This window comes from Oncorhynchus tshawytscha, linkage group LG05 (assembly GCF_018296145.1).
Source record: "Oncorhynchus tshawytscha isolate Ot180627B linkage group LG05, Otsh_v2.0, whole genome shotgun sequence".
NCBI classification, from domain to species: domain Eukaryota; kingdom Metazoa; phylum Chordata; class Actinopteri; order Salmoniformes; family Salmonidae; genus Oncorhynchus; species Oncorhynchus tshawytscha.
In genome coordinates, this window is record NC_056433.1 from 74,278,761 (window position 1) to 74,334,284 (window position 55,524).

At 42.5% G+C, this 55,524-nt stretch overlaps 3 protein-coding genes across 15 annotated transcripts; 2 read left to right on the forward strand and 1 right to left on the reverse strand.

The window, feature by feature from the left end:
* Nucleotides 1-1,586: 1,586 nt before the first annotated feature.
* On the forward strand, nt 1,587-15,057 carry LOC112233937 (G-protein-signaling modulator 2). 9 transcript variants are annotated; one of them, XM_024401844.2, is made up of 15 exons: nt 1,587-2,054; nt 3,425-3,591; nt 8,294-8,515; nt 9,409-9,544; nt 9,964-10,103; nt 10,322-10,445; nt 10,698-10,813; nt 11,226-11,381; nt 12,051-12,159; nt 12,452-12,602; nt 12,891-12,967; nt 13,180-13,377; nt 13,600-13,762; nt 14,038-14,273; nt 14,463-15,057. In XM_024401844.2, the coding sequence occupies exons 2-15, from the start codon at nt 3,527-3,529 to the stop codon at nt 14,637-14,639; spliced, it is 2,070 nt and encodes a 689-aa protein (XP_024257612.1). In that variant the 5' UTR covers nt 1,587-2,054; nt 3,425-3,526; the 3' UTR covers nt 14,640-15,057. The 9 variants fall into 9 exon arrangements, with proteins under 9 accessions (XP_024257612.1, XP_024257615.1, XP_024257614.1 ...); XM_024401847.2 differs by having other exon boundaries at nt 1,587-1,966; XM_024401846.2 differs by having other exon boundaries at nt 1,588-2,030.
* Nucleotides 15,058-15,179: 122 nt separating this feature from the next.
* mcoln3b (mucolipin TRP cation channel 3b) lies at nt 15,180-23,858 on the reverse strand. Of its 3 annotated transcripts, none has more exons than XM_024414850.2 (14): nt 23,505-23,858; nt 22,538-22,758; nt 22,060-22,227; nt 21,040-21,193; nt 20,378-20,459; nt 20,043-20,139; nt 19,661-19,760; nt 19,439-19,551; nt 18,981-19,130; nt 18,801-18,902; nt 18,548-18,670; nt 18,177-18,383; nt 17,812-17,939; nt 15,180-15,547 (listed from the first exon to the last, which is right to left on the reverse strand). In XM_024414850.2, exons 2-14 carry the CDS (start codon nt 22,754-22,756, stop codon nt 15,493-15,495), a joined length of 1,698 nt encoding a protein of 565 aa, XP_024270618.1. In that variant the 5' UTR covers nt 22,757-22,758; nt 23,505-23,858; the 3' UTR covers nt 15,180-15,492. The 3 variants fall into 3 exon arrangements, with proteins under 3 accessions (XP_024270618.1, XP_024270616.1, XP_024270619.1); XM_024414848.2 differs by lacking the exon at nt 23,505-23,858 and adding an exon at nt 23,279-23,497; XM_024414851.2 differs by lacking the exon at nt 23,505-23,858 and adding an exon at nt 22,883-22,907.
* Nucleotides 23,859-23,935: 77 nt separating this feature from the next.
* dnai3 (dynein axonemal intermediate chain 3) lies at nt 23,936-52,324 on the forward strand. Of its 3 annotated transcripts, none has more exons than XM_042322348.1 (23): nt 23,936-24,068; nt 24,607-24,688; nt 24,854-24,898; nt 27,108-27,292; nt 30,053-30,157; nt 30,401-30,550; nt 30,708-30,907; nt 31,176-31,292; nt 32,358-32,548; nt 33,673-33,797; nt 34,521-34,610; nt 35,351-35,443; nt 37,196-37,315; nt 39,350-39,423; nt 39,602-39,755; nt 40,041-40,137; nt 41,569-41,693; nt 41,969-42,032; nt 45,127-45,257; nt 45,444-45,648; nt 45,878-45,969; nt 46,132-46,254; nt 51,612-52,324. In XM_042322348.1, exons 2-23 carry the CDS (start codon nt 24,640-24,642, stop codon nt 51,747-51,749), a joined length of 2,673 nt encoding a protein of 890 aa, XP_042178282.1. In that variant the 5' UTR covers nt 23,936-24,068; nt 24,607-24,639; the 3' UTR covers nt 51,750-52,324. The 3 variants fall into 3 exon arrangements, with proteins under 3 accessions (XP_042178282.1, XP_042178281.1, XP_042178283.1); XM_042322347.1 differs by having other exon boundaries at nt 23,937-24,068; nt 37,193-37,315; XM_042322349.1 differs by lacking the exon at nt 27,108-27,292 and having other exon boundaries at nt 23,938-24,068; nt 37,193-37,315; nt 51,612-52,323.
* Nucleotides 52,325-55,524: the final 3,200 nt, after the last annotated feature.

A 55,524-nucleotide genomic window follows, 5' to 3' on the forward strand; every position in this document is an offset into this window, starting at 1 on the left:
GGGGATATGGTCACTAGTGTAACCAGGAGGTGAGGCCTCATTTAACACAGTAAATTCATCAGGCTTAAGCCATGTTTCAGTCAGGCCAATCACGTCAAGATTATGATCAGTGATTAGTTCATTGACTATAACTGCCTTTGAAGTAAGGGATCTAACATTAAGTAGCCCTATTTTGAGATGTGAGGTATCACGATCTCTTTCAATAATGGCAGGAATGGAGGAGGTCTTTATCCTAGTGAGATTGCTAAGGCGAACACCGCCATGTTTAGTTTTGCCCAACCTAGGTCGAGGCACAGACACGGTCTCAATGGGGATAGCTGAGCTGACTACTGTGCTAGTGACAGACTCCACTAAGCTGGCAGGCTGGCTAACAGCCTGCTACCTGGCCTGCACCCTATTTCATTGTGGAGCTAGAGGAGTTAGAGCCCTTTCTATGTTGGTAGTACTAAATACTAATTGAGTGTATGTAAACTTCTGACCCACTGGGAATGTGATGAAAGAAATAAAAGCTGAAATAAATCATTCTCTCCACTATTATTCTGACATTTCAACTTAAAATAAAGTGGTGATCCTAACTGACCTAGGACAGTGAATTTTTACTAGGATTAAATGTTAGGAATTGTGAAAAACTGAGTTTAAATGTATTTGGTTAAAGTGAATGTAAACTTCCGACTTCAACTGAATATGCCTATAGGTGTAGTTGGCTTGATATTTGAAACTTGAACTCTTTTAACATATTTTTATTGGATTTACTTTCCAGTTCTATAGTTAACAAATGCAATAAATATGGCACTTCACAAAACAAAAGCAGTTCATACATTCTCATAAATAGTGTTACCTTCCTAGAATATGGGAATTTCCTAATATTGACATAAATGTTCAATCTTAGGAAATGTATGTTACCTCTCCTGCAGAGGATAAGTTACCAGCCTCAGAAATTGCAGACCAAATAAATTCTTTACAGAGTTCAAGTAACAGAGACATCTCAACATCAACTGTTCAGAGGAGACTGTGTGAATAAGGCCTTCATGGTCGAATTGCTGCAAAGAAACCACTACTAAAGGACACCAATAAAAATAAGGGACTTGCTTGGGCCAAGAAACATGAGCAATGGACATTAGACCAGTGGAAATTTGTGCTTTGGTCTGGAGTCCAAATTTGAGATTTTGATTCCATGGTCTCTGCATGTGTTTTTCCCACCTAAAGCATGGAGCAGGTGTTATGGTGTGGGGGTGTTTTGCTGGTGACACTGTCAGTGATTTATTTAGAATTCAAGAAACACTTAACCAGCATGGCTACCACAGCATTCTGCAGCGAAACACAATCCCATCTGGTTTGCGTTTAGTGGGACTATCATTTGTGTCTTCCGCATTTAACCCAACCCCTCTGATTAAGAGAGGTGCGTGGGGCTGCCTTAATCGACATCCACGTCTTCGGCGCCCAGGGAACAGTTAACTGCCTTGTTTAGGGGTAGAACGACAGATTTTTCCCTTTGCTATTATTCTAATGAGCTCCTCCCCAAACGGACAAATTTGGTTGACCGGATCAAATCTCTACCAATCATAGACGTCTTATGTTTCAAGTTTAGTATATTCGCTAGCTAGCAAAACATACAAGCGAAGGACACTGCACTGACTTGGCAGCTGTTTCATGGAAACTAGCTAATCCATTGTGATTTAATTAAAATGTCCAATACTAGCTACAGTGGTTCACTAGCTTGGAGGAAGTGTTTAGTGTTGTGTGCATTGCGTTTGTACACTTAGCTAGCTAAACCAATCCCATAGCCTACATTGCATATGAAGTGTGACTGGCTCATCCATGGATGTACAGAGAAAATGCCCTATTTGTTTCCACTTTTTTTGTTTGCTCCCCCAGATAGGGGTTTGTGCATTCTGATTGGCTCATAGTCAAGTTGTTGGCCAGTGACAAGCATCGCAATTCTACAAGAAGAATCATCACTACCAGGGTCAGCACGCAGCAAGTACCGCTTTTGTTCTAGCAAGAGAAAGAACAGCCTCCCACTGTGATAAGTACCTACGGCAGTGACATTCTCTGTGTGTAACATGCTTTACAGAGGGTCAAGGATCATACCCCCAAGGCATGTTAACCTCCCATGTTATTGGTAATGGTGAGACATTAGCATGTCTTGAGGGTGTGATCTTTGACCCTCTGTAACTTTCTCAATCATCATTATTCACGATTAATTCAGGATTATCTGTATTCATAGTAGCACCCACATTTAATGTAGAGATGTTTAGAAACATTATATTCTTATCATACAAGCGACTACAAAATGGCAATACATTATTTACCATTCATTTCTATTGGGCACAAAATAATCTGAAACATAACGTAGAGTCACAAACTTAATATAGTCATTTTGTGCAAGGAATATGGAACCAAATACTAAACTTTTGACTACTTTATTTATACACTTTTTTAGGGGTGTTAATATTTTTGACCACTAACTTTTTGAGAGAAAAAAAATACTTTTAAAACACTCTTTCTCTGAGCAAATATTAGTATAAAATAATATAATTTCCAAAGTTTTTTGAGCATACAATATAGAATGATTTATTTTATACAGTCATTGCCCACTGGGCACACACTGGATATTGCATTGAACCGATGTGGAATATACGTTGAATTGCTCATCTTTATCAAGGTTGTCAATTTCGGAATAATTTTGGGCTTGAAGTGACAAATCCGAACTGCCCACTTTTGCAAATCCGTGTGAATGTGGTGTCTTTTCCTATTATAAATTATTTTCAGCCAACATTTCGTTTCAGGGCTGGGTTTTATTTTAATGTTACCACCCACCAGCATGTCATTGTTTAAGACTTCTAGTAGATGTTTTTTAAGACATCTTTTCTAACTGTGTGACCAGAAATCAAAGCCTTTGCTTTTTCCAAATTTTTAGGATAGAAAATGGTTGAAAACATATCTTTGCCTTAATTTCCCCAAAATATAGACTCTTATCTTTCATTTGACACCATTTCATATGCTCCTATGAACTTCACACTCACATCCTTTTACATGGAAATGACCTTCACCATTGATATGTCCAGCTGATGCAGCTTCTGGCTACTGTACCTGTGTCAGTGAGTCAGTGTTGCTATGGTGCTGCACATGGAGAATAAGGCCTTGCCCTCACACAGCATCTCCAGTTTCCCTCTAATGGAACAGAGATGGGTAGATCGAGGGTGATTGAGAGATGGAGAGTGGAACAAGTGAAATGAGAGAGGGGGAGCTTACTTTACCTGTGCGAGGTCTTTGTTCCCTTGTAGAGTGTTTGTGTGGGGTATTTGTATCACTGTGTCTCTTGCCCTCTGGCACTCACACAGCAATGGCTTCATGACTTCCTTTTGCATTTGTTTACATCTGGATTAAATTTATTTAAGCAACTGAATTTTATTTCTCCCAGATGGTTGGTTGGGATCCCCCCACCATGCTCTACAGCTCTCTTTTTCCCCACCTGGTTTTAATGTGGATCACATAAGGACTTCTCTGCTTGCTATGCACCCAAATGGACACCAGTGTTTCTCTGCTAAGTGCGCAGGACAAGCAGCAAGCTCTTCATGTCCGCCACAGGTATGTGTGTTCTCTCCTCTCGTTTTGGGCATGTAACTATGCTGCCCTTTTTGGAATGTTGAAGACTTGCTGCTGAGTGCTTATCAATTAAAGGGATCTGCAAGCAGGAATATAACAAATTATACCATAGTCTAATTCAAGAAAAAAACATTTTCCCAGGGCAGTAGGAAAGGAGTATACTAAAAATCATATCTGGCGTATTATCAAAAATGTATTGTGTTTATTTGTTCAGTGTATTTTGGTTAATTCAGTGTTCAGTCTGTGTTCCCTGTGGTGACAATGACAAGGGTGTTCTCAGTCTCAGTAAACCTACCCCCCAGTGGGAGGCCAGTGATATGGAGCTGAGAGGCCTGTTGGAGTAGGCAAAAGAGGCCTGGGTTGTAAGCAGTGTCTCATTCCTGTCAATATTTAATAGCAGAATGAAACATTAATGAGAATCCTCAAGCGTTTGACTTGCTTTCAAATGTCTATACAGTTTGCTTCTGTCCTCCACAGCGCACACTGTGTGAACCCAACCACACATTGGTGGGAACTCTCCATTTTGGAGCGTGTTTCTGAACTGAAGAATATTTCAAAATGTATACAATTGTCATTTCACAGACCGGTTTTCCTGGAACATAGGCCTAGTCTGAGAACATCACTTACCCTGACAGTCGAATACGTTGACATGTGTTGACAAACAGCCTTTGAGGTTTTTGGTAGAAAGCCATAGAATTCCCTGGATTGGATTCAATCCTATGTTTAAACTCCCATATCATATAGATTGCATAGCAACGTCTCTTTTGCTTGTAAAAATAGCCCGCCTCATTTCATGGGAGTAAAGATCCAGGTCAACAGACAAATAATCTCATGTCCTTGACTGAAACCTTAATTCAATATAGCCTAACTCAGAGGCTTGACCTAACCAGTGCCTGGTCAGTTGGGGTTGTGGAGCTTTGATGCCAATCTGTCCTTGTGAAAGCTAATTTGTGGACATAGTGATTGACCATAGCATACACCCAAGCCAAGGGCACCTTGGGCCAGGACAGTCATTAATGAGTTAATGCACTAAATACACACACGTGGATTTCTACAGATTGGCTTTATTTACCTGATTGAAGGATAAGGAGAGGGCTACAACTTCATTGTGGGGAATGGAGTTTTTACCCTGTTCAATATGCTGCTGTAGTATCTGACTTCATGATATCTGTGACTTAAGCCTTGTTCACACTGCAGGCCTTAATACTCAAATCAGTTTTGTTTTTCAAATCTTTTTTGGACTAATGACTGTCCAAACAGCAAGTTACAAATGACCAAATAGGATTTATGTGTGTTCAGACAGCAGTCGTTTGCTGACAAGTCTACGCTAGTTGTCATAGTAACGATGGGTGTGTGCGCAGTGGTGTAGACTGATTGGTGGTGCTTGTGCTTCCTATCATTCAGAAGTTATGTAGCAAGCTAAGGTGACAATGCCTGCTATGGACATTTCTCAGTTGCTTTCATGTTCACAATCATAGGGTAAGAATAATTTTAAAGCCTTAAAGAATAAGATAATCCAACTTTCAAAATGAGTCCTAGCTAGCTGTTTTGCTTTCTAGCACATTCACTCATTTGTAAACAATTAACAAGCTAATTAGCTACCACATGTTCTTTTCAAACTGGCAGAATGCAGGAAAAATAACAGATTTGAATTGGATACGCAAATAAATAGGATTTGAGTCACTTCAAAGTGCCAATGTGAACGCGGCTAAAGAGTCCGACCTCACTGACTCTCATGTACGGGTTCACTGCATCTCGTCTCTTTTTATTAAGATCTGTTTCAAGACAATAACATCTTTCAATAAGTGTCCAGTATTATGGCTAACTGCTTTATTGTGACACCAGTAAAAAGGAGTGAGTTTGACAGAGTGCATTAGTCGTCCCCGGAGCCACTTAGTAGCCCCTGTAATTACCTCTGAACATGCTGGCTAATGAGATGTGACACACACCAGCCTGTGGCCCAGAGGAGGGAGGCTGAACCAGAAATGCAGCCGTCGGCTTAGCCCAGCTTACTGTAGTCACTACAACTCCTGAACCCATTCTTGTACATGAAAACCTAACGTTACCCAGAGACTGAAGCCCTGACTGAACTGTCAACAAAAGATTTGACAGTCTGGACATCCAACTGGGAGGGGTCAGGAATCTCTGGACAGAAGGCAGTTGTAGCCCAAAGTTGTGCTGTTACGGCAGGTCAGAGAGACTGTTTTAGAGACTGTGTCGTTGGCGGAGAGTCTTACTAGGGAGAGGAGGTTTTTTGTCTGGGCTGGCTAACAGGTCACCGTCCTCGGTATGTGTCAGCACGTGAAACGACAGCGACTGAGTTGTCTCACCCTGAAGGAGCAGGTCTCGATCATAGCCAGTGACAGAGTGATCGAGAAGCTTGAGATGTCCATCCTGTCAAGGGTTCGAGAGTGGGTGAGGATGAAAAGAGGCAACAGGTACAGTACTGTATGTTGTTTACAGGTACAGCACTGAGGTATATTGAAGACTGCTCTTGACTGGCCCAAAACTTAGGCATTATATTCTATAATAACTCTAAACACTGTAACGATTTGTCTTGAGATGGACATTGGTTTGTTGCTGTTCATGAAGTGCTATATTTCAGTCAGCTAATGTTCACTGAAGTTTGAATCAGATGCTGGGAAGTGTTTGATTGGTAGGAATAGAGCAGGTGGTTATTGTATTTCAGGTATTGGATTGAGTTGACAATGTTCTTACCACTCCAGACCCCATGCATACAGCATACTGTATGTAATATGCTGTGCCATATGGAGGTGGGAGTCATGCTTGGACTAAGCCATGATGTAGGTTATAATGATGTGATGTCATAATAATCCCATAGTTTCCACCACCTCAGCACTATATTCTCCTGGTAGATAATCTCGTCCCCAGGCTAATAGCCCAAGAGTCTGGTGAACGACATTGCTATCCTGGAGAGAGCATATGGAATCACTTGTTATTGTTTTTCTGTCTATCTGTAGTGGCATGAAAGGAAGCCTGAAGCCTTTCCTTTTAAGAAAGCAACAGAACCTCCTGGAGGAGTAACCAACCACAGCTGTTTTAGAAGCCAGTGGTGGCAGGGTGTGGACTGTGGAGTTCTACAGTATAGATGCAGATCCTAACCACAAACACACATGGGTGTGCTGTGGAGCCGAACTGCATTGGTGGAGAGAAGTTTGGTTCTGTATACCAACATGACAAGGTATTTCTACAGTCCATGTCATTGGTCTGGTGTAGGGATGTTGATGGTCATGGAATTTTGGATGACAGTAATTGGACAGCCAAATGACCACTTCACCATAACTATTTGAATAGCCAAAAAATTAAATATTATTATTATTATTATTATTATACAAAAAAAATGTGACTACACATTTTCTCCTCTCATCTGCTACGAACTGCATGTGCTGCCATAGAAATGGAATATATAGAACAGGCATCCCCAGTCATGTCAATGATGGCATGATGTTGGGTGGACTGCTGTAAAATGTGTAAAATATGTGCTAAGATTTGTTGATTCAACTCAACTGACATTACAAACAATATATTCCATTGCATGAGCCACATCAGTAACATAATTTGAATGAACATTCTACATTAACATGGAAATTATTGCATCACAATACCAGAAAGCCATTGCGAGTGTACCTATGGGTTTACCAGTCAAATTGCCAGGGTTAGAGGTTCCAAGCCATTTCTATTGATTATATTTATGTGTGCTGCTGCATTGTGGGTGCGTTGCCTTGGCAACCGAAGACCCAGTTGCTTGTTTTTGCAAGGCGCAACAAAACAAAGATGATTTAGTATGAAGAATTTTAGAAACTGCTTCTCCAAGTACCCGATCACAGCTTTAGGCGATGTCATGGCGACGTTGGCTAGCTAAACTTGCGCGCAGAAACACGTCATTGGGTCTAACGGTTGTGTCACGACGAACTGCGCATGTGCATGCAATCAAACGAAAGTCACTCCTTCGGTAAAGTTGTCTTTGGCTAAAAGAAAAACGTGTCAGTTTCATAAAGTTGGAGTAATAACATGTTTAGCTACTTAAGACATGGGCTGGAATGTAGGTCGTGCCTTTAGAAATCGAGAAAATGAACAACTAGGGAATCATTTTTAACTTCTCATTGACTTCCCAAACCCTGGTCGAGTCTGCTTCGCAGGAGTCCCCGAATGTATCACGATGTTGGACCTCGGGGTTTAGAAACTCTGATCAAATGTTCATAACATGTTTAAGAGTCCATGTTATGGCCGAAACTGACTCAATCGCATAAATTCCCGGCGGTCCCATCTTCAGTCAGCTGTTGTTTTATTTACGGCTAAGGCGGTTATTTTATTTTCATGATGGTCTTCATCCATACACGGTAATTGTGCCAGCTTGAGTGCCAGTCTGTTTGTGCTATCATGCCAACTCTTGTCATGCCATGTTTGGCTTGACAATGATAGCAGTTGTCATGTGTGCAAACAGACCTGAATGGGGCAGTACTCTGACCGTAACTCATCCTTTTTGCTTTTTTCTATCTTATCGTATGTGTATATTTGTTGTCAAGTGGTGGTTGTTGTTGTTGGCTTTTAATGTTGTTTTATCCTGAATTTCCTCTGATATTAGTTTATGTTCCTAGATAGTTTTATCACGCACACACACATAGAGACTATGGGCTATAAAGTGTTCTTCTTCTCGTTCTAGGATGGAGACGTCTTGTCTGGAGTTGGCCCTGGAGGGAGAGAGGCAGTGTAAGGTGGGGAATTACCGTGCCGGGGTATCCTTCTTTGAGTCGGCAATCCAGGTTGGCACAGAGGACCTCCAGATCCTCAGCGCCATCTACAGCCAGCTGGGCAACGCCTACTTCCACCTGCAGGAGTACAGCAAGGCTCTAGAATACCACCGCCACGACCTCAACCTCACCAGGTACACAGCACCGCCTTGACCTCACCAGGTACACAGCACCGCCACGACCTCACCAGGTACACAGCACCGCCACGACCTCACCAGGTACACAGCACCGCCACGACCTCACCAGGTACACAGCACCGCCACGACCTCACCAGGTACACAGCACCGCCACGACCTCACCAGGTACACAGCACCGCCACGACCTCACCAGGTACACAGCACCGCCACGACCTCACCAGGTACACAGCACCGCCACGACCTCACCAGGTACACAGCACCGTCTCGACCTCACCAGGTACACAGCATCTCCACGACCTCAACCTCACCAGGTACACAGCATCTCCACGACCTCAACCTCACCAGGTACACAGCATCTCCACGACCTCAACCTCACCAGGTACACAGCATCTCCACGACCTCAACCTCACCAGGTACACAGCATCTCCACGACCTCAACCTCACCAGGTACACAGCATCTCCACGACCTCAACCTCACCACAGACACAGCACCTCCTCAACCTCACCAGGTACACAGCACCCCCACGACCTCAACTCCACCAGGTACCAAGCACCGCCACGACCTCAACCTCACCAGGTACACACACTTAGCAGGACCTCACACTGACCAGGTACATAGCACTGCCATGACCTCACTATGATCAGGTACACAGCACCGCCATGACCCTTAGAACCTAAGGTCTGCCCTTAGCCACTGCCTTTATTCAAGTGAAGACGTCATAAGACTAGGCAAGTAGAGGAGCTATGCTGCTCTTGAAAACTGGTCCAAGCCGAGGTTTGTTAAGCTCTTAAAGGTAAATGTCTGAAGAAATGAGTGCTGGGGAAGTGGCATGGCACTGTAAATCGTTGACATGTCTAAGATTCTGTGTGGGGATGTGATTTCTCTCCAGAACCATTGGAGATGAACTTGGAGAAGCAAAAGCCAGTGGTAACCTTGGGAACACTTTGAAGGTTTTGGGAAGGTTTGATGAAGCAGTGGTCTGTTGCCAAAGACACTATGACATTACCAGAGGGATGTATGATAAGGTGAGTTCAAGTAATATACTGTGATTGTAATGAGTAGTAGTCATCAACCCTGGTCCTGGAAAGCTGAAAGGTGTGCTGATCGTGGATCCAGCCCAACACTAAGACATCTGATTCAAACATTCAACCAAAACATGGTTAACTGGGATTTAGTGCGAGACTGGAACGAAAGCGTGAATACCCAGGACTCTCCAGGACTAGGGCTGGTGACCACTGGTGGTGGCCATAACAGGCAGCTTGGTCTCTCACAGCTGAATAGTTGGGGAACTAGAATAACTGAGGAATAGTTATGTGCTGATGTCTAGAATAGTTTGACGCCCGACCCCTGTGTTTGTGTGCTGGGTAATGTATTTTAAGTGTATAATTATAACGTTGGTTAAATTGGTCTGTTCCTGTCTGGTGGTGCCTGTGTGTGCATGTAGGTTGGGCAGGCCCGAGCGCTGTATAATTTTGGCAACGTTTACCATGCCAAGGGGAAAAGCATCTGCTGGACTGGAGCAGAGCCAGGAGAAATCCCTGAGGAGGCCAAGGTCGCTCTGAACAAAGCCACAGAGTATTACGAGTGAGTTAGTCAGTTGGTTTCTAAAATGGAATCTGCCCATTTAAAATGTGTCAATAAATAAATGTGACTTTTGTTAGTGTGTTACGTTTTTAATTGTATCTATGATGGCGTCTGCTGAAAATAAGTCAGACATTTTACATTAAATGACAGTCTGAATAAATAGACTTTTGTAAATGTTACCTTTTTATATATTTTTTGTGTGTTTCTGTTTACCATAGATTCAACCTTTCCATTGTGAAGGACTTGGGGGATCGGGCAGCACAGGGGCGGACCTATGGTAACCTAGGTAACACACACTATTTGCTCGGAAACTTCCAGCGAGCTGTGGTGGCCCATGGACAGGTACATACCCTAACTTAGTGGCATCATAGAACCTGACTTGCATCCATAAACAGTCAAGATGATAGATTATAACAGTATGCGTCCCAAATGGCGCCCTATTTACACTATATAGGCAATAGGGGGCCATTTGTGACGAAGGGATGGACATCCCTGTGTAGATAATGTTGTATTGCATGATCTCTCCGTTATTATGTAGAGGGATTGAGAACCTGTAACCAATGACCAATCTGCTTCTTTAACTTATTCTTGTAGCGTCTCCTCATTGCTAAGGAGTTTGGGGACAGGGCGGCTGAGAGGAGGGCCTACTATAACCTAGGCAACGCATACATCTTCCTAGACCAGTTTGAAGTGGCGGCTGAACATTACAAGTGAGTAGTAGATTACTAAACTCACTTCCTTAGACCAACCATCAGCGGCCCAGTGATTTTTCAGACACGCCTGTCTCTAGTTGGTCCACACTTGTTTGACAGATGTTCGCTAACTCTGGTGCAACTTTGGTGGAACGCATCACTTCTTACTTCTGAGATGTTTGTTTTTGTTGTACATTGTCCCTGTCCAAATTAACTTGATAAACTGAATAAATAAACATGAGCGAGGGCAAGCAATGAGAAGGAGTTTTAGTGAGGTGAAAATGATAAGGAAATATTGTGTTTTTGGCAGTCTCTGCCCACAGCTGCCTATAAATTAGGAACAAGCAAGACTAGTGTTTGGTGGTGACCGCTTCTTACTCACCCTCTGACCCTTGACCTGTTTGTGCCTCTGCCCTCCCCCTCTACCCAGGAAGACTCTGCAGCTGGCCATGGTGCTGAAGGATAAGGCTGTGGAGGCTCAGGCCTGTTATAGCCTGGGGAACACCTACACACTGCAGCAGGACTACCAGAGAGCCATCGACTACCACCTCAAACACCTTATCATCGCACAGGAGCTCAAGGACAGGTACACTATATATACAAATGTATGTGGACACCCCTTCAAATGAGGGGATTCGGCTATTTCAGCCACACCCATTGCTGACAGGTGTATTTAAATTGAGCATATAGCCATGCAATCTCCATAGACATTGGCAGTAGAATGGCCTTACTGAAGAGCTCGTTGACTTTCAACATGGCACCGTCATAGGGTGCCACCTTTCTAACAAGTCAGCTAGAGCTACCCCGGTCAACTGTAAGTGCTGTTATTGTGAAGTGGAAACATCTGGGAGCAACAACAGCTCAGCCGTGAAGTGGTAGTCCACAGAACGAGCCTGCTGAGTGCTGAAGAGCGTAAAAATCGTCTGTTCTCGGTTGCAACACTCACTACCGAGTTCCAAACTACCTCTGGAAGCAACGTCAGCACAAGAACTGTTCGTCTGGAGCTTCATGAAAGGGGTTTCTATGGCCGAGCAGCCGCACACAAGCCTAAGATCACCATGCACAATGCTAAATGTCGGCTGGAGTGGGGTAAAACTCGCTGCCACTTTTGGTCATGTAGTGTACATACACACACACACACACACAGTTTATCATCTTTACCCTGGACACACATGCTTTGTTGAACATGCTCAATGTGATCACAGTAGTGAAATGTTCTCTAAATTCATTGGGGCTCCTCTCTTTGTTTGTGCAGGGTTGGGGAGGGCAGAGCGTGCTGGAGTTTAGGAAATGCCCACACAGCCTTGGGAAATCATCAGAAGGCCATTCACTTTGCTGAGAAGCATCTGGAGATATCTAAAGAGGTGTCTATTTTCTGCTACTGGTCAACTGTGTACTCCTCCCAATCTAATGCATGTTATCAGTATATGTTATCTAGTCACATCTCTTTCTGCTGCACATCGGAGGAACTACATGGAAATAACCTGCTCATTATTATCCAATAAGTCACAACTCTGCGAATTCCCTATGGATAAAATAGAGGGGCAATGACAACAAAACCTCAACTCTCCATATGGGCACATTATTCCCTTGCTATGTTTAAGTTATGTTCTTATGTAGCTAATTCTCCCTCTTCTCATCCTGTATCTGGTCCAGACTGGAGACAAAAATGGTGAGGCAACAGCCAGGATGAATATGGCAGACCTGAGGTTAGTGCTGGGTCTGGGTCAGAACCCAAGCTCAAGCCTCAACACCAACAACAGCTCTGTTCTGACTGAGAACCACAGGAAGCAGGATACCTTACCAGGTAAGTCCCTACAGGCCTACCTACCTCAAACATTATTATAAACTATATTTATTGAGTTTAGTTTAAATAAAAATGGTAGAGCATGGTGCTTGCAACATCGATCGTGAGTTTGATTCCTACTGTAGATGACATTTATTATTATTTGAAATAACCATTATTCCATTTATACTCATTATTCTGAACCTTACACATCTGTAGTTCGGAGTCAGTCGGTGCAAGCCTGGCAAAGCGACACGAATGCCTGTTGATCCATATTGGAGAAATACCCACCTCTGATGTTTGTTTCAGGTGTGAAGTCAGAAGGAAGGAGTAACAGTATGGAGGACTTGGAACATATAGGACTGGGCCCTGAGAAAACTGTAGAAGTGTGTACAAAAACATGTACAGTACACATGCATATTAACACTCACATAGGCTTAGGAGCAGAAATGTCTCTCATCAGTCATGTTACAATTGTAAATGTTGTTTTTATTGATTGGTTATATAGCAGCAGTGACATCTCAACTAAACTGCCAAGACACCACCTATCACCCCTTGCCCTCTGTGTTGTTTCATGTACTGTCTGCCATTACCACAGAACTGGGATGAAGATGTATTCAGGCCTTCTAACCCTAAATCCAGCATGGCCAAGGCCTCCTCCAAACTGTTCTTCATCAACCGGTTCAGAGGGAAGAAACACAAGAAACACAGCTCTCCTACTAGAGGTGGGGTCCTCCAGGACACCAGCAACAAGCCCACAGCCCGAGAGATGGACACGCATAAGTCAGGAGTCAAGGTAGCTTTAACCTTGGAGATATGTCTTTACATAGAAATAATATAATTGGTTTGGCTATTTTAAATTCTTCCTATTTCTTCAACAGCCTACTGTGGTTTTAGTACAGTAAATCCATAATGTGGTATATCCAGTCTATTGTTACATGCTCGCCTTAGTAATAGTCTTTCTGATGTTTGTCGTGACAGTCTTTTCTGGGTGTTTTGTTGATCTTTTCTCCTGTAGATCGGATGTTCTGACACTCTGGGTGACGATGGCTTCTTCGACCTCCTCAGTCGTTTCCAGGGAAGCAGAATGGACGACCAAAGGTGCTCCTTATTGGACGGCGAGAGCCGTCTCTCCGATCCCTTCTCTCCCTGTACTACCCCGCCCGTAGCCATGAGGAAATGTGAGTTACCTCGGCCCCCCTCTGCATGCCACCCCCACCAATGTTGCACTTGGTGACCTAAGTGTCATCCAATGCCTATCCATGCCTGTTCCTTATTCGGGGATAGGAGCTCATGCACTGGTTATTTTACTCCTTGTTAGATTTGTGGTTATGATAAATAAAACAGGTTTGGGAAAAAGGTTGCTTTGGAGAAGTGGATTTCAGGCTAAACTGAAACTACTCCTTCCTTCCACTCATTCTATCCTCACCTCCCTTTCCTCTTCCACCTCTTGTAGCTACTTCCGCATGCGAGGCCAACCCGGAGCCTGGGCATTTCCTGGATCTGCGGGACAGCTCCCAGGGCAGTCGACTGGACGAGCAGAGAGCCAGCGTGGGCAGCAGCCTCCCCGGTCTACGTCTCAGCACCTCCGATCAGCCCATCAGGCTCCACCCCATGCTCAGTCGCCTGATGACCAGTGCTGACCAGCCTCAGGATGACGACGTCTTCTTTGACATGCTAGTCAAGTGCCAGGTAATCAAGACAGCCTATTTTAGTTGGTTCTCTGACAATGAAGTTAGTATAAGCCTGTATTTGCGTACATAATGAATTAGCACCTATTGTAAAGATGAATGGTAACTTATGTACCAAAGTTAATGAAAAAGACTACTGATACTGCTGATTTGAGATCACAATCCGGTCTATCCCAATGTGCTTGTGTAGGGTTCAAGACTGAATGACCAGCGGTGTGAAGAACCCCTTCCCTCCACTAGAGGTCCTACTGTCCCAGCTGAGGACTTCTTTAGCCTTATCCTGCGCTCCCAGGCTAACCGGATGGACGAGCAGCGGGTCCCACCACCACCCCTAAGCTTCGACCCTAACCAGCCCATCTCGGACTGACCAGCTTTTGTCTACTTCTACCTCTCCTCAACTTCTCTCAGCCCAGAAACCAGCACACAAATGTATTCCTCTACCAAAGCCCTAACTGAAAATGGATCTACCCCACCACACTAAATCATGGAGTCCTAATGTACAGACCTATTATTCTGGCAGAGATGCAACTTTTTTTTTGTTTTGTTGACTGGGCTCCTTTCAGCCTTTCTCAGTGTGTGAATGACCCAGACAGTGCAATAAACTGACAATTTAACAGATTTTTCATAGTTAAACTTGTTTTAATTGCATTTTTATTTTGTATCATTTGTAAGCTTATGTTGATGGAAGAGTTAAGAAATTAGTAAAATATATTGTACAGGTCCGCAATGTTTTCTACTTCCGGTGTATGCCCACCTTGAGGAAATAAAGCCTCATTTTAACAGAATTATTTGCATTTCCGTGTCCACTCCAATTCAACCCTTGCTCGTGATTAGATGCCAACTGCCCTTTAGGAATCCAACTAAAATGTTGCAATCTACTGGGCTTGGGAAATATACATTTAGGGAATAGCAACTTTTGTGCTATTCATTTTATTAATGTTGCCATCCCATGTTTTGATATTTACAGTACATTCAAATAATCAACATTCATCAGTACATATCATTGTGGTCATCAACAGGCATCTTACACAGTGACAATTCATAACAGGTCTAACCTCAACCCCAGGCTCAATTGCTACTGCATCAAGTTAACTGGTGAATAAGATTAGAACAGGTCTAGAAGTACAGGACAATGTTTTGCTGGGCTAAACTGTACAGTAAAGTGCTGGTCATGGTTGTGTGTAAGGTTTCTTACTAACCTCAGACCGATAAAAGGTCCACTATGGCTCAGAGTCTATTGATTCAGAGCTCAGCCTTTCTCGTGAGTCCTTGCATCTGGGGGGGAAAACAAAACAATAACAGGTTAGTTGAAAGTTACATTTGTAAATCTTTGGACTGAAAGAACAACCTGTGTTCAAGCATTGGTTTCTTTAAGGGTGAGGTCAATTATATTTCAAGTAAACTGATTTGGAAATTGAGTTTACTTCTGGAATTTAAATGTAATTGACCCCCAACCCTGGTTCTGCTGTGGTCCAGAATTCAAGACTCAGAACATAATATTTTAGAGGTAACCTCTGATAGCCTGTTACCAACCCTTAGTAAAATTGGACCAGATACAATACAGTAAAAAAACAGACTTTCAGCACACGTATAGGGAAGGACATTCAACAAGCAAAGCACTTACACAAATGATTGGCTGAGAGAAATTCATTAAAATGATTGTGGGGGCCGTTTTGTTAGATTTCAGTGCGGCTTTTGACATTGTCGACCATTGTCTGCTGCTGAAAAAGCCATACGTTTTACACCCCTTGCTATATTGTGAATAAAGAGTTACCTGTCTAACAGAAAACAGAGGGTGTAATGGAAGCCTCTCCAACATAATCCAGGTAGAATAAGGAATTCCCCAGGGCAGCTGTCTAGACCCATTATTTTTTTCAATCTTACTAATGACATTCCACTGGCTTTGAGTAAAGCTAGTGTGCCTATGTATGCGGATGACTCAACAATATACACGTCAGCAACACTTAAAGAGCTGCAGTTAGTTTCAGAATGGGTGGAAAGGAATAAGCATTGTATTTGGGACAAATCATTCATTAAACCCTAAACCTCAACTAAATCTTGTAATGAATAATTGTTTGAATTGAGCAAGTTGAGGTGACTAAACTGTTTGGAGTAACACTGGATTGTAAACTGTCATGGTCAAAATATATTGATACAACTCCCGAGTGGTGCAGCGGTCTAAGGCACTGCATCTCAGTGCAAGAAGCATCACTACAGTCGCTGGTTCGAATCCAGTCAATCACATCCAGCTGTGATTGGGAGTCCCATAGGGTGGCACACAATTGGCCCAGCGTTATCTGTGGTTGGCCGGGGTAGGCCATTGTAAATAAGAATGTATTCTTAACTGACTTGCCTAGTTAAAATAAAACAGCTAAAATGGGGAGAAGTCTGTCCATAATAAAGCACTGTTCTGCCTTAGCAACACTAGCAGGTTCTACAGGCCCTAGTTATGTTTAAATTATTAATTTATTTGCCCTTTTTCACCCCAATTTCGTGGTATCCAATTGTTTTTAGTAGCTACTATCTTGTCTCATCGCTACAACTCCCGTACGGGCTCGGGAGAGACGAAGGTTGAAGGTCATGCGTCCTCCGATACACAACCCAACCAAGCCGCACTGCTTCTTAACACAGCGCGCATCCAACCCGCAAGCCAGCCGCACCAATGTGTCGGAGGAAACACTGTGCACCTGGCAACATTGGTTGGCCCGCCACAGGAGTCGCTGGTGCGCGATGAGACAATATCCCTACCGGCCAAGCCCTCCCTAACCCGGACGACGCTAGGCCAATTTTGCGTCGCCCCACGGACCTCCCAGTCGCGGCCGGTTATGACAGAGCCTGGGCGCGAACCCAGAGTCTCTGGTGGCACAGCCCTTAACCACTGTGCCACCCGGGAGGCCTGGCCCTAGTTATGTTACTGGTCAGTCGTGTGGTTAGGTGCCACAAAGAGGGACTTACAATTGGCTCAGAACAGGGCAGCATGCCTGGCCCTTAAAAGTACACGGGGAGCTAACAATGATATGCATATCAATCTCTCATGGCTCAAAGTGGCGAGATCGACTTCATCACTACTTGTTTTTGTAAGAAGTGTTGTCAAGCTGAATGCACCGAGCTGTCGGTTTCAACTAATAGCACACCTAAGTCCAGAACAGACTATGGGAGGCACACAGTACTACATAGAGCCATGACTACATGGAACTCTATTCCACATCAGGTAACTGATGCAATCAGTAGATTAAAAAAATATATAAAATATACCTTATGGAACAGCAGGGACTGTGAAGAGACAAACAAAGGTACAGACACGCATACAAGCGCTAGCACACGCACTCTACTCACGTACATTGTAATATTGTTGTATGGTAGTATTATACATTCTGTATATTAGATATGTAGTTGTGTAATGTTGTTATTTGATGTAGTGTTTTATATGTAATGTAAATGCCTTAATGTGCTTGGACCCTAGGACGAGTAGCTGCTGCCTTGGTAGCAACTAATGAGGATCCCTAATAAATACAAAATGCCACTAAGTTTGTCCTCACCTGGGGAAGCAGCAGGTGAAGGAGCCAGACTCCCCCTCTACCCGGTAGCGTCCTGAGGTGGGCAGATCTTTACACTCAGACATGAAACAATGCAGCTCCGACACTGGGCTCCCTTCCTGCTGCTGTTGCTGCAAGACAAACGATAGGATTGTTCTGGTAAGGAAATGTTTTTACTAGGAATAGTGTTGTAACCAAAAGCAAGTGAAGTGTTATAATAACAGAAGTGCATATTCAACCTTCAGATCTAAATATTAGGCATGGAAATCTGTTAAGGTAAGGGTTTAGTTTAGACATATGGTTAGCAAATCACTATCCAGAACTATTCAATATCTGCCGGCTGTACACTGCCTATAATCAATCTTAACCTTGATGGTGTCATAGGTATCAGTGATAAGGGTGATGAAGAGGCTGAGAATCATGTAGATGAAGAGCGAGACGAAGGTGTAGAGGTAGACTCTGCTGAACAGCCACACCAGGTAACTCTTCTGCTTCATGTACTTGAAGGTGGGATACATGTCATCTCCGTTGATCAGCGAGAACAGGCACTCTGATACTGTGTTCAGGGTCCGGAACTAACAGAACAAAACAGACAAAGTTATGGTAAAAACACATTTTTAAAAAAAATGTAAAAATCCAGTTAAAGCCTCCTTTTGCTGTTAAAAACCCCTGGCACTTGTGTGGTTGAGTGATAACACTCCCAACAGGTTGTGGGTTCAATCCTCGTTTGATCTCCTACCTTTTCATGGTAGGGCCCGAGCACGATCCAGCCACAGAAACAGTACCCCAGGTAAATGATTCCGGCACAACCGATGAACCGAACCACATTTGGGAAAGCTGCTCTCAGGGTCAGGATGAGAATCTAGGAATAACCAATCACAATCCACAGATCAACGGAATTCCTATGGAACTCACCCAGTATTCCACTTAAAAAAACATATAATATGTCTTGTGTGAAGCATCAAGTGTTGAATTCAACACGAGTGTCCTACATTGTACTTCTTGAAGTATCCCATGTAGCGTATGACTCCGATCCAAACAAGCATTGTGCCTGTTCCGAGAAAAATGCTGCAGACGTCATAACTGGTGAGAATCTAAGAGAAAAGCATACAAATTAGACTAATAATATTTGTGTAATGTGTGAAGGATAATGCAAATAAAATGTCACACACCTTTGTCTGGATTTCTATTTTAAGAATGGAACCGATGATGGTGAGTGTATCACTGGCGATGATGAGAATATACCAGCCGTTCAGAAACTCCAGCCTATCGGACCATGGAACCTTCTTCCCCTGACGGACTAGGCAGAAGTCTGTGTACTCCTGGAAAAATGAGGCGGATACAGACAGCTTTACAGAAACAAGCCATAACACACAAAAACCACTCACCTCACTCACCATTCACTGTCAACAATACTGCCCTGCAAAAGTGCAGTGCCTACGTAATTAGACAGACAGCGATTTCTGGTACTTCATGACAAATTCTGATCGACTGGCTTGTTCTTGTGTCAGGAAACCAAATACCACATTAATCAGATAGTATACCTGGCCATAACAACAGATCAAAGTTTTTTTTAACCAAATTCGTAGTTACTGCACTTTGCCTTTGTAGGGCAGAATAGTAGACTTACAAACTGTAGCCGTATCCCGTTGAGCACAGAGCGTGTGCAGAGGGCCAGAGAGGTGATGCAGGTTACAATGATGAGACAGTCAAACAGCAGTGGGTAATAGATGTTCTTGGGAGCTGGGGAGAGAAAACTAAACTAGAACTTTGATTTATAAAACACACCATTTCAAATACAGATAGCTCTAAAATGAAAAAGGAAAGGCTCATGATTATACACTGAACATACAGGCCCCGGTTACTTTCCAGTCTCTACATTCATTTATGTCAACGTCATTGTCCAGGTCGACCTTTATTCTGCCACTGTGGGCTTGGTTGTTGAAGGTGATCTGTTAACCAGAGAAAGATACACGGCTTTTAAATACAGAAGGATGAGAGTTAATGTTTAACTGGCCAAGTCCTAGCTAGCATTCCAGTCACACCTAATACTTTTCTCAAGTTTCAAACAATTAACTACCAACATGGAAGAAAACAGTGGAACTAGAATGGATAAAAATGGGAACAAACTTCTAAATGCAGAGAACATTCCGTCATACTGGGAATAGGTCTATAATCTGCCTAGCCAATAAGTGAGGTGAGGTACAGAAACAGCCTGGAGTCAGATGACATACCGTGACATCAAAGTCATAGCAGTTTGGCAGCTCTCTGTTTCTAACTGTTTGTAGGTTTATGGCCTTCAGAGTGAACTTGATCTTCACATTCAATAATCTGCAAGTCAAAGATAAATACAGTATCGTAATCACTGACAAGTACAACAACCTACATTTAGGACAAAAACATGAGGGACTCAGTTATGAATATTATGTAATGTGTTTGTTTAAAGAGCTGTCACCCCACACCCATGTACTATAAGCAACAACAAAAAATGTTTTTGTTAAAAGTATACAGTTCTATTACTTATGTTTATGCATTGAAAAATTCAAAGTTTAATATCGCGGCCTGATACCTTTTGAAATGCACAACGAAATTCAACAGATCATCCTCGGTTGTGCTTCCCATGGGGAATACTGGAACAATCTCAAGGCATTCTGTTGTGGGGTAAATAACCAAAAGGTGACTTTTAAAAACATTTCAGCAAGAAAAAAAAAAATCTGAATTTAAAAAGATTCCTATTCAAAACCTCCTCAGTCCAAATCATAACATTCTGTTCAGACCATTCTGATAAAGTGATTAAAGCATGTCGAACATCTTAGACTTGCCTGGCTACTCAAACTCCTTGCTCTGGCCAAACGGTACACCCATGGCCATTAGTTTCTTCTCCGCATTGAGTCTGGATTGGAATGCCTCTCCAACGATTTCAAGAATGGAAATCCATTCTAGACCGTCTGATTGGTCCCAGAACACACGTGTGTAAAGCAGCGTTTTTAAAATGTGTCATTGGCTTTGTTACTCTGATTGGTTAGAGATGATCCAATTGCTGATTACTTTGTACAACACCGCTCATTTTGATGTCACCACAAACAACTTCAATGATGGCAGTCTCAGACTGACGTATGTAGCGAACAATAGAGCAGTGGAAGAATTCAGTTTGAGTCGTCAGGCAACTCTTACACATCACTGAAAGCTAAACTGCAAATGACATATAGCATACAGCGACCATTAGCCTACCAGTTTCAATCTGTGCGTCTATATCAAAGGTCTCATTGGCTGGTGAAATGCTTCCATTCCTGTAGAACTCTTGGCACAGAGACAGAGGGGAATAGGTGTCCCCCTTCTTCTCATAGGCATGGTTACCAACGGTGATATTTCGCAGACGGGAATACTACAATTAGGACATAAAAGAATGACAACTGTAACATTAAAAGTAAGCAATCACATACTGTATTTACTCAAATGATGTTTGATTGACAAGGGATGACATGAATACTGCACAATTTTAACACTTGCCCCCCAATCACCCCTTCCTTGATACATGTGTAAATACTGGACTCTAAATTGTGCCTTCCTGTATTATACTTATGCTAAAAATGTTTATTCTATTCTCCTGAGCCATTTACTTTATGTTCATATTCTAATTGTTTTATTTCTTATTGTTGTTGCATTGTGGAGAAGGAACCTCAAGTAAGCATTTTGTTAGACAGTGTAGACCATGTGTATCCTGTACATATGACTACTACAACTTGAAAATGTTGGTGAACTATCAAGCTATGACAGAACAGAAGTTGGAGGCTAAACACAAATAAAAATAAACAGACATTGGGTAGGTATTTCATTGGAATCATGCTCCATAAACACTACCTTTACACAGCAATAAGCCATCGAAAATGAAATGAGCTAGGTACCGTACAAAGTCCTCTAAGAGGACAGAACTATACAAGCTACTTTACCTATAAAACTCAACCAATGATTGACAGTAATGTGACAAAACAAAGGAGTAAACCAGGATGCAAAATATCGTTATCTCGGTGGTGGGACTAGGGGGAATACACAGAGTCTCACAGGATGATGAGGGAATGGTCAGAACTAGCTTTTGATTTCCAGGCAACAAAAACAGGTTACCATCTCACAGGTTTGACCTACTGTCCTCAATTAGAAACCAAAGGCAATACAGAGGAGATCTCCCTATATATCATTAATTTCCAATCACATGTTTGATAGAATGTGATAGCAGCTGTTGACTGTCCTTACCTTATCGACTATGTAAGAGATGTGTTCATACACCTCATCCTGCCTGTACACAGCATAAGAGTCCCCACGGCCATCCACGTAATCTTTGAGGAAGAGATGCTTGAATGTCATGAGGTTCTCCTCTTTGAAGGTTACCACCATCTGATTGCTCAGTCCAAAAGACACCAACTGGGAAGAAAAAAGTTATTAATGACACACGGAGGATGTATTCCAACAAAATGCCATATATAGTGGCTTCCATCACTATGTATGAAAAAGTTGGTGACCACTGTCAATGAGTACTGGGATATGGCCTACATCTGGTATAGTTGGGATGGTTTAAAACTATGACACTGCTTATTCGCGTGATCAGGAAATGGCTGTGTCTCTTTATTTATTTATTTCTTTGGGTCTTTCTAGGTTTGGATACGGAATAGTTCAGAACTAAACAACAAAAAAGTACCCCGTCTCTGTTGACTGTTCGCTCATTGATCAGTACCTGGATGGTAATGATGGCGATCTTGATGATCTGGAGCATCAGTTTCCATGGTTTCCGTCCGCGGGCTTTGTATTTCTCACAGGGGTTCATGAAGAAGTACTTGATCTTCCTCCTGAGGTTGTCCGCTGTCTCCTTGTCCTGATGCTGCTGGTCGTCTGCCCAGGCAGCATGCCCATTTGGCTCGTACACAGAGCTGTACAAACCACCTGAGTGCTCCATCTCTAAAGGAAATAGAAACAATGTGTTTAATCACAGAAATATCATCTATTCCCATTCTAGTGATTCTATTTGTGTTCAACAGTGTTCACTTTTACACAATTGATAGCCAGACTCGAGACAACTCACAAATCCTTTCCAAACGTGCTGTGGGATAAGAACCTGCTCACCAGGCAAGTGGTTTACTTTATCTTGATAAATAGCCTAACTTAAATGCTGTGCAGTGTGTCTGTTCCTCATTCTTGGTGACACTGACAACTGTAATTGTGTTGGACTAGTTTGCACACCCAGGTTAGCAAATTGGACAAGGACACCTCGCAGAAATTGTGGCACTGGCAAGATTGGCATTTTACGAATAGGCATTCAGTTTGTTCAACACGGTATGTGCGTTGTGTTTACTGGTAGCATATCATCATGACATTGTTTCACTCTCTGTACATTCGTCCTGCGTTTGTCATCATTCATTCTGAAAGTAAGTTAGCGGAAGACAATGAGAGAATGGGTCAGGTTAGCTCGCTTTCTTACCTGAGCTTTGACCCGAGCAGTGCTGAACAACAAACCGCATCTCACATTCTGACACATGATCACTTTCCACCATTTCGCTCAACAACACAAAAACAGCACACTAAGCATGCAGCATAGTGGGGGACAAGCTAAAAAAGTATGCTACCCAACGTGCCCAACTGGACCCGTCCCGAGCACACTTGACTGGGATCAATCATTTGAGAAATGGTCCTGATAGGCTCCTTACCATCTACTTTTGGTTGCTGGCTAATTGGCTGTTATTGATGTCAGTTGATGAATGGTCAGTCACATTTGCGATCCAAAATGTATCCAAAAATGAGTCCCCAGTCCACTTGAGATGGGATACAGTAGATAGTTTATTTCATCAGACAATTATCTCAACATTATCCAATTTTAATTGTATATTCAAGTATTGCTGTAGCCTGGATAAATATGATTAATATTTTCCATGTGAAGAATCAAATCCTGAGCTGTCCCGTCCTGACAATAATAGTCCATAAAAAAAATCATAATGAGTCATGTCCCAATTGTCAATATAATCAAGAGTCCCAGAATTAAAAGCGCGAGTGAGCAACAGGTGTCTTTTGCGGGTTGTGTGGTAAAATATGCGCGGCCAAGTGGGAGGCTTCATTTCAAGTGGCCGCGACTGGCTGTTCAACCTGTCCATCAGCTAATTTGCTCAAGTAACTACTAGCAACCAAACTGATGCAGGAAACTTGTTCTTGAAGCTGAACAGCGAAAGTTGGGGATTTATTTTGGTCGCTGAGAATGAGGGAACCCCGAAATTAATGTACGGTAAACATAAGGGAGGCCTTTGTGGTTATTTGAACATGTATATTAACATGTAGCTAGCTACATAGCTAACACGATTAACAGCAACATTTAGCAGTCAGACGAATACAGGGCTGTCTATCTCGAATAATGTTGTAGCTAATGTTAGCCAGCTAGAATTAGCTGTAGCTGACGTTAGCTAACTAGCCAGCCAGAGACCCAACCAGCTAGCTAATTCCACCAACTCGTTTACACACTTTATAGTTCCTATTCTATCATCAATGTTTTTTTCTGAACACAGTTTAGTTTCGCCCTGTGTAACCACTGTCTCTAAAAATAGAAGAGTACCGAGTATTTGCCACCGGATGTCGCCACAGCATATGTTTTGGCTATCCGGCTCTGTAAACTAGGCTAAAAATCACAGTGAACAAGCCTCACTCCATTTCCATAGATGTTTATTTTTAGATTAGACACATCTAATTTATAGACAAAAGAGAGTAGGTGTATACGGCTGTTTGATACAGCACAGTAACTCTCAATATCTTAATGCCCCACAGCAAATATCTCTGTGATTAGGCTTAACTGCAGAGATGTCCACAAAGAGACCCAAGAGCACAACCACTACCAGTAAGGGGAAAGGTATGTATGATCCCTTCAGTACATCTGACTTTTTTTGTATCATACTTCACCTGTCATGTTTATTTTCCTAATTTTAATGATACTAATGCAAATGTACATGAAAAGTAAAATAAAAGTACATCAAGTATGACAATTCACATTTTCTGCTGTTTTGAATCAATGTAGACAAAAAGGCTGATGAGTCGTCTGCAGGAAGTGTTGCAGGGTCTGGTAAGATTTATTTGATGCATTATATAACTATTTAATCAAACATGTTCCTGAATATTCCTGGCTCTTTTGCTGTATATCAAACTTATGATACTGCAATGGCTATAACTTAGATATAGAACATTAAGTGTAAACTACCCCAGCATGAGTTCAGTGAATTCCCTGGGTTTTTGGCTGCTCCAGAAATGTAGACCGCTGACACTGTTCCTCTACTGATTCCCATGAAATTTCATAAACCATTAGCAACCTGAACTCTGCTTTCTGAATAGGCCGGCGATGGGTCCCTAACAAGGTTTGGGAGTAACCGATTACATGTTATCAGTTTTTATTTTTACTGTAACTGTAATCAGTTATGTTACCAGCAAAAATATTGTAATCAGATTACATTAAAATACATTGACTGTTTTCTCAATGACATTTAATTCAACATTGAAAAATGCCGCAAGTTTAAGTTTGTTCCAACTGAGCAAGTCTGACCACAAGTCAGAAACCACTATGTTGACACCAAAAGTATTTGATGGACCCGTTTAGTTTTCTAACACCTCCTAATGGGTAAGTAATCTAAACGTAACTTTAAGTAATCAGATTCCGTTACTGAGTAAAATTTTGGACAGGTAACTAGTAACTGTAACAGATTACATTAGAAATAAACCTACCCAATCCTGGTCCCTAACACAAAGGGTCATGTGAAAACTATTTTTCTTAATTACTGCAGACTCTGCCATAGTAGAATATGACTATAGCCTTACAACGTAGTCCTAAGGCACTAATTCCCCTCTTGTGAACAATCAGGTCTGTCTGATAAACACCTGCATCATCTACATCTGGCCTCTCATCACATTACCATCGTAGCAGAAAGAAACACAGTACACAAATGTGTTCCTGTTCCACAACAAACAAGACAGAAAACAACATCTTTCGGCAAACTACCCTCCTGATTGAATGACAAGCCTGTATTTGATTGCTTCCATCTGTGTAAGAGGGGCTGTATACCCTATGCATGCTTTTCATGTGAGCGTGGGTGTACTGTTGCAAACCCTGTGGACATACACATAACTGTTGGTATATTTCTCTACAACTCAATCTCATACCTTCATTGTCAGAGGGAGAGCTGCTTTCATGTGTTTCAGCGCCACCCCTGCAAACATGCTTTTGGTCTTCCATCTCAATTTGAAGTCTTATCAAATGCCGGCCAGACCAGCAGAAGGAAAGGGGTATCTTTTTACTTTAGATTAGGTCATCGGCTATCATGTAAAGGGAACATGATAGCATTATGCACTTGGGAGGGTTGTCTCACTTGATGCAGTATGATACAGCCCTATTGAATGTAATGTGTTGAAGAATAGTTGGAGCTATATGCTTGGTCTATCTTCTGTCATTTAAAGAGATGTCTTAGACAAACTCCAATACATGTACTGGATTCAAAATGTGTGGTGTTGGTGGTAACAATATGATTCACAAACACTTTATATGGATTTTACCTTGAAAGGGGATAGCACCTGTTTTTCAGATGTTACATTTAACCTCTCATCATCACTCAAGCATAACATATTTTCCATAATTACCACATGGCATGTTTAACACATCACCCACTGTAAATGAATGGTGTGAGTTTCCACTACAATAATTTGGCATGGGCGCTGGTGGTCTGAATACAAAAGGGAAGACACACCTAGTTGGGAAGTGGTTACTTAAGTTGTACTTCAGCATTCTCTGGGTCTCCTCAGCCTCAACCCTGTGGAAAGGCTTTGATGCAGGCCACAGGTGAGATGAGAGCTATAATTATGCAAAGCCCTGTTTACTATAGTATGCAATGCACTGTAAGCCTGTGTTTATGTCCAAGATAAGTTTATTTTAGTAAGTATACAAGAGAAGCTTCCTAGCCTGTTTACCAAAAGGCTTCAAAGGGAATACTGTTGTGCTCTGGTGTTATACACATGGCGTTACTGGAATCATGTTGTTCTTCTGATTGTTTGTAGGCTGGTGATGATGTTTGTATTATCATGCTTTTTTACAATCAGATAAAACACAATTAAGAACAGTGCTGTACGTTTTTGTATTTGATCTTTTCTTGTTATGGCAACTGGGAATTGGAGGTACACTCTAGGGTAGGCCACAGCACAGCAAAATGTATTGCAACAGAAAACAGAAGTATGTGTTCTTATTGGACAAATTCCCTGAACAGTCTGACCCTTGTCCTCCTCACATCAAGGTCATCCTAATGACATCTTGCCCTTGACGTTGACCTCGGCTACCCAGGAGCTGTTTGGGTGTCGCTGTGACGAGGACGTCACGGGGGACAACCCCTACAAGATCCTGAGGAAAGAGGACATTGTGCAGGACATGAGGATGAGGGCAGCTGTGTCTGATTTCAGCCCCATGAAGCAGCTGGTGCTGGTAGGCTGATCTCTATGTCATTGTTATTGTTGTCATACAGAGGAAGCATAAAGGCAATCCCGTGTGGCTCAGTTGGTAGAGCTTGCAAAGCCAGGGTTGTGGGTTTGATTCCGAAGGGGGACCAGTATTAAAATATATTAACTCACGACTAAGTCGCTCTGGATAAGAGTGTCTGCTAAATTACTAAAATGTCATATCCTCCCAACCAATATGATGATTGATTCACATGGCCTCATGTTTAGGTTGAGGGGTCTGGGGGAAAAACACTGCCTCAGTTCCTAGCCTGGTCTCATATCTGTTTATGCTGTCTTTAACCATAACAAAACGGTCGCACCGCCTCTGTTTTAGTAAAAAGCTGATGGATGGGCCTGGAGAAATGTAACCACTCTTAGATTAATAGATGCAAGGACTGACCCTCCATAATACCAACATTATTGTTTTAACCATGCTATTACATGTACAATGTTTACAAACATTGGGGGAAAACAAGCTTATATTTTGGGGTGTCATGGAGTGTGACAGTTGAACTAAGCTCATGAGGCATTTCTAAGTTATATTCTTCAAGAATCAATGGATTGGCATTTTTCCTATTTTGTTGCCTTACAACCTGGAATCTTTTTTTGAAGGGGGGGGGTTGTATCATTTGATTTACACATCATGCCTACCATTTTGAAGATGCAAAATATATATTTTTTGTTAAACAAACAAGAAATAAGACAAAAAACTGAACTTGAGCATGCATAACTATTCACCCCCCCCCCCCAAAGTCAATACTTTGTAGAGCCACCTTTTGCAGCAATTACAGCTGCAAGTCTCTTGGGGTATGTTTCTATGAGCTCGGCACATCTAGTCACTGGAATTTTTGCCCATTCTTCAAGTCAAAACTGCTCCAACTCCTTCAAGTTGGATGGGTTCTGCTGGTGTACAGCAATCTTTATGTCATACCACATATTCTCAATTGGATTGAGGTCTGGGCTTTGACTAGGCCATTCTAAGACATTTAAATGTTTCCCCTTAAACCACTCGAGTGTTGCTTTAGCAGTATGCTTAACGTCATTGTCCTGCTGGAAGGTGAACCTCTGTCCCAGTCTCAAATCTCGGGAAGACTGAAACAGGTGTCCCTCAAGAATTTCCCTGTAATTAGCTCCATCCTTCATTCCTTCAATTCTGACCAGTTTCCCAGTCCCTGACGATAAAATACATCCCCACAGCATGATGCTCCTACCACCATGCTTCACTGTGGGGATGGTGTTCTCGGGTGATGAGAGATGTTGGGTTTGCGCCAGACATAGCATTTTCCGTGATGGCCAAAAAGGTACATTTTAGTCTCATCTGACCAGAGTTTCATATGTTTGGCGAACACAAAACGTGCTTGCTTATTATTTTCTTTAAGCAATGGCTTTTTTTCTGGACACTCTTCTGTAAAGCCCAGTTCTGTGGAGTGTTTGGCTAAAAGTGGTTCTATGGACAGATACTCCAATCTCCGCTGTGGAGCTTTGCAGCTCCTTGATCTTTGGTCTCTTTTTTGCCTCTCTGATTAATGCCCTCTTTGCCTGGTCCATGAGGTTTGGTGGGCCCTCTCTTGTCAGGTTTGTTGTGGTGCCATAGTCTTTCCATTTTTTAGTAATTGATTTAATGGTGCTCTGTGGGATGTTCAAAGTTTCTGATAGTTTTTTAGAACCAAACCCTGATCTGTACTTCTCCACAACTTTGTCCCTGACCTGTTTGGAGAGCTCCTTGATCTTCATGGTGCCGCTTGCTTGGTGGTGCCCCTTGCTTAGTGATGTTGCAGACTCTGGGGTCTTTCTGAACAGGTGTATATATACTGAGATCATGTGACACTTAGATTGCATACAGGTGGACTTTATTTAACTCATTTTGTGACTTCTGAAGGTAATTGGTTGCACCAGATCTTATTTAGGAGCTTCATAGCAAAGCAGGTGAATACATATGCACCACTTTTCTGTAGTATTTTTTTTAGAATTTTTTGAAACAAGTTATTTTTTTCATTTTACTTCACCAATTTGGACTATTTTGTGTATGTCCAAAACATGAAATTCAAATAAAAATCCATTTAAATTACAGGTTGTAATGCAACAAAATAGGAAAAACGCCAAAGGGGGATGAATACAATTGCAAGGCATTATATATATATATATATATATATATATATATATATATATATATATATATATAATTTATAAGTCCAAAAATGGATGTAGCAGCTACAGATTGCCCCTTTAAGTCTATCAAAAGTGTGCAAGTTTGAGCATATTTTTCTCCTCACAAACATCCTTTCTGAGTTTAAGTAATCGTCTAGTTTTTCAAAAGAATCTGTAATCTGATTACAATATTTTAGCTGGTAACATAAGGGATTACATAAGGGATTACAGTTACCATGCCTTTACATGAAACGGATTACATGTAATCCGTTATTCCCCAACCCTGATCATCAAATATCACTCCGCTGTGTGGGGTAGTGCTGTTTCCATGGTGACGTGTGTGTGTGGTTGTTTGTCCTCTCTAAGACCTTGAGACAACAATTCAGGTTCTCACTGACCAAGACCCCCCCCCAGCCCTTATAAATGATCTACTAGTTCACGTTTCACTCACAATGGCACTCATTAAGAGTAAAACAATCTGGTTTTGAAAATATATCAGTTTTAGTCAAATTGTACTTACATGTTATGCCAACCTGCTAGTCTCTGTGTGTGCAGTGCACTGTGCTCTCAATACTCTCTCTCCTATGTGATACAACAGGACTACCCTGAAGATGAGCTCCTCCTGGTCTACGACAGAGACTTCATCTACGGATCCAGCTTCTACCTGGTTCTAACAGCAGATGCCAAGGAGAGGCACCTTAAGGTGAGTCCATTTACCACCAGTATTCTCCTCTTCAGAAGAAGAAAAAAACATTTTAAAAAGTACTATGTGATATACTAGGGGGAAAATGCCCTTTACTACTGTATATGAATGATAAAGTGATTATAAAATAAGTAAAGAAAGTAATGATTCAAATTCAAAACATCTAAAGAAGAATATCATTCATGTCTTCAATATAATCCCTATTACTCATTACAGTGTTCTCTGTATGTCTTGCCCATGTAGCCTGTAGTGGCTTTGGGAGTTGAGGTAGCTTTGGAGCGGGAGCCGTCGGAGGTGTTTGCAACACAGAAAACCTCTGAACCCCAGCCCTGGATCTCTCTGGGCAGCGAACAGGAGATAGAGGAAGAGTCTGTCACTGACTCCAGACCCAGGGTAAAACACCGGAACAACATTTAGGGCCCTAAAATATAATTCAAATATCAAAACAGAAAATAGAATTGTTACTAAATGATTGTTCTTAATGAATTAGATAATGATCTAATAGCTAAATTGTCTCTCATTCATTCTTCTTTCTCCTCCTCCGTCTCAGTTGAAGTATAGGATCTCCAGGGTGCGGAGGGAGTTTGGGGCACCGATCTTCTTCTCTGACCGTAATGCCATGGAGACCAAGGATGGCTTCATTGAATGTACCCCCTACCAGGACAAGAACTTCAGCCTCAAGCAGATGGAGAGACACACTGGGGTGCAGACTATCCCCAACCTCAAGAGCTCCAGCACCCAAACACAGTGGTAGGTCATGTTGTAACTAGAGCCAGGTAGAACAGGGGAAGAAAATAGACCATGGTACAGTCCTGTAGCTACTAGTCCACATTGGCAGTACCTAACAATGTCAGATGTGTTGTAATGATACATCACTTTTTTTTTTTATGAATCATTACAATGAATCATCAAATGCTTTATCGTTTTAGAATGACTATACCCTGTACTGAAAGATTATCTGAATTGAACATTGAAGCAAAAGTTTGCCTACTTTATCCATTATTGTTCTGTTCCATAGGACATATCCAAGGAGTATGTGCACGCAGTACGAACCCAGAGAGTTCAGCGAGGAGAAGAAAGAGAACTGCCTCCAATCTGAGAAGCTGAAGAATTTTGTCAACTCTGTGGCCTCCAGGTAAGGGATCATTTAAATTATGGATACGATCGAGTCTCTGGGACTCAATGGGAGCGTTTTAATGCATGGAATGACTGAAAGCCAACCAGAGTTATACATTATAGTGCAGCCTTGAGGCCTTGAGGCCTTAAGGAATCCACTCTCATACATTATGAAAGCCAAGGCCTGATCAAGATATGCACAAAGTAACTTATGGAGACTTAACTTTTCTTCTGGCAATTCTCCATGGTTTATGCTGATGTATGTTTTCTGCTCATTATCTAAGCTCTAATGTTTTTTAAAGTCAATCTAAAATAACATTTTATTGACTAGTATTCAATAAAGTCCTATCCTATCTGTATACCATCAATCTATTACATGACCTACTGTGTTCTACATTACATCCTGTTCTGTACATCAGACTAGTCTGGTTACCAATCTTTTTAGCTAACTTTCCACTCCTTGCCATTCCTGAATATTTGGCAAATGACAGGAGTGACAAGGAGTGGAATGTAATAGCTGAGCAGAGACAGGATCCAGGCTAACAAAAAATAAAACATCTGAGAAGGAGAGATGAGAGTATTACTTTAAAAAAATATATATATATATAGTTTATCTTTCGTTAGTCAGCACCTCACCTGACGGCCGAGATATACTGTAGATGGGTTAGCTGACAATGTCACAAAAATTGTTTTATACTCTACAGCAGTAACTCGCCTAGCCACGCTATGGCCACCTGCATGTGGGTGCTAACAAGCTAGCAAGCATGCTAGGTAGTGCTACGTATCAACAGCCATTGTCAGCCAATCCAGTAGGGGTTGGAAGCTATGGTGAGCTTCGATTGGTTACTTGCGCTGTAATATCGCTGTAGATTTGCATAAAGTTCAGCTTTCCCCAACTTTAGTCCCGCCCTGTTCAGCTCCCTCGCCCATGCTCGCATCGCCCAACGGTGCCCCCGCCCACTCTACTTCTCACAACTTTCCTTCCATTGAAAATGAATGGGAAGCCGCTATTTCACCGCGCGATGCCATCTCGAGTGTATACGCCCTGTAAAGATGTGTGTTCTTTATTAAATTAACTTCCCAGGTTTGAGATGGCCATCCAGCAGAATGAAATCATGGATGTGTTCTTTGACGACTGGAAGGCCCTGAGTGAGGAGGACAGTGGCTACGGACGGAAGGCTGACCCACACCTGAAGGAGTACCAGTCCTTCACTGACCTGCACTTCAGCAAGGAGAAAACCATCAGCAACATCAACTGGCACCCCACCATCAACGGTAAGGGACAGGAACATCATAGAAATAGAGTTACTAGAAGGGGCGTTCCCCTTCAAGTCAATGAGGCTTTAATGGGTTGGTCGGTGGAAGTACAGCAGGAAGCGTCCTCATTAACCAGGAGGTAGTAATCATATTTATATGAGGAACCTGGACACGGTGTCGAGACAAGGGGAACAGTACAGGTGCCTACTGTGACATAGGGTCATTGAACACTGGTAACTTTAATAATGTTTACATACTGTTATAAGTATATACTGTATTGTAGTCATGGCTCCTCCTATATAATACATTTTTTCATTTTTTGGGGATTATGCGTGTATTGTTATTGTATTGCTAGGTATTACTGCACTGTTGGAGCTAGTAGAAACACAAGCATTTCACTGCACCTGATAACATCTGCAAATCTGTTTAAACAACCAATAAACTTTGAATTGATTGTAACACACATACAGTAACTGATGAGGATAAGTATTCTGTATGTTCTGTTCAGTAGCGGAACATTACCATTCCTTCATTTTGACAGACAGTCACCCCTGTATATCACTGTCTGTCTGCTAAATGTAAATGATTGCACTGATCTTTTTTTGGGCCACAGTAACAATCATTCATAACCACAGTCACACTGCAGACCCTTAAATACAGGAGGTCTGTGGCACCTTGATTGGGGAGGATGGGCTCGTGGTAATGACTGGAGCGGGATGGTATCAAATACATGTGTATGGTTTTGACAGTGGTTATATGTGGTTGTGGGAGTTTCTGTATGGTTCTGTAACGTTATGACAGTGTTTATCAGAATCACCTTTAAGTACATTTACATGTGCCCGGAATTCGAGCTGGTGAAATAGTGCTAAACAGAATAAACAGACAGAAGGTACAGACAGAAGGTACAGACAGAAGGTACAGGCAGAAAGTACAGGCAGAAAGTACAGGCAGAAGGTAAAGACATAAGGTACAGACAGAAGGTACAGACAGAAGGTACAGGCAGAAGGTACAGGCAGAAAGTACAGGCAGAAGGTACAGGCAGAAAGTACAGACAGAAGATACAGACAACATCCACATACAGATGGGTATACAGACACAATCTGTATTACACATAGTAAGAAAGAATATGTGGTTGTGTTTAGGTGTGATAGCGGTGGCTGTGACAGAGAGGCTGTCCTTCGAGGACAGGATCAATGGCTCCACTAAGCTGCTCCTAAACCCCTCCCTCATTCTCTTCTGGAGCTTCTCTGATCCCATCAACCCACAGGTATGGTATGGCAAAGTCTTCTCTTTCATTTCATCCTCTTCTACCTCTCTCTCTCTGGATAAATCCTCACTGACAGCTTACAAGCAATATCTCTCTTCTCACCCTTGACTCACGTCAGATCTGTTTGAGATGAGCTCTCTTAAAAAGAGAATGGCTTTAGAAGTTGCTTTGAACTGTCATTCAACGCCTTTGTTTGGTTAAGTTGAAGTAAGAGCCTCTTAATTAATTACAATTGAGTTGAGCAGTCGAATTTACCCAAGGATAATAGAGCCATTATAAAGTACTGTATATGAGGTGGTTTAGGGATTTAAAAAAAATACTGCAATACATTTTCAGCAGATAAAATAAACACATTTGATAGGAATAGACCAGATTCAGCTCTGCACTTGTTAGTAATATACCAAATTCAGCTTTGCACTTGTTAGGAATAGACCACATTTAGTGCTGCACTTGAACATAATGTAGCCTAACTCATTGTTTTGCATTACAAAGCTGTTTCTCTGTTATTTTTTTTGTTTGTTTTATGTTCAGTGAAATGGAATCATTTGCACATGGGATTAGCCAAGGCCATAGATTTAAAATGCTGAGTGTATTGAATGACTAGAATAAATAAATACATTCGATGGCAAGGGACCATAGTACTTGAAAGTCTCTCTCTGCTTTGAAATGTAATGCCTCAGCCCACTGTAACGCTGTGGGTTTCTCTTTTTCTGCTGTTTGCAGTTGCTGTTGGAGTGCCCAGACGACGTCTTCTCCTTTGAGTTCTGCCCTTCCGACCCAAATATTATTGTTGGTGGCTGCATGAACGGCCAGGTTCTGACTCCGTCTCTCTCTCTCTCTCTCTCTTTCTCTCTCGCTCTCTCCATCTCTTTACTGCTAAGTTAACATATTTCTATTGCCCTCTTTGGTTCTGCTGACCAAATGTTTCTCTCTTGTTGTTAATACTCCACTCAACTACGTTCTCTCTCACTCAGGTTCTTTGTGCTGTTGTCATCTCAGGTTGTGTTATGGAATATGGGATATATCCACCCACGTATTTCCCTCTCTCTCTCCCTTCCCTTTCCCTCTCCCCCCTCCTGCTCCCTCTCCCTCATCCTCTCTCCCTTTCCTCACTCCCTCCTTCTATCCCTCTCTTCCTCGCTCCCTATCTACCTACCTCCCTGTCTCTGTTTCAGTGCCCACTAACTGTCAGCACTGTGGAGTTTTTCTTATGAGGCCGTATTATATAACCATCTCAGGAGTAGATTTCATTTCCCATGTCCTCCTCCGTCCCAGGCCTCACTGGCCTCACTGGCTTCATTTCAAGGGAATCTGATAAAACAGATAAATACCTGTTTATAGAAGGTGCAGCTTTCTTTTAGTTCTCTCCTTGTTATCTTTATCCTCTTTGGCCATTATCCTCCATTGTTTTCTCCATGGTTTTATTTCATGAAATGTTCATATTAAACTGAAGCATTAATAATACGTTAAAAGGAGAGGGTTTTATGAGAGGTGAAGGTGTAGTTGTTGATCCACCCTGAGTAATACACTTATTTGTGTTGTTGTCATCTCAGGTTGTGTTATGGGATATATCCACCCATGTAGAACAATTACAGGGCACACGCACCAGTGGTGGAAAGAACATAGCAGCAAACACCAACGCTTTAGTAAGTACTAATCAACGTCTGTCCTGATCACACTGACTCAATCCCAATGGCATGCTTCTGCATATGAGGTCATTGCAAGTCTATGAGGGGTCTCAATTCTGGTTCATAATATTATCTTCAATCTACATGCCCAGTTCTAAGCTAAGTTTTAGAGTTAAAGCCCTGTGACGCAGTGAAATGATGACACATTGGCTTGCCGGGTTTCTCTTCATCCTCAGCCTTTAATTAAAGGGGAATGCAGCGGTCCTGATGGTCCTTTTCAAGCCAACCCTGGCGATCACAGCAAGCCAGACCTAACCCATATACTTAGGCAGCTTATCCCCACAAACCTCAACTCTGTCCAGGTCAGACCTAACCAAAGCCTGTTACAAGGGCAACATTACTACAACATTATAGACCATCTCTGACCTAACCTAACCATATACCGTGGCAAAACCAGCCTTAAGTAGTAAGCAGAAAACCTGGAACCCCAAAGCTGTTGCCTGCCACATCCATCCCATTTCCAATGGGGTGGGACGATTCCAGTATTGCAATATTCATTAGTATTGTGGGAAGGAAACAAAACATGGAGCGGATTTCACTTCTTTAAGAAACAAACATGGAAACAAATATCATTATGTTGTCATCCAGACTCACATGTATTTATTTTCCTACCTATAGCACACAATATTTCACAGCAGGTTTTTAAAGAACTAAAGAGTTTGGTCAACTTCGTGTTTTCATGTTTGCAGTGGAAAAATATTGCGATACTGTTATCGTCACAGCCCTAATATCCAACCTTCATTAGTCTCTATCTCAGTTTATTCTTTCTTTATTACCTAGTAGAATATGATAGCAGCTGCATCCGTCTTCCTTCCCTCCATACACTGGCCCTGTTCACTCCAGAGCCAACATCCAGTATCCAGAGTCAACAACACCAACACACACCACACTCCAGTTGTTGCCTAACCCCTCTATGCCCTTGATAGGTCTTTCATGGCCTAAAACACACACACACACACACACCTGATTACAGCTATGTGTTTTCAGAACAAACAATGGCAGTTCTATCAGCTAAGGATGTCCTTTATTAGCACCTGTTACTGCCTTGTAAACCCCCCGTACGGTTTTAAGGGAACGTGTGTATGTCCTAACCTGCCATATTCACACCTTTTGTAGAGACAGGCTATGTCCCAAATGGCACACTATCCCCTACATAGTGCCCTACTTTTGACCAGAGCCCTATTGTCCCTGGCCAAAAGTAGTGCGCTACAGTATATAGGGAAAAGGGTGCCATAACCCAGTAGACATGCACAAACAGTAACATATACAGCACTCTCCAAGCATGCAGCTTTACTGCTAAGTCTACATCTCTTTCCGATCAGCCAGTGATCTCAGTCTTAATGAGAAACAGAGCCAACGACAGCGGTGGCCAAAGTGCAAAGTGAAATCACATGCACTGCTCTAGGTCCTAAACCATTTAGAGCAAAAAACTAAAGTCCTTCTGTATATAATATAAACCACATTCTTAATTTCCACTGTTAGCAAAGCAACTAACTGTATATTATTTGAATTCTGTCTTTAGTAGAATAGAAAGGACAATTCTGGGACATTAAAGTATTTCACTCTGTATCCTCCATAGTGCTATTATGGTATGGAACCTGTTGATTGACCTGACAGTGCTTATGCCACCCTGCTGTTTGCTGTTTGCTGTATTGTGTGACTAACACCCTGATGTTTGCTGTAATCCCTGTGTGTTTGTCACCCCAGCAGGGCTTTGAAGACAAGCGGGAGAATGAAACCCCTGTGGTGCGTTACTGTGCTGTCTCAGGCATAGAGAATGGCCACAAAGCACCCATTACAGACATCCAGTGGCTGCCGGGAACCTTTGAGGTACGGAGTTCCTGTAGGGGTATGAGGGGAGTTACTGTAGGGAGATGAGGGTACAAACTGTAGGATGATGAGGGGAGGAACTGTAGGGGTATGAGGGGAGTTACTGTAGGGGGATGAGGGAAGGAACTGTAGGAGGATGAGGGGAGTTACTGTAAGGGGATGAGAGGAACTGTAGGGGACGAGGGGAGGAACTGTAGGGGGATGAGGGGAGTTACTGTAGGGGGATGAGGGGAGGAACTGTAGGAGGATGAGGGGAGGAACTGTAGGGGGATGAGGGGAGTTACTGCGAGGGGATGAGTTAGATGAACTTGTGAATATTTCTCTCCATCCAGTATGAAGGAAGTTAGTGGTTGCAAAAATCCTGAACTATCCCTTTAAGATGTTTTATTAGCTAATTATTTGATTGTGATTTCTTACCATGGGAAAATACTAATGTGATTTGACTTTTCTGTTTTTGTCCAAATGAATCATTCTTGAAAGTTTTGGTCTCAACACACTCGGCTCTCACCACAAATGTTTTACCCCTTTTTTCACCCCAATTTCGTGGTATGCAATTTGTAGTTACAGTCTTGTATCATCACTGCAACTTCCGTACGGACTCGGGAGAGGCGAAGGTCGAGAGCCGTGTGTCCTCCAAAACACAACTCAACCAGGCCGCACTGCTTCTTGACACAATGCCCACTTAACCCGGAAGCCAGCCGCACCAATGTGTCGGCGGAAACACTGTAGTGTCAGCGTGCACTGTGCCTGGCCCACCACAGGAGTCGCTAGTGCGTAATGGGACAAGGGCATCCCTGCCGGCCAAACCCTCCCCTAACCCGGATGACTCTGGGCCAATTGTGAGCCGCCCCATGGGTCTCCCGGTCGCGGCCGGCTGCGACAGAGCCTGGACTCTAACCTAGAATCTCTAGTGGCACAGCTAGCACTGCGATGCATTGCCTTAGACCACTGCAGCACTCGGGAGGCCACACCTTATGAGATCTAAAGTAAATACACTTAACAAAGTACCAACCTACCAGGGTCCAGTGAGAACTGACATTTTTAAGCCTTCACACCTAATTTACACACTGATATTCAAACACTTACGTTAAAAGGGTTAGCTAGGTCCTCTTATCACACTAATGATTTCTGAGTCTAATTTTGGTATGATGACCCTGTTTCATTTACGATCCAATCTGACTTAAAAGCACTTTGACCGTTACACAATACATTTTTAGCAGGATCTGAGATAGATGATCAGTGAAAGTAGTCACAGTAGAGAAGGTCTATAGGAATAGCTTTATAGCAGTGGTCAAGGGTGAATGTCACAACAGGCTTTTAGACATAATTGCTGTGGTCCATCTACGTCAGGAAGCACCATAGAGATCATCTCTATGTCAGGGATCCTGTCAACACAAACCTCCCTAACAGGTCAGAGCAGGTAATGGTAACTCGTATCTTCAAGTGACTTGTCGTGATGCCTATATAGTGCTGTCTTAGTAGTAACATCACTACAAGCCTTTCACACTAGCCTGGGTACCAGTGTAATATTGAGCATGACAATTCCAGAAGGAGTTGGCAAGAGAGCAGAAACAGACTTGACACCCAGGCTACAATCGCATGGTTTTTATTAAAGAGGTGGATAGTAATGAAGTTATCCCTTCCTCAATCTCCTTGTATGCCCTGTGTTTAAAGTGAGTGAACATTCATTGGTTATACCATCTAATAAAGTGTGTCTTTTGTCTTATGTCTAAAGAAGCGTGTGGGTGGTGCAACGCTTCGTTGCAATCCACGGACAGTCGTTGGTTTAAGTGAAACCAGGCAATTATCAAAGTGTCCCCAGGGAGCCAAACCTGTAAAACCATAGAGGGAGGGATAGCATTATTCTAGGACTAAAATACAGCTACACAATGGTCTATGCTCCCAAGTGCTCCCTTTTATTAGGACAAGGTTCCGACCCTAAATGGGATATCATTACTCACCGTGACAAGGACTGAAAAGCCTACCTGTGGTGTAGTAGATATTCATTCATTTTCTCTCTTTCATTCTGATAAGGTCTCTAGAATGGGGGTACCGATGGAGAACAAGAATGGAATATGTGTTCAGATCGTCACCTGCGCCCCTGATTGGTAGAAAGTGACATTAATATTAAATGACTGACTAAATGCAATCGTTTTATAAAAAATATAATATTGAATGAAAAACAATACAATTATAATTTAGATGTATCAAATGTTAGGTCCTGTCCCTTTGTTGGTGTTTTTGTTTGTTTCTTTTGTTCTCCCTGTGTCTGTCTCTCCCTACCAGCTGTGTGATGTTCTGGGATATTCGTGCTCCGAGGGTACTCCAGACCATGGCCGACCAGCGGAAACAGAAGGTGGAGGAGAAACCGCTGGAGAATCCTCACGGTGTTCCCAACACCTTCAAACACCTCGACCTCACATGGAAACCACTCATCAGGGTACAGCATATATCATACTCTACCATTACTGATTTATAACAGACCCCTTGGTTAAATGGTAACACTCCTGGTATGACCCCAGAGACCAAGGTTCAGTCTCCACTTCAACCCCTTTATCTACACTTTAATTTTCCCCTACACTTCTGATCTGTCGGAAATACACATAGAAAATATGAAGGGAGAGTGGTGTTCCTAGTGTTGCCTATTTTTGGAATGTACTGTGTGTTTGACAGTTCTCTAAAGGCATTAGATAGATGTCAAAGCTATCGTCTTGTCATGTGTCAGGTTTCCCTGCCTAAGATTGATACCAGCGGGGAATACAGCCCTTTGAAAATCAGCCTGCGAGACAACACCTGTGACAACCATACAGGTAGCAACGCAGGTGAGTATTTACCTTCTTCCTCTACCGTTTTTCTCTCTCCTTCTCCTTCAGGCAGTGATGCAGGTGAGCATCTCCCTTCCCTCTGTTTATTTCTCTTGCTGTCACTCTTTCTTTTCCTATTTTCATTCTCCCTTTTTTCTAACCCCTTGAAGCAACACAGATGAGCGGAACACTAAACAGCAAGCCAAAACAACATCTGTCTTCAAATCAAGAATCTTAGGAGATAAAGATATAAGAGACTAGTTACTCTTTGTAATGGACCCGCAGGGCACACACTGTCTGTGGAGTGTGTGATGTGTTTGTCAGTGTGTCTGTACATTGCGTTCGACATGCTTGTGTATGTGTTTGAGTGTGCCACTGTCTCAGATTCTACTTTGGATCAGTGAGCACTATGATCAGTGGGCCATGGCCGTCTCTCCCTTCACCACCCCCCCTCACCCATCTCACCCTTCTCGCCTCTGGTTTCATACTGTTTTATTAAACGATCGGTCCCAGACCTAGACAAGGCTCTCATAGTCAGGGGGCATTAACCTTGTTGACTGTCAGCTGTTTGCAATATGCTGCTGAGCCCCTGGGGCCAAAAGATGTTCCTGTGTCTCGGGTGGTACATCAAGAAGAAAACCTGCCTTTGTCTTGCTGCTTTAAGATCTGCATTTATACACACAGCTTTCATAGTGGTTATGGAATGAATTCATTTTCAGTTACTGAACCTAAAAGGTGCTGAATTTTTGGGCCGTTTTTTGGGCATGTCGTGGGCTGTTTCGATATGATCTATGTAATGAATAGGGTCAGCTGTCTTGAGTTAAGGTGGGTAGCGGCTTTGTCTGTTAGAGAATGGAAGGTCAGGTAGAGAGTCTTGATTGGAAGGTGTTACCTGTCCTGTCTTAAAGACTCCTCCCTACGATCCTCCAACCCAATAGGAACACTAGGTTTAGATTGTAGAAGGTGGTGATCTTCGTGTCATCAATGACGCTATGATGATCAATGTCATCAGTCATCACTGGAACGTTTGTTAGTGTAACCCAATTTGATCTTAACCACAGTTCTAATGAGTAGCCTACATCTCCTATAACTAATAGTGTGTAGTAATCATACCCTAGAGATAGCTAATATAATATGGCGATAAAGGGCTGTGAACATGCCGTCGAGTCCTGCACTATCACTGCAGACAGTGGGGCTTTTGTCACTGAAAAGGCCGCTCCTCTCCTTCTCCCTCTCCTGCTGGTGGTGGTCAGATGACTGAGCTGGTACCAAGCCTTACAGAGCCACAGCCCCGTGTGCTCTCCGGTCAACTGCCCTGGCTGTTTCACTCACAGAGTAACAGTCATTAAAGAGCTACAAAAGGCTATCTGGAATAAATGCCCTAACTATGATGTTTAACTGCATAACAACACTGCTCACTCTGTGCTTCCCCCTATTAACCCCTGACAGACAGGGCCCACCTGAATGCAGAGAGGTCAGAGGTTGCTCCAGAGTACGCCCTGCTCAGAGTGCCTTCAGCCAAACAACTCAAACCGCTGGAGGACATCTGCACCAGGTTATACGCAGGGACCGAGGTAACGTAGCCTTTCTTCTCCATAGCTATTATATGGATGGATGGAAGGAAGTTCCAAGGGGGAACTATTATCAAGTAACTGAAAAGTACGTACTACTAGAGGTGGAATGTGTTTCATTGATGAGTTATGGAGTTAATACTTTTCATGAAGAACTCAATTCAAGTCACAGGTCACTTCATACTGTATGCCAACTGTAAACTATCCATCCTGGGGCTTAGTTACACTAAGGTAAAACTCAGCTACAACTTGTTCTTTCTACCACATTTTGCCCTCAGGATGGAGAGCTTGTGTACACAGACTGGAAGTTGGAGAAGGACAACGACTCTGGACGACTGTTCAGTAAGATATCATAAATGAGACCATCTATAATATCATTTAAACTATACTCTTACAGTTAACACGTCCGTTGGTTCACAGCCAAGGAAAATACATCATCTCCTAAACCTCTAGAGCTCTGAGTAATCAGGGAGATTGGTTGCTTGTTTCATATATCTTAAGTATCATGAATGTAACTGCTCTACAGATTCCATGGAGACTCAAACAATGCCTTCAGGATCTCCTATTCTCCGCCTAATCATAGTTTGTTTAAGCACAAGAGATTTGAGGGAGTCAAGAAACAAAACGAGGCATTTACTGTCTGGGAAATAGATTTAATATCATGGCTGCTAGACTACAATAGTATCACTACTAAAGTATTGAGCCATTCAGCAATTTATGACCAATTACAGGAGATTAAACTTGGTTCCCTCATCTTGTTTTGGCAGGGCACAGGAATGTGATTACTTAATAATAAACTGTGTCTCGTGTCACAACAGCGTCAGGGTAGACAAAGGTTATTTGCTTGTACATTAATGGTAAATTGCTCCCTATAAAGCACGTTCCTCATGTTAGTTAATGGTAAAGGGGGAAATGGTTCCCAAGGGAAATGACATTATTATACTATAATATGTGCTCCTAGTGGTCAGTAGACTGTTTATTTAGCTTTAACGTTATTACTGTATCCCAATAGGAAGATACTGGTCCTTGGAAATGGCACCACTGTTGATTCAAATCTTGATGAAACATTCAGACACAGACACACATACCTACCTCAGACTCATTTTCCATGTGTGTCACGACTTCTGCTGAAGTCGATGCCTCTCCTTGTTTGGGCGGTGTTCGGCAGTCGACGTCACTGGTCTTCTAGCCATCGCCGATCCATTTTTCATTTTCCATTTGTTTTGTCTCGTTTTCCCACACACCAGGTTTTCATCTCCCAAATACTGGTCATGTATTTAACTCTCTTTTTCCCTCATATCTTTGTGTGTCATTGTTTATTGTTCATGTCGGTACATTTCCGGCTGGTTTTGTGCGGGTGCTGTTTTCACCCGTGTTTTGTAGCAACCGTTATTGTTCGCACATTGGTACTGTTACTTGTGCTATTTTCTTGAGTAAAGTGCGTTGTTCACTCATCTCTGATCTCTGACTTGCTGTCCCCAGTCCACCTGGCCATGCTGCTGCTCCAGTTTCAACTTCCACCTGACTGTGCTGCTGCTCCAGTTTCAACTGTTCTGCCTTATTATTATTCGACCATGCTGGTCATTTATGAACATTTGAACATCTTGGCCATGTTCTGTTATAATCTCCACCCGGCACAGCCAGAAGAGGACTGGCCACCCCACATAGCCTGGTTCCTCTCTAGGTTTCTTCCTAGGTTTTGGCCTTTCTAGGGAGTTTTTCCTAGCCACCGTGCTTCTACACCTGCATTGCTTGCTGTTTGGGGTTTTAGGCTGGGTTTCTGTACAGCACTTTGAGATATCAGCTGATGTACGAAGGGCTATATAAATAAATTTGATTTGATTTGATTTGATCTCCTGCACCAGCTACACCCACCGCCTGACAATATGGTTCATCTCCTATGTGGTTGAACTGGGGTAATCTCTCTCTCTCTCAATTCAATTTCAATTCAATTTAAGGGGTTCATTAGCATGGGAAACAGATGTTTACATTGCCAAAGCAAGTGAAATAGATAATAAACAAAAGTGAAATAAACAGTAAAAGATTAACAGTAAACATTACACTCACAAAAGTTCCAAAAGAATAAAGACACCTCAAATGTCATATTATGTCTATATACAGAGTTGGAATGATGTGCAAATAGTTAAAGTACAAAAGGGGAAATAAATAAATAAAAATATAGGTTGTATTTACAATGGTGTTTGTTCTTCACTGGTTTCCCTTTTCTTGTGCCAACAGGTCTTCTCTTGAGAGCCAGGTCTGCCTTCAGTGGCCTTTTTCAATGGCAAGGCTATGCTCACTGAGTCTGTATATAGTCAAATATTTCCTTAATTTTGGGTCAGTCACAGTGGTCAGGTATTCTGCCACTGTGTACTCTCTGTTTAGGGCCAAATAGCATTCTAGTTTTCTCCGGTTTTTTTGTAAATTCTTTCTCAAAGTAATGATCTTTTTGTTTTCTCATGATTTGGTTGGGTCTAATTGTGTTGCTGTCCTGGGGCTCTGTGGACTCTGTTTGTGTTTGTGTACAGAGCCCCAGGAGCCGCATACTTAGGGGACTCTTCTCCAGGTTCATTTCTCTGCAGGTAATGGCTTTGTTATGGAAGGTTTGGGAATTGCTTCCTTTTAGTTGGTTGTAGAATTTGTCTCTTTTCTGGATTTTGATAATTAGCGGGTATCGGCCTAATTCTGCTCTGTATGCATTATTTGGTGTTTTACATTATACATGGAGGATATTTTTGCAGAATTCTGCATGCAGTCTCAATTTGGTGTTTGTCCCATTTTGTGAATTCTTGGTTGGTGAGCGGACCCCAGACATCACAACCATAAAGGGAAATGGGTTCTATAACCGATTCAAGTATTTTTAGACAGATCCTAACTGGTATGTTGAATTTGATGTTCCTTTTGATTGCATAGACGGCCCTTCTTGCCTTGTCTCTCAGAACGTTCACAGCTTTGTGGACATTACCTGTGATGCTGATTTTTAGGCTGAGGTATGTATAGTTTTTGTGAGCTCTAGGACAACGGTGTCTAGATGGAAGTTGTATTCGTGGTCCTGGCAACTGGACCTTTTTTGGAACACCATTATTTTTGTCTACCTGAGATATACTGTAAGGGCCTAGGTCTCACAGAATCTGTGCAGATGATCTAGGTGCTGCTGTAGGCCCTCATTGGTTGGGGACAGAAGAACCATATCATCAGCAAACAGTAGACATTTGACTTCAGATTCTAGTAGGGTGAGGCCGGGTGCTGCAGATTGTACTACTGCCCTCGCCAATTCGTTGATATATATGTTGAAGAGGGTGGGCTTAAGCTGCTCCCCCATGTCACCGCCCGGCCCCGTTGAAAGAAATGTGTGTGTTTTTTGCCAACTTTAACCGCACACTCTCTCTCTCTCTGTCTCTCTCTCTGTTTCTGTCTACTTCTCTATGTTTTTCAGGTGCCAAGCCCTCTCATCGGTTTATAATCCATGATGGGCAGGTGAACACTGTTCGTCGGTCTCCCTTCTTTAAAGACATCATTCTGACCGTGGGAGGATGGACCTTTGCCATCTGGAAGGAGGGCGTCACGGTAACAACAATAACAACATTTGGTCAAACACAGACTCATTAAGATAATTTGGTATCACTTAACTTAAACCCTGCGGGTATAATGCATTCTAACTTGTAAGTATATATGAGCCTTTATAAGGTTTTATGATAAGGCTTATAAAATGTTTTTAAGCATTTGAACTTGTTGTGATCTACGACCTATCAGAACGGCCCCATCATCCAGTCATCGTGTTCTCAGAAGAAGTGCACTGTGGGATACTGGTCCCAGTCACGTCCAGCTGTGCTCTTCATCGGTAAAGAGGACGGGAACATCGATGTGTGGGACCTTCTGGAGAAGACCCATGAGCCCTCCCAGACCCAGAACATCACTGCCACCCAGATCACATGCATCAAACCCTGGATCGTCTCCTGTGCGTTGCCGCTGATCTTGGTGCTGCCAACATGGTCCCAGATCTGTTTGTGCTGTCTTGCCAACTCGTCTGGTCATTGTGGCAGTAGGAATTGACAAGACAGCACAAACAGATCTGGAACCAGGCTATGTTGCTAATGCTGCTGCTGCTGGATCCCTGTATTTATTTATTGTTCGATTCAGAAAGTTCTGTATCAATCTGATTCACTTTTTGTTTGTTGTACAAACAGCAAAGCAGCATCTCCTGGCTGTGTCTGATCACCTGGGCACTCTGCATATTCTGGAGATCCCATGGACACTTCGCAGCCCCTCCAGCAATGAGGTTTGTACTGGAGGTGGCCTCTAGGACAACAGGATGTATTCAATTTTACCATCTGTGTTTTATTTTCTCCAATGCGTTTGATATAGCTCTACCATCCTCCGTCTGCGTGCGTGTGTGTGTGTGTGTGTGTGTGTGTGTGTGTGTGTGTGTGTGTGTGTGTAGAAGCTGAGCATGAGTAAGTACTTTGAGAAGGAGGTGGACAGGCTGGTGTACTTTGAGAAGAGGAGGGAGATGAGAGCCAAGGAGAAGAAAGACTATGAGGCAGAGGAGCTGAGAAAGAAGACGGTGAGATACAGTATATAGAGATGATTATTAACTGATGGAAAACATTATCTGTGTATAATGTCACATGGTCAGAACCGATTCAAACTGGTTCTAAAGTTTTGCCATTTTTAGCTCATACGTTTAAAGCCAGAGCATCGAATATTGCCTGCTTAAAGTTGGGCTGTCTGCGCATTTAAAAATATATATACAGTGGGGCAAAAAAGTATTTAGTCAGCCACCAATTGTGCAAGTTCTCCCACTTAAAAAGAGGAGAGAGGCCTGTAATTTTCATCATAGGTACACTTCAACTATGACAGACAAAATGAGAAAAAAAAATCCAGAAAATCACATTGTAGGACTCTTAATGAATTGATTTGCAAATTATGGTGGAAAATAAGTATTTGGTCAATAACAAAAGTTTATCTCAATACTTTGTTATATACCCTTTGTTGGCAATGACAGAGGTCAAATGTTTTCTGTAAGTCTTCACAAGGTTTTCACACACTGTTGCTGGTATTTTGGCCCATTCCTCCATGCAGATCTCCTCTAGAGCAGTGATGTTTTGGGGCTGTTGCTGGGCAACGCGGACTTTCAACTCCCTCCAAAGATTTTCTATGGGGTTGAGATCTGGAAACTGGCTAGGCCACTCCAGGACCTTGAAATGCTTCTTACGAAGCCACTCCTTCGTTGCCCGGGCGGTGTGTTTGGGATCATTGTCATGCTGAAAGACCCAGCCACGTTTCATCTTCAATGCCCTTGCTGATGGAAGGAGGTTTTCACTCAAAATCTCACGATACATGGCTCCATTCATTCTTTCCTTTACACGGATCAGTCGTCCTGGTCCCTTTGCAGAAAAACAGCCCCAAAGCATGATGTTTCCACCCCCATGCTTCACAGTAGGTATGGTGTTCTTTGGATGCAACTCAGCATTCTTTGTCCTCCAAACACGACGAAATGAGTTTTTACCAAAAAGTTCTATTTTGGTTTCATCTGACCATATGACATTCTCCCAATCTTCTTCTGGATCATCCAAATGCTCTCTAGCAAACTTCAGACGAGCCTGGACATGTACTGGCTTAAGCAGGGGGACACGTCTGGCACTGCAGGATTTGAGTCCCTGGCGGCGTAATGTGTTACTGATGGTAGGCTTTGTTACTTTGGTCCCAGCTCTCTGCAGGTCATTCACTAGGTCCCCCCGTGTGGTTCTGGGATTTTTGCTGACCGTTCTTGTGATCATTTTGACCCCACGGGGTGAGATCTTGCGTGGAGCCCCAGATCGAGGGAGATTATCAGTGGTCTTGTATGTCTTCCATTTCCTAATAATTGCTCCCACAGTTGATTTCTTCAAACCAAGCTGCTTACCTATTGCAGATTCAGTCTTCCCAGCCTGGTGCAGGTCTACAATTTTGTTTCTGGTGTCCTTTGACAGCTCTTTGGTCTTGGCCATAGTGGAGTTTGGAGTGTGACTGTTTGAGGTTGTGGACAGGTGTCTTTTATACGGATAACAATTTCAAACAGGTGCCATTAATACAGGTAACGAGTGGAGGACAGAGGAGCCTCTTAAAGAAGAAGTTACACGTCTGTGAGAGCCAGAAATCTTGCTTGATGTAGGTGACCAAATACTTATTTTCCACCATAATTTGCAAATAAATAAATAAAAAATCCGACAATGTGATTTTCTTTCACATTTTGTCTGTCATAGTTGAAGTGTACCTATGATGAAAATTACAGGCCTCTCTCATCTTTTTAAGTGGGAGAACTTGCACAATTGGTGGCTGACTAAATACTTTTTTGCCCCACTATATATTTTTTCCTCCAAAATCATTTAAGACAGCCATGACATAACAGATTGCTAACAGATTGCTTGATGCATAATGTGTGTGTACTCCTGAGTACCTGTTTCTAAGTTATTCTCAACGTCTTGAGCCAGAAGGTGACAATCTGCTACACACTGTAATCTTGCAAACAGATTTAATTGACCCAAAGTTACAGTTGAAGTCGGTTGGAATCATTCAAACTTGTTTTTCAACCACTCCACAAATTTCTTGTTAACAAACTATAGTTTTGGCAAGTCGGTTAGGACATCTACTTAGTAATTTTTAGTAATTAGTCATTTAGTAATTTTTCCAACAATTGTTTAGACAGATTATTTCACTTATAATTCACTGTATCAGTGAAGTTTACATACACTAATAAGTTTACATACACTAAGTTGTCTGTGCTTTTAAACAGCTTGGAAAATTATGGAACATGATGTCATGGCTTTAGAAACTTCTGATAGGCTAATTGATATCCTTTGAGTCAATTGGAGGTGTATCTGTGGATATAGTTCAAGGCCTACCTTCAAACTCAGTGCCTCTTTGCTTGACATCATGGGAAAATCAAAAGAAATCAGCCAAGACCTAAGAAAAAAAATTGTAGACCTCCACAAGTCTAGTTCATCCTTGGGAGCAATTTCCAAATGCCTGAAGGTACCACGTTAATCTGTACAAACAATAGTACGCAAGTATAAACACCATGGGACCACGCAACCGTCATACCTCTCAGGAAGGAGACGTGTTCTGTCTCCTAGAGATGAACATACTTTTGTGCGAAAAGTGCAGAACAACAGCAAAGGACCTTGTGAAGATGCTGGAGGAAACAGATACAAAAGTATCTATATCCACAGTAAAACGAGTCCTATATCGACATAACCTGAAAGGCCGCTCAGCAAGGAAGAAGCCACTGCTCCAAAACCGCCATAAGAAAGCCAGACTACAGTTTGCAACTGCACATGGGGACAAAGATCATACTTTTTGTAGAAATGTCCTCTGGTCTGATGAAACAAAAATGTAACTGCTTGGCCATAATGACCATCATTATGTTTGGAGGAAAAAGGGGGAGGCTTGCAAGCCGAAGAACACCATCCCAACCGTTAAGCACAGGGGTGGCAGCATCATGGTGTGGGGGTGCTTTGCTGCAGGAGGGAATGGTGCACTTCACAAAATAGATGGCAACATGAGGATGGAAAATTATGTGGATATATTCCAGCAACATCTCAAGACATCAGTCAAGAAGTTAAAGCTTGGTCGCAAATGGGTCTTCCAAATGGTTCAATTTTGCCACAACTTCCAAAGTTGTAGCAAAATGGCTTAAGGACAACAAAGTCAACTTATTGGCCATCACAAAGCCCTTACCTCAACCCTATAGAAAATTTGTGAGCAGAACTGAAAAAGCATGTGCGAGCAAGGAGACCTACAAACCTGACTCAGTTACACCAGCTCTGTCCGGAGGAATGGGCCAAAATGCACCCAACTTATTGTGGGAAGCTTGTGGAAGGCTACCCGAAACGTTTGACACAGGTTAAACCATTTAAAGGAAAGCTACCAAATACTAAGTGTATGTAAACTTCTGACCCACTGGGAATGTGATGACTGAAATCAAATCTGAAATAAATAATTCTCTCTACTTCTGACATTTCACATTCTTAATATAAAGTGGTGATCCTAACTGACCTAAGATAGGGAATTTTTACTAGGATTAAATGTCAGGAATTGTGAAAAACTGAGTTTAGATGTATTTGGCTAAGGTGTATGTAAACTTCCGACTTCAACTGTAGATGTGCTCAGTTAAATTCTGCAAAGTCAAGTGTGTGAGAGGAGCGGGAATCTGTTCACTCTCATGACTTGGTATTTGATTCTCAGCAGCAGAGAGCAGGATAGGTGTACAGTCTGTAATATTCACATCCATAATGGTCTATCAGAGGGAGATGTCTGGACAGCGTTTATCAAACCTTTCAGGCTAAGGAAAGCATTCCTTGCCAAACTAGTTAACTGGTTTATCAAACCTTTCAGGCCAAGGAAAGCATTCCTTGCCAAACTAGTTAACTGGTTTATCAAACCTTTCAGGCCAAGGAAAGCACTCCTTGCCAAACTAGTTAACTGGTTTATCAAACCTTTCAGGCTAAGGAAAGCACTCCTTGCCAAACTAGTTAACTGGTTTATCAAACCTTTCAGGCTAAGGAAATCATTCCTTGCCAAACTAGTTAACTGGTTTATCAAACCTTTCAGGCCAAGGAAAGCATTCCTTGCCAAACTAGTTAACTGGTTTATCAAACTTTTCAGGCTAAGGAAAGCACTCCTTGCCAAACTAGCTAACTGGTTTCACATAACCATTAGACCCACTATCTGATGCTTGAGTGGGCAATTTATGACTGTGATTTCAACCAAGGTTACTGGAAAAAATATGTATACTTCCCCTTGTGTCCCCCTGAAAGAACACCTTGCCAGTTTGGTTCTAGTTGTTGTAGTTGCTGTTGTTGAGCAAACTTTGAGTGAATTAAAGGTGAATTAAACAAACTCAGTCTTTAAATGCTCTCATTCTCATTAAACAGTATTTAGTCTGTAACTATTTAAGATCATTCTAAATGATCAGATTTAAATGATCTTTGCCACCCACCATGGAATGTCTACTCCCAATCTAAACTATACACCATCTACATATAAGGGAAAATTACAGTGATTATGATTGAAACACGGTTTTATATCTTTGTGCAACAATGATAGCGCATTTGTCCCAGAGCTCATGTATATTTATTCTGTCTTTCTTCCCAAACAGACAGAACAAAATTACTGTTATGGCACAAATTAAAGTTTAGAATAAATCCCCTAACCCGCTGGCTTATGTCAAGATGATCGAAGACTATCTTAAGGCTAGTGAATACATTTCTTTTCAAGTAAACAACCAACATTCAATTCAGACATGTCTCCCAACCTATTATTTTGCACTCATTTGGAGAGAAACACACAAATTAAATTCCATCCAGACCAAATACTTTTATGAGTAGGCTACAAAGACGCAGACCTCAAGAATTTAAAACCAAACACGGTGATTACTGTTTTCAGAAATGTGTGTGTGTTTAGATTTTCTCCCGTCTGGCCCTGATAAGACAGAAATTCAAAATGGCCAATTATATATTAAAAAAACATTCACTTTGTTATCCTCTCACTTTCTCACACCACACGCTGAATTTTTGTACTTGCTAGTCCTGGCCTGTTGCTAGGGAGACCACAAACTCTGATGTTTTAAATGAGGTTAGGTTTAACCAAAGAAGGATATTATGAAAGACAATACAATGGGTTGGTTGACCTTCTTTATATAACTGATCTTAGCATTTCTCTGACGAGGTAGAGTAATTACTGATCACAGAGTTCTACATTTTCTCTATGATGGAAAACTATCTACAGCTGGGAATCTGTCTCTGTGAGGTTGTTGTGAGAGGTCTCACAATTGGTCTGAAGGGTTGAAATAAATTGAACAACATACGACTGTGGTTGTTATTAATTTCTCTTTTCCAAGATGAACCAAAAGCATGTTTCCTTGGTCTGTCCCCCTCCCAGGAACCCATCATACCAGAGAAGCAGGTGGAGCAGATCTTGGAGGAGGCCATGAAGGAGTATGAGGACTACTTGTCGTTGGAGAGAGTCATCCTGAAGGAAATGGGGCTGCTGCCAGACACAGACAAGGTTGACATCTGACATCCTAACCCTAATCCACTGTTCAGTCTGACACCTGATATCACACCTTGTGTGACCAGCAGGGTTGGGGTCAATTTCATTTCAGATTACTTCTTGGAATTGACCCCAACCCTGGTGTCCAGTGTTCAGGCTGATGTCTGATGCTCCCTGAAACCAGAGGCCTACCACACAACTCATTTAACACAGTACTACAAAGTGTCTATTCAATTGAAAATGGAATTGTTACACTTTTTATTTTCTATGTACAGTATTAAAAGCTCCATTTGGTTTTAGTAAATTGTTCAGAAAACTGTATGCCTCTTGTTTTGCTTGTGGGTACATGTAGTGAATGGAGAGATTCCTCAGAGTTGAGTGAGTTTTTCACACACACAAGTCAGCTGTTTTTTTGTTATGATATTTGTGTTTCTTAATGTAATATGTAGTTGTTGTTCTGTATGTGTGTCTATAGTTTTGTTCAATGTCGTGTTAAGTGTATGTAAGTTGTTTTGTCTGAAACATTGTTCTCCCTGCTGTTGTTGGACCAGGTCTCTCGTGAAAAATAAATGTAATCTCAATGAGAAAAACCTGTATAAAAAAAGGTTAAATAAAATAAAAAATATATACACATACATACATATTTGTCTGCGTGAACTCTGGTTACTGTGTAATGCCTGCCATCCTCCCTGGTTCATCATTGGTTCCCCAGAGCCCCTGATAATGAAAAACATTGTGAGTACCCAAGGATTTGAACTCAGCAGGAAATCATTTCACAGGTCTTTGGTTTCATGGTTCTGCTCTCATATGAAGTATTGATTACTCCTTGTCCGCCTGATATTGATTAAACAGTATTGATCCACACTGCAGCACTCAGCAGATACTCTCAGCACTACAGTAGAGATTATAATTAGCATGTCCATTGTACTGTAACTCATCGCCATGAAAGGATATATAGCTGCTATAATTGTGATCCCTACGGCATGGTTATTTCAAGAGTAGCTTGAATTATTTGGACAATTTACCTCAACAGTTCAATTTCAAATATTGCACATTCCAGATAACAATTGTTTCTAAAATATTTGGAACTACCAGAGTTTACCCTCTGCAGAGGCTGGGTTTGAGATTGACAGTGATGAGTTAAGGGTTGAATAGAGTGAGTTTGGTCTAGGTTGTTATGGGGGCACCTAGGCTTGCTCTTCCCTGGGGGAGTCTGAAAGGAGAGGGACAGGGTCCATTAGAGATCGAGAGTGGGTAAACAGCTCCATAGTCACCAGTGACGGCTGGTGGTGGTTACCATGAAAGAGATTGGTGGAGGGTAGGGAGAGAGGATAAGAGGGAGGGATGAGGGGAGGGAGGATAGTGCATAATGCAGAGGCAGCTGCCTGTTGCCAGGTTGTCACGCCGTGGGTCAGATGCCAATGTAAGAGAAATACACAAGAGTATGAGAGAAAACATGGAGAACACCAAGGGAAAATGTGGAGAGAGAGAGGGATGAATGAAAGAGGTACTGGTTAAGAGGAGAAGAAAGTATGAGATATATAGAGATAAAGAATGAGAGGTGAAGTAGAAAAAGTAAGAGAGAGAGAGGGTAGTGGGTTAGCGTCAGTGGGGAAGTCTGAATGCGAGCGTGAAAGGGTGCGAGAGAGCGAGACCGAGCGATAGAGAGGGAGAGAAAGAGAAGAGAGCACACACTGGGCCTCTGAGCGGAAATGAGATGCTGCAGTGTCGGACGGATTAAACGCCACACGGGTGACTTCACTCTCGCCACGACTCACTCACATGGACCTGTCAGAGAGAGGAGGGGTGAGAGGCATAGGGGGGTATGAGGGGGGGACAGAGGCAGGCGTCCATATGGCCCCCAGGAACCAAGGGCAGGGTGACAAAGGACTCCCCATCTCCCCTCCCCTCTGTCCCCTCCTTAACGCTCACTGGGACCTGATCTGACTGGAACACCCCTCTTGCCCCCTGGAGCCACTTGTTCACTTCACACTCCCAGGCTGGCTATGGAATGTGCTCAAACATGTCATCTCTGTGATTAAAAGACAGTTGTAACACTATCACAAGATAGTTCTGAAGCCCGTGAGGGCATATTTGATATAAATATAATATAAAAGCATAAATGGGTTGGTGATTATAGTCTTAGAAAGTATGCATTGTTAAAGCGCAAACCCTCTCTACAGTCACACAGAAAATATGGGACGGCAGGTAGCCTAGAGCGTTGGGCCAGTAATGCTGGTTCGAATCCCTGAACCGACTAGGTGAAAAATCTGCCGATGCCCCCTTGAGCAAGGCATTTAACCCTAACTGCTCCTATAAGTTGTGCTGGATAAGAGTGTCTACTTATTGACTAAAATGTAAATGTAATGCTGCTGTAGGCTTTTATCAAGACGGTCTCACAGAACACCAAACAGCAACTCCAGAACTCCACCACTACCCCTTTAGGAGGAGGCTATTCATGTTGTCAGATCTTCGTCAGTTGATTTCTTCATCTAAGAGATTTCCCAAACATAAAAAGAGGATATCTTTAACTGTGGGACGTCTGACTACGGCAGGATGCCTAGCGTAGCTTGGGCTGGAATGGGCTGCATTCCTATTTTATCACTGCTAGCCACTGCTTGAGATTTATTCTCCAAATCCTGGGAAACAATGGAAGCAGGTGCTGGGCAGGAGGCCTGTAAATCTGGCCTGTATAATTAAGCCATTGGCTGGGCATTGTGCTGGCCTGGCCCTAGCTGCTAGCTGCTCAGTGGGGGTGTGTGGGGGTGTGAGGGAAGGGTTAGGGGTGGGGGTGGGGTGCACAGGGAGGTCTAAATCTCTCTGTGAGGGGGCACTCCACACATTTCACACATGTTCATCTGAGCTCTTAGGCACAGCTGCAGGGGCTAAAGAGTGTTTTCTGGAGCTCACACACTTAACACAAACACTCTCCCGCCCGCCCGCCCGCACGCACACACAAACACACCCGTGTTTATCTTCACACACACATACACTCACGTAATGCGTTTATCTTCACACACACACACACCCCTGCTTGGAGTGGATGCAAATACTAAAGCGGCAGCGTGAAATGTCACATGACATGAAGGCAAATATGAGCATATGACTGCAAAGTCAGAAGGAGGCGGCTGTGCTGCTCTGGGAGGAGGACAGCAGGAGGTAACATAATGCCAGTGTTGCCATGGACATGTTTTCCTCGAGAGATTCTAATTTCTCACACTGCTACAGGGACTAGTTTCCACATCCCGGTTCAACCCTAACTCTAGTTTCCACATCCCGGTTCAATTCTAACCCTAGCTTCCACATCCCGGTTCAACCCTAACTCTAGTTTCCACATCCCGGTTCAATTCTAACCCTAGCTTCCACATCCCGGGATCAACCCTAACCCTAGCTTCCACATCCCGGTTCAACCCTAACCAAAGCTTCCACATCCCGGTTCAACCCTAACTCTAGCTTCCACATCCCGGTTCAATTCTAACCCTAGCTTCCACATCTCGGTTCAACCCTAACCCTAGCTTCCACATCCCGGGTTCAACCCTAACCCTAGCTTCCACATCCCAGCGTTACAGTGTGAACTAAAGGCAATGTTATCACTTTAGCAGAGACTGCACTCATGGTTAACACTGCATATGTCGGCTCAATCTGAAATTACCTTTACATTTCTGTTGCGCAATCATAAATGCTTGCAATCCAGATTGAATAGAGCCCTAACACTTTAGCCTATTTTACAAACTGATTGTGAATTTGCTGCTTCATAACAAATGTGGCCACACACCTAAATCGCTCAGGTTTTCTTTAAAGT

What these genes read in the sequence shown, in the direction of transcription:
- LOC112233937 (XM_024401841.2), top strand. Translation starts at nt 5,899, where the DNA reads ATGTGTCAGCACGTGAAACGACAGCGACTGAGTTGTCTCACCCTGAAG. An exon ending in GCCCTGAGAAAACTGTAGAA is followed by an intron (nt 12,968 to 13,179) that starts GTGTGTACAAAA and finishes CCATTACCACAG; the next exon opens with AACTGGGATGAAGATGTATT. An exon ending in CGCATAAGTCAGGAGTCAAG is followed by an intron (nt 13,378 to 13,599) that starts GTAGCTTTAACC and finishes TTTCTCCTGTAG; the next exon opens with ATCGGATGTTCTGACACTCT.
- mcoln3b (XM_024414848.2), bottom strand. Translation starts at nt 23,351, where the DNA reads ATGGTGGAAAGTGATCATGTGTCAGAATGTGAGATGCGGTTTGTTGTT. An exon ending in TTCGTTGTGCATTTCAAAAG is followed by an intron (nt 20,140 to 20,377) that starts GTATCAGGCCGC and finishes TTTGACTTGCAG; the next exon opens with ATTATTGAATGTGAAGATCA. An exon ending in AAATAGAAATCCAGACAAAG is followed by an intron (nt 18,903 to 18,980) that starts GTGTGTGACATT and finishes CTTTTCTCTTAG; the next exon opens with ATTCTCACCAGTTATGACGT.
- dnai3 (XM_042322347.1), top strand. Translation starts at nt 24,640, where the DNA reads ATGTCCACAAAGAGACCCAAGAGCACAACCACTACCAGTAAGGGGAAA. An exon ending in CACTACCAGTAAGGGGAAAG is followed by an intron (nt 24,689 to 24,853) that starts GTATGTATGATC and finishes GAATCAATGTAG; the next exon opens with ACAAAAAGGCTGATGAGTCG. An exon ending in GGTTATACGCAGGGACCGAG is followed by an intron (nt 41,694 to 41,968) that starts GTAACGTAGCCT and finishes TTTTGCCCTCAG; the next exon opens with GATGGAGAGCTTGTGTACAC.